Raw genomic sequence first — 72,089 nt, 5'->3', positions numbered from 1 at the left:
TCTAAATATGTATGACTTATTAGTGCAGAGAAAATAAGCTTTATTCGATCTTGTTGTGGAAGCAATAAAAGCGACAGACTGCATAATAAAGGTCCACATACAAGGGGCAATATAAAGTGACATTCTTTTGCATTAAGATTTTGTGCATCCAATCCTAAAAGCACATGACAACCTCTGCTTCCCTCTGCGAAGGGCCTATCTTTTACTTTATATTTTTACTTTATGCTTTAATCCAGGTGATCTTCACCTTTCCCTTTTTTATTTTATCCTTTGGCAAGCTCCTTGTGTTTGAGAGATCATGATATATATATATATATATATATATATATATATATATATATATATATATCCAATTGGATGTAAGTTAGCATGGGCTATTATTGTTAACATCACCTAAAGGTGAATACGTTGGGAGGCAACACCATAAGCCCCTATCTTTCTCAGTGTCCAGTTGAAACTCTATAACCACAAGTATTGCGTGAGTGTTAGCGATTGTAGAAGACTACATGATAGTTGAGTATGTGGACTTGCTGAAAACCTCTATTGTTGACTCCTTCTGATGTTATGATAAATTGCAATTGCTTCAATGACTGAGATTATAGTTTGTTAGCTCCCAATGAAATTTCTGAACCATACTTGACATTGTGAATTGATTGTTACTTGAGTATAAGAAATCATATGATAAAATCTATATATGTTGCTGTTATAAGAATGATCATGATGCCCTCATGTCCGTATTTTATTTTTATCGACACCTCTATCTCTAAACATGTGGACATATTTTTCAATTTCGGCTTCCGCTTGAGGACAAGCGAGGTCCAAGCTTGGGGGAGTTGATACGTCCATTTTGCATCATGCTTTCATATCAATAATTATTGCATTATGGGCTGTTATTACACATTATATCTCAATATTTATGGCTATTCTCTCTTATTTTACAAGGTTTACCATGAAGAGGGGGAATGCCGGCAGCTGGAATTCTGGCTGGAAAAGGAGCAAACGTTGGAAACCTATTCTACACTGCTCCAAAAATCCTGAAACTCCACGAAACCTGTTTTTGGAATTAATAAGAATTATTGAGCGGAAGAAATACATCAGGGTGCCCACACCCTGGCCAGGAGGGTGGGGGCGCGCCCACCCCTACTAGGCGCGCCCCCTGTCTCCTGGGCCCCTGGTGGCCCCCTGGTGTCCATCTTCTGCTATATGAAGGCTTTTACCCTGGAAAAAATCATGGGCAAGCTTACAGGACGAAACTCTGCCGCCACGAGGCGGAACCTTGGCGGAACCAATCTAGAGCTCCGGCAGAGCTGTTCTACCGGGGACACTTCCCTCTGGGAGGGGGCAATCATCATCATCATCATCACCAACGATCCTCTCATCGGGAGGGGGTCAATCTCCATTAACATCTTCACCAGCACCATCTCCTCTCAAAACCCTAGTTCATCTCTTGTATCCAATCTTGTATCAAAACCGCAAATTGGTACATGTGGGTTGCTAGTAGTGTTGATTACTCCTTGTAGTTGATGCTAATTGGTTTACTTGGTGGAAGATCATATATTCAGATCCTTAATACATATTATTACCCCTCTGAGTATGAACGTGAATATGCTTTGTGAGTAGTTACGTTTGTTCTTGAGGACATGGGTGAAATCTTGCTATTAGTAGTCATGTGAATTTGGTATTCGTTTGATATTTTGATGAGATGTATGTTGTCTTTTCCTCTAGTGGTGTTATGTGAACGTCAACTACATGACACTTCACCATTATTTGGGCCTAGAGGAAGGCATAGGGAAGTAACAAGTAGATGATGGGTTGCTAGAGTGACAGAAGCTTAAACCCTAGTTTATGCGTTGCTTCGCTAGGGGCTGATTTGGATCCATATGTTTAATGTTGTGGTTAGCTTTACCTTAATACTTCTTTTGTAGTTGCGGACGCTTGCAATAGGGGTTAATTATAAGTGAGATGATTGTCCAAGTAAGGGCAGTACCCAAGCACCGGTCCACCCACATATCAAATTATCAAAGTACCAAACGCGAATCATATGAGCGTGATGAAAATTAGCTTGACGATAATTCCCATGTGTCCTTGGGAGCTCCTTTCTCATTATAAAAAAATGTCCAGGCTTATCCTTTGCTACAAAAAGGATTGGGCCACCTTGCTGCACTTTATTTACTTTTATTGCTTGTTACTCATTACAATTTCTCTTATCACAAAACTATCTATTACCTACAATTTCAGTGCTTGCAGAGAGAACCTTACTGAAAACCGCTTATCATTTCCTTCTGCTCCTCGTTGGGTTCGACACTCTTACTTATCAAAAAGACTACGATAGATCCCCTACACTTGTGGGTCATCAGTGCATAGCGAGGAAGAGCACCGACGCTCAGTGCCCCGCCGCGGCCAGTGTCGCCAGGAGGAGCCCGCGCACCGTCGCGGCCTTCGAGCTCGACCGTTGATGCTCCGTTCTTGTGCCCCGCGTGCCCGGTGTTCCAGTGCCACCCCGTCCCGCGCCCACGCCGCGCTGCCCCGGTCGCGCCCACGCCGCATCGTCTCGAGCAAGAGGAGGCCACCCCGGCGGTCCCAGCCCACGCCATCCCAGCCGCGCCCGCAGGCTCGCATGCTCGCCGTGCCCAGGCCGTGGAACCGGAGGCTGTTGCGGCTCAGCACGAGTGTGACGTGGGTGGCGTCATCGTGGGCGGAGGGGAGGATGCCGGACACGGCCGCGATGGCGCCCGCGTCCATCAGCGAGGCCCGGCCCTCCGAGTAGGCGCCCCACATTGCAGATCACCACAAGAGCCAGCCTGCGGATGGGCATTGGCTCGGCCCCGCCAGAGGAGGAGGACGTGGGCACGGCGCGGGGCTCGGCCAACAACGCGTCGTGGCCGCGCGCCCCCTTGCGCGCCCCGCGCCTGAATCGCGGGAGGCAGAGGCCGTGGTCGACGAGCTCCTCCGGGAGGCAGAGGCCGTGGTCGATGTGAACGAGCTCCAGCGGTGCCACCGACGTGCATCTCCAGCCACGCGGATGCCGACCGCTCTGCCCCAGCCACGAGGATGCAAGCCGTGGGGATCGAGAGGGCAGCAGGGAGGCATGGGGGACCGGCGTAGGGTAGGTGAAAAGAGAGGAAAGAGAGGGAAAAGGTGGCTGACCGTGGGCCAGTTGCATGCAGGAAAATAGCGCCGGCCTCCCCAGCTCTCCCCCAGGGCATTGGGTTTGGACCACGAGCGCCGGCCGCAACTTTCGTTAAATCCGGCGAAAAACGAGGTCGTGGGTGCACGGCTGGGGCGATTTTTAACAACCGGCGCAAAAAAAAGTGGCTCTGGGGCGCTGTCGGGGGGGGGGGGGGGGCTGGAGATGCTCTTAGCATGGGTTCATAGGTAAAATGGTGACGTGACACATCAACTAGGGAAGAAAGAGAGGGTAACCGTAGGTTTGTGGAGATACGTCTCTTAGCGGTCTCTTCACATGACGTAATTAACGCTCTAGTATGTGTGACTTCCCATACAAGATGATCACCTAAGATGTGTGTTTTCCCCAAACCTTTTCGTGCTAGCACCCTTCTTTCCACAACTATACCACAATCTTGAGATGCACTTGCATTATTTATAAACAAACAAATTAAACGTAATATCATTTAGATACAACACTTACGAAACAAAGCGGTAGCCATATTTAGGTACATCATTTAGATACAACACTTAATAAACTGATTAAGTGCACATATTTAGGTACACCACTTAAGAAACTATGCATTGAGGTAGTTATCTCTAAGGTTGGCCATAGTGGGGGTAACATTAGCAGTATCATGCACTTGGGACTCGCAAACATGCTTATGTGGCAGACAATTAAAAGAGAGAGATGATTATAGTAACATTGATAGATACAGTAACATAATAAATATTATGCTACTATGTGTCATGCATGGCAATAAATGAGACCATCTATGATAGTAATATATAATACTATGCACTATGGATGTACTCCCTCCGGTCCTTTTTACTCTGCATATAAGAATTGTCTGAAGTCAAACATCGTAAAGTTTGACCATATTTGTATAAAAAGATATTAACATCCACGATGCTAAATTTATACAATATGAAAATTAAAGTCATGACGCATCTAGTGTTGTTGATTTCACATTCTGAATGTTGGTATGTTTTTCTATAAACTTGATCAAAGTTTATGAGATTTGACTTCAAACAAATCTTATATGCGAATTAAAAAGGATAGGAGGGAGTAGTATCATACACTAGTAACATATGCATGATACTAGTATATGATACTCGCCACTATGACCAGCCTTAAAATCTACTAGTACCAACAAGTTAAGAGTTGATGATTTGATTGTGAGTCTCTCATAATTATTAAAAGATCATATCTTGCAAACTGAGTGTAGCTCAGATTGTTACATTTCTTGTGCTGGAACCAGCTACCAAGGTCAAAATGTTGGCCATCTCTGTATACTCGAGTACTCATAGGGATAGGTGTGCATGCATGCCTTTATAGAAGTGAGTGTATGTGAGTGCATGTGCGTATTTGTGACTTTGTGAGCATTTGTGTTTGTACCGCGTTAAAAAATGACCGTGCCGCATGTATCATTGATCAATCACATCACTCAACTCAATTTGCTCGTGCAAGAAAATGAGAGAACACCAACCGTATACAATATATGTAAGCATATATGTAGGTGTCACTCTCGTGACAGACAGTCGGGTAACCAGTAGCACAAGCCATTTTTTGTTTCATCTCGATCGATCAGCTTCAGTGGAGATGGTGTGGAGATGTCAGATGTGGCTATTTTTTTAATAAATACATTTTTAATTAATTTTTAGAAATATTACGCCAATTGTTTTTTAAATAATATATAGTCCGTTATCTGTTGGCCGACTGGATCAAGTCGGCCAACAGCAGCCCGATTAATACCCTATCGGCTAACAACAGGCCGATTGGGCTCCTGTTGAGTCGAAACTAATTGGCATGAGTGAAGCCCAATTGGCCCGCTGTTAGCAGATAGGGTACTAGTCGTCTGGTTGTTAGCCGATAGGGTACTAATCGACCGTCCAGTCGGCCACCAGATGACGGACTATGTATTAGTTTAAAAAAAAATCAGCACAATAATTCTGAAAATAAATAAATAAATCGTATTATTTAATACTCTCTCCGTTCCTAGATATATGGTGTATAGTTTTTGGCGCGAAAATTAAAGAACACACATGGAGAGAAAATATCACAAGTTTTGGGCAAGATTACACCTGACTAATTGACACGAGAAAATAAAGGAGCTTGCCACAAATAAGAAAATGTAATCAAATCCCTAAAATATTTATCCAAACGAGTGGTGCAATGCAATACACCATATATTTCGAACTTTTTCTCAAAAATCTATACACCTTATATCAAGGAACGGAGGGCCAATTAATTACTGCTGTCTTTGATCCATCCATCACTGCTGCTGTCTTTGATCCATCCTAATTAATTACTCTTTCGTAAATCAAAACATGTGCAAGTTCCGTCATACCAAAATTTTATCAATAGACCCATCACGAAAATTAATTGCAATGCCTTAGTCCAACCCAACCCTATCACCGGCAACACGACTCAACCCCACAGGAAAGTGAAAGGATGCCCAAAACTACAGCAATTACGATGGACCTGGATGACTGCAACACGCCTTCGGCTCACTCCAATGCTTGTAGTCATCGCTCGGTGGTCGACGAACCTGGATGTAGTTCTTACTTCTGGTGTTCTATGTATTATCTTTTTCTTGCGGGTGTTCTATGTATTATCTTATTAGTTGATGAATAGATTGAAAGTTTTCTCGCAAAAATAAAATAAAATTGTGAGTATTGCTCACATGATACGCCTAGGTGCATACATGACGCTTAGTTTCACCTGGAAAGAAACGTCAGTGATCGATCAAAACAAACATATATAGCTAGCAAGCTAGATGGTGAGCTGAAAATGACACCCACCGTCCCTATAACGTGGCAGGGAGCTTAATTGAGGTCAATATATAGCTAGTAGTGGTGGTGGCACGTACGTCTGTATTACAAATAATAATTGCACTAGTTCCATGTTGGACCCGATCGATCAACCTCGCTCGCTCTATACCTTGACAGCAATGAGAACCCTAGGTACTAGGTACATAGCTATGGCCAACTGGAGTAGTACTATGCAATTCAACAGCTGCAGGACCGCATATGTAGTAGCCTATCAAAGCTAGCTTGTTGGTTACGATTAAATAATTTCATGTCGTGCATGCACCTCGATCCATCCGTAGGTTGCTTAATTTGTTGCTACGTTATTAGAGCATCTCCACTCGTTCGGCCTCCTAGGGGCTAGAAATAGCGCCTCCCTGGGAACGTGCCGGCTGAATGAGCTTGGGGGCAAGGCGATCTGGTTCACAACCGCCGGGCCCAGGTCGCCCCCAGGCGCCGATTTCGGGCCAGTTTTGGCGCAAATTGGCCCACTTTTCAACCCATTTTCGGCGCAAATTGGCCTACTATCGGCGCAAATTGACCAATTTTGGTCCGTCTTTGGCGTGCTTTGTCACAAATTCAACACAAAGCTATTTTTATCACATAGTTCATCATAAAAAATCAATAGATCAACAAAATAGTTCAATACAAATTATATAGTTCAACAAATAAAAACTCATATTTCAACACACATCGAGCTAGGCGTTGCCCTTGAGCCTCCATAGGTGCTCCACCATATCCTGCTGCAGTCGTTGATGCACCAGTGGGTCTCGGATCTCCTGACGCATATTGAGGAAGGCAGTCCAGGTTGTCGGTAGCTGGTGATCAACTTGGGCTAGAGGACCCTGCCTGTAATATGGTTCAGTGTCAAAAACTGGCTCTTCCTGCTCGCTCTCAATGATCTTGTTGTGCAAGATGACACAGCAAGTCATGATCTCCCACATTTGATCTTTCGACCAGGTCTGAGCAGGGTACCGGACAACAGCAAATCGAGATTGGAGCACACCAAATGCCCGTTTGACATCCTTCTTACAAGCCTCTTGAACCTTCACAAAGTGAGAGTTCTTGCCTCCTGGCACAGGGTTTGAGATAGTCTTCAAAAATGTGGACCATCTCGGATAGATGCCATCTGCTAGGTAGTATCCCTTGTTGTAGTGCCGCCCATTGACCTCGAAGTTCACCGGAGGAGCATGACCTTCAACAAGCTTGGCAAAGACAGGGGAGCACTGTAGTACGTTGATGTCATTGTGAGTTCCTGGCATACCAAAGAAGGTGTGCCAAATCCAGAGGTCGTGTGTGGCCACTGCCTCAAGTACCACTTTGCAACCGCCTTTGGCGCCTTTGTACATCCCCCGCCAAGCAAATGGAAATTTTTTCCATTTCCAATGCATGCAGTCGATACTTTCAAGCATCCCTAGAAATCCTCTTGCTGCATTCTGTGCTAGGATCCGAGCAGTGTCTTCGGCATTGGGTGATCGCAAGTATTGCGGTCTAAACACTGCCACCACAGCCCTGCAGAACTTGTAGAGACACTCAATGGTCGCAGACTCGACCATGCGCCCATAGTCGTCCAGTGAATCACCGGGAGCTCCGTATGCAAGCATCCTCATAGCTGTCGTGCACTTCTGAAGTGAGGTGAATCCAAGTGTGTCAGTGCAATCCTTCTTGCACTTGAAGTAGCCGTCGAACTCCCTGATGGAATTCATAGTCCCGAGGAAGAGGTTTTGGCTTATTCGATAACGGCGCTGAAATACTTTGTCACCGTGCAGTGGAGCGTCGGCAAAGTAGTGGGAGTAGAGCAAGCAATAGCCTTCCAATCGATGCCGGTTCTTTGCCTTCATCTGTCCTGGCGCCGAACCACCTCGCCGAGGCTTTGCATTGCTCGCGAGCAGGCTGGACAGGGCGGCGAGGACCATGAGATGCTCTTCGTCCTGGGCGTCGGCTTCGGCTTCCTCCTCCAGTAGCGTCGCGAGCGCCTCCTCGTCGTCCGAGTCCATCGCCGAGCATACAAATCGCCGAACATCTAGCGGGCGTGGTACACGTGCAGCCCCCGGTATCCCGCCCTATGTGGCCGGAGCACCGGAAAAGCTCGCCTAGGGACGGCATGGAGGATGTCACGGCGGAACCCTCTCTATTTTTTGGCGGGCGAATGGCCTATCTAGCGCGATGGGGGGTGGGCAGCGCCGGGATCGGCAAGGCGGCGGGAGAGCGCGTGCGCGCTAGGGGGCGAATCTGGACGTGCAAGATGCGTTTTTGCCGGACAGTGGTGGCCCAGACACGTTTTTTCCCTTTCGCCGGAGCCCCCAGACGCCCCCATTCTATTGGGTTCGGCTTGGGTTCACTGGTCCCAAAAACGGGCCGAGTCGATGGATTTCGGCGTCCTGCGGCCGCGATTGGGTGACTTTTTTCGGCGCCAGCGCTAAAAAAGTCGCCCTGGGGGCCCTGTTGGGGGCGCGAGTGGAGATTCTCTTACTACTCTGTGGTCAGAAGTATATACCAAGCACCACCCTGGCTGGTGAAGCCAACTAAGGTGAAGGGGTGGGCATACACAATAAGGGAACGGTAGGTGCATCTAGCAGTGTCTTATTTAAAAAATGTTACATTGGGTCCCTCCTCCTTTTGTTCCAAAGTGTGTAATGTTTGATAATGTACTAGCAAACCCCTATCGAAAACAAGTGCATTCTTTTTTATGATACACAATGAAACATGATGATACACGTTGAAACAATAAAGAAAACGAATGAAACCTGTTGAAACTAGATAAATTTTAGCAACAACAAATAAAAGTAGCATGAATCTTAAAGCAACTATGGATGATGGATCCATGCACAGTTGATAAATCACTCTTGAGATATCATCTATTACTCATGCACACAATTGATGGACATGCATAAATTATTTGCATCCTTGTACTAGCTCCTTGCATCATTCTCTCCATTAATTGGTCAATTAAGGCCCCTCCCAGTGCTTCACCTTGTACATGTGCTAAGTCTGTCATGTAGAAAAAAACCCTAATGTGACAAGTTAATTAAAAGGAGAGAGATGAGTGTGGTGACCTCAAGAAGGAACAATGAAAAATGCGTGAACCTAGGCAAAACATTAAAATAAAAAAAGCCCACCAATGCATGAAGAACTTTAGTTGCTAAATCATTAAAGAAAGAAGCTTAGCTACAACAAGCTAAGCACCTACGCATTGGGGAGTATATTCGTTAAATATTTAATGTGCTTAGCATTTCATCTAAGCACATGTGCATTAGCATCAGCGCAACTACTGTAGCACTGTTGTCTCGATCCATCATAATTAACAGATGCCTTAGTCCAACTCTCCGTACTCAATATGCGCTCCCTGCTCGTACTTGTGCAATACAATGAGTGTTGGACGAGCACCTTCTCGTGGATCATCGAGTGGACTCTATAAGGAAAAAAACACCAAAAACAATTGGTATGTTCATAGGTGGTGCTTTTATAAAAGAAAAATGATCGAACATAGCTCAGTTAGTTATGTTCTTTGTGGTGGAATTATCCTACATGGTTTCTCGATCGTCATTAGAGATGTCTTAGTCCAACAATATTGTATCGTTAACCACGTCTTCTTGGACTATATTTCTTTTAAAAAAGTTGTATATATGGACATCGTTAAACCACATGGTTTAATAAATACTAGAAAAGTTGAGCGCGCTGTTGAGTTCTCTTCAATTTTTTACCACTTCTATTCCAAAATATAAGGTGCATTTATTTTTTGAGAAGTCAAGCCTCTTTATCTTTGATGAAATTTAAAGAGAAATATATCAATATCCATAATATGAAATTGGTATCATTACATTCATCATGAAATGAAGTTTCATACTCTCTCTGATTCGTCCTACTTGTTGCTCAAACAGATCTATCTAGCACTAAAATACGTTTACATAAAACTATCTCAGTGACAACGAACATGTATTGGAGGTAGTATTTTATTTATTTAGAATTGTGGATGTTTGTAATTTTGGCTCTGAACTTGGTCAAAGTTATTTAAATTTGACTTTTCAAAAAAACATACCTTATATTTTGAAATTGAGGGAGTATTTTGTTTGGCGAGTGGGAGAGATTATGGAGTGTATTTATCATTTTATTTATGATACAATGTTTCGGTGGGCCTTTTGAGGTATGATTGTGTGTTATATACTAATTAGTCCATACTTATGTGGAGGAATTTTCTAGGTGTTGAGAGGGTGCAGGGGATTTATATGTTTTATAGGCCATTGCTCATAATTGATTTGAAAACCGGTCACCCGGTCCAAATCTTGAACCAAATCCAAATTGAATACTTCAATTGAGTGAAAAAGCTCCCAAATTAAGGAGCATAGTGAAAAAAAATTGAATGAGGGAGCTTTCTTCTGAGAAATTGTTCAGTCGGTCAAAATCGGATGATCCAATTTCGAATTGAAGACCTCAATTGATTGCGAGGCCTTAAAAATTAGGGAGCATAGTGTATTTATAGATATTGTTAAATTTGCACATTGTGTAATCTCTCACATACGTTTTAATAAGTACCTAATATGGTTAAATTTGTACATTGGTGCTAAAAATTAAAATAACTATATCTGGGGCAGTCCCTCTCATATGATTAAATTTATACTCTAGAATTTTCTACAAATATGTTTTGATAATCATATAGTACAACTACTATTTCAATAATTATTAAACCATATGTTTTAGAGATATCAACCATACATATGTATAAATTACATAATTTACACAAGTATCAAAACAAAATAAATGTTTTTGTTTCAAACAATAAATTGAATTCAGCGCAATGCATGATTTTTGCATAATATATATTACAAATATATAATAAATTAATAATAAAACTAATATTTGAATTTGTTTTGTTGTTATGTATGCCTAACAAGTGCGTTAAAAATGTATGTCAAACAAATAATGAAAAAGTATACTTCTTAACACAATAGTATAGTAAGTATGAAATTTTAGTATAAAAATTCCAAGATCCATATACCTTGGCGATTCCGGTAGGCCGATCGATCTCATGCACATCTATAGATAATAATTGCACCTCCATGTTCCACCCGGTCTCACTCTCTTCTCTCCTAATTATACTGATTGAGAACGCTAGCTTAGGTAGCTAGGGTCGGCTGGAGTAAGTACATATGTTAACACAAGCTAAGCACGCACACATTGGGGAGTATATTTGCTAAATATTTAATGTGCTTAGCATTTCATCTAAGCACCGCTGCATTAGCATCAACGTAACTACCATACCATTGTTGTCTCTGTCCATCATAATTAAGAGATGTCTTAGTCCAACTCTCCGTAGTCAATATGCGCTCCCGCTCGTACCTGTGCAACACACCGAGTGCTGGACGAGTGGCTTCTCCTAGGTCATCAAGTGGACTATATAAGAAAAAAACAATTGGTATGTTCATAGGTGGTGCGTTTGTAAAAGAAAAAAATGATCGAACATAGCTCAGTTAGTTATTTTCTTTGTGGTGGAATTATCCTACCTGGTTTCTCGATCATCATTAGAGATGTCTTAGTCCAACAATATTGTATCGTTAACCATGTCTCCTTGGACTATATTTCCTTTAATAAAGGTGTATATAGGGACATTGTTAAACAATATGGTTTAATAAATACTAGAAACATTTAGAAAACTTTGCTCCGCCGATTGTGCTGTTGAGTTCTCATAATTTTTTTACTACTTCTATTCCGAAATATAAGGTGCATTAGTTTTTTTAGACGACAAGCCCCTTTAAGTTTGACCAACTTTAAATTGAAATATATCAATATCCACAATATGAAATTTGTATCATTAGATTCATCATTGAATGAAGTTTCATACTCCCTCCGATACATACTACTAGTTGCTCAAACAGATCTATCTAGCACTAACACACATTTGGGTAAAACTATTTCAGTGACAACGAACATGTATCGGAGGTAGTATTTTATTTTTTAGAATTGTGGATGTCGATACTTTTGGCTTTGAACTTGTTCAAAGTTAAATAAATTTGACTTTTTGAAAAATATACCTTATATTTTGAAATTGAAGGAGTATTTTGTTTGGCGAGTGGGAGACCTAGATGGAGTGTGTTTATCATTTTATTTATATACAATGTTTTGGTGGGCCTTTCGAGGTGTGATTCCGTGTTATCTACTAATCAATCCATACTTATGTGGAGAAATTTTCTACATCGGTGCCTGCATGAATACTTTTGATGCTACAATATCACATGGTGATGCTTCTCTTTTTCTAGGTGACGCGAGGGTACACGGGATTTATATGTTTTATAGGCCATTGCTCATGGTTGATTTTAAAATCGGTCACCCGAGCCAAATCGTGAACCGAATCCAAATTGAATACTTCAACTGAGTGAAAATGCTCCAAAATTAAGGAGCATAGTGAAATAAAAAAATTGAATGAGGGAGCTTTTTGAGAAATTGTTGACCCGGTCAAAATCGGATGATCCAATTTCAAATTGAAGACCTCAATTGATTGCGAGACCTTAAAATTAGGTAGCATAGTGTATTTATAGATATTGTTAAAATTGCACATTGTGTAATCTCTCACATATGGTTTAATAAGTACCTATATGGTTAAATTTGTACATTGGTGCTCCAAATTAAAACGAGTATATCTGGAGCAGTCCCTCTCATATGATTAAATTTATACTCTAGAATTTTTGTACAAATATGTTTTGATAATCATATAGTACAACCACTATTTCAATATTTACTAAACCATATGTTTCAGAGATATCAACCATACATATGTATAAATTACCACTACTGCAGGATGCTGCTAAGGCGACACTACGATCAGAGACCCTTCGAAAAACTGTGTGCGATGCAATAATCGCAAATAGTGGTGTCAGAGAACCGTCTAAAATGTGCAAAATGTTTGCGCTGATGGCTGCATCGAACACGATTTAGATTTTAGTTGTGTGTGCTATGCAGGGCATACGGTTCACTTTAATTAACTGTTTGCGATGAGGAGGAATAAAATAAACGGGCAGCCAGGTGAAGACGTGTGCGATACACAGCATACGATTCACTCGGATGAACTGTTTGTGATTAGGCAACACAAAAGAAACGGTCAGCCAGATCATGGTGTGTGTGTGATATACAACATGCAGTTCACTCGGATGAACTGTTTGCGTGACAAGAGAACAGAAACGGTTCAATATAACAAGATGTGTGTGATACGTGGCAAACAAGTCTCTAGTCAGAAATGTGTGCGAAGACCGATAATAACACAGACGATTGCTTCTAATAAGATGTATGTGATATGCTCTGTCTACACAACCTGTATTGGCCATTGGGGGACGAGCGGTCATTCGGATACGCCATAAGGATGCGAAGAGGCATCCTATATCAGCAAGGACTAGTTGTTTCACCAGTAGCTTATCTAAGAGAACTCTCAAGTTAAGTGTGCTCAGGCTGGAGCAGCCATCAGATGGGTGACTGGATGGAAAGTTGTGTAGATATTGAATTAACTGATAGGATGGGTCATATTGGTAAAATGACGGAAATGACCCATTCTCGCAGCTAATTTAACCTCGAGATCCTTGTTTTTTTATTTTATTTTTAACATATGTTAAAGAAGGTCTACCACATTACTTTTTAACAATGTGTATACGTGGCATACAGTTGATCCATCCGACCTGTTTGTGATGGAATAAGCCGTTTGTGTTGTGGCCAAACGCTTGCTAGTGTACAACCATTTGCGATTGATGAATTCATCACCGACAGGTGCCCTAGTGTGGTCCCTGTTCATCTCATCATCATCTACTTCTTGTGCTAGCTCGATGTTCCTTTATATTGGAAGTTTCCATTAATTGATGGCGTTCTATGAACACGCCACCGTTTCCCGCCATTTCCTCACCTGTTTCCCACCACCCATCGATATTGCACATAAACCTAGGCGCGACGCGATGCAAGGAGGCAACAAGCGCAGCCTGTAGCACATCCACCTTTTCCAAGCATGCCAACGCACCAAAGCGCCGCCTCTGCCATCAACCTCATCGATGAGGAAAACCAGAAGGCGCCACGGCCTGTCGAGGCCGCGGCGCTCCCCGGCAACGCGATGAACAACACCGTGATGCGTGTCATCGCTAGGGTTGAGCAGACCTTTGGCGCATGGCGCTTCAGCGCCGCGGATCAAGATAGGCATGTCAGCGCCGAGAGGCTGCAGCTCGCTGCACAACATGATCGATGGCGCGCCGCAGAGCAAGCTAGGTGCGTCCGCGCCGATAGGTTGCGACTCGCCACACGACGAGAGCATTGGAGCGCCGCAGAGCGAGAGGCGCGACGCGCCACACAGTAAGAGCGGATCCATTGGCGCTTGCCTACTGTCGACAGGGCGTTGCAGCTGGGTACACGTCTCGTCAGTATCCCGTTCCTCACCAGGAGTGGGCACAGGCCCTCTGTGTTGTACTTGCACTAGAGGCCGGCCACGCCGTACTTGCACCGGATGCCCGCCGCGCTGTTCACATGGGTCGCGCCATTCGCCTTGTTCGGATCCCGCTCGATGCCAACGCGATGGTCGTTAGGTTCGACCGCCTCCTTGGCCCAGGTGTCCACCTAGGCACACTAGAGGAACATGGCCGTCGCATCCTCGAGGTGGTGATCTCCAATGAAATACCAACTTGAAGGTCGAGGTCATGCTCCAGATGTACCACGAGCGTGTCGACCGCTTGGACGAACGCCTGCACGAGTTCAGGCAGAGCCAAGAGCTACCGTAGGTAAGGATTGCTGGTCATGGTCTCATGGACGCGTTTTATTTTGTTGAGTCGTTGTGACGTGGAAAGCTATGTATTCACAGCAATCATACAATTGTTGTGTTTATTGCTCTGTTTCAATGTGTGTACTATGTTTTCTGTTCTTATATGTTCTGTTTCAATGTGTGTTTATACGTGTTCCATTCTGTATATGTGGATGATAACAAATAGATTTAAATTAGTATAAAAAACAGATAAAAAATGGAATTCATAATATATATATAATATTAATTATTCATTAGTTTATCACAGAATATATATAATATCATCACATATACGTGATGATACTTAACTACTAGGTACAATGCATAAAATTGAAAACGAACAATATTAAAACTAATAATCCCTCCCGGGGCCAGTATTCGGGCAGCCCCTAGCCAGCATCTCCCTGGTGCGCCGCGTCTTCTCAAAGCAGAGGCAGTACTCCGCCTCCTCCGCCTCGCAGCGCTTGACGTGCCGATCTGCCTCTTGCAGCCAGACGCGCACGAAGGATCTTGCCATTTTGTTGGGCGCCCACTAGAGCTCCTCGTCGGTGGCACGCTGGAGCTTATCGGCCCAGCTCCACGCAGCGATGAGGCGCTTAGCGCCTCTGGCCTTCCTCGCGAAGTACCCGTCTTCGTACACCTCCTCCGCACGATGACGCGCCCGCCCCTAAAGCTCCGCCGCCTCCTTTTTCCAAGCGGAAACAAGGGCTTCACAGGCTGCCTGGTACCTGGCATCCTCCTCCACCAGTTCTTCTTGAAAGCCACTTGCTTGGCTTTCTCAGCCGATGGCAGCGGCTTCCAAAGACAAAGATCGTACTGGCCCCAAAACTAATCCAAAGTTGGGGGTCCGGCGCAACCTTGTCCGGCGGCACGTAGATGTCCTCATTGCTGCTCGTCGAGTGAGCCTCCTCGGGGGGTGGTGACTCCTCGTCGGCGCGTGGGCAGACCGGCGGCGCCATGGCAGTGATTTGAGAGAGATAGAGAGAGAGAGGACGAGCAAGGGGAGGGTCTAGATGAGAATGCAGGCGGGATGACGTGAGGAAGGTAGTATTTATTGGCGGCCGAAATCTAGATCGACGGGAACATGGCACTCCATGCATGTACATGTGTCAATGTCGTGAGACCAATATGTTTGAAAATTTGTTCTAATTTACTGCACATTGAATTAACTCGCACACAAATATACAAATATGATTTTTCAAACCGTTATGGTTAGCCGTTGCATGTACATCTAGTTCAAATTAGAATTACGGTCATTAAATGGTTATGAAATCACTTAAATGTCTTCAAAAGGTCAAATGACACCTGGAATTTTTTAAATTTTCACATGACAGTTTGTAGCAGTGCACATTACACGTAGAAAATTTTTGAAGGCCGTAAGAGGAAGCTATCTGCCATTCGTAATCAAACATGCATTGTTCCCTTTCGGAACCACGAGCCTTCTAGTGAGTTGCTCCAGTTTGTGAGGGGTGTGTATCCAAATTTTCATCAAACAGGTCAATTTTTGTACCACATCATCTTGGTGGCATGACATTACATGAAGCAAAGTTTCATGTTTTCCTGATCATTTTTTAATATTTTGGAAATAAAATGCCATGCCACTCCATGCATGTGTCCATGCCGTAAGACCAATATGTTTGAAAATTCCTTTTAATTTACTGCACATTGAATTAACTCGCACACAAGTACACAAACATGATTTTTTTCAAACCGTTATGATTAGCCGTTGCATGTACATCTAGTTCAAATTATAATTATGGTCATTAAATGGCTAGAAAATCACTTAAATGTCTTCAAAAGGTCAAATGACCCCTGAAATTTTCCAAATTTTCACATGACAGTTAGTATCAGTGCACATTACACGTAGAAAATTTTTGAAGGCCGTAAGAGGAAGCTATCTGTCGTTCGACAGCAAACATGCATTGTTCCCTCTCGGAACCACGAGCCTTCTAGTGAGTTGCTCCGGTTTGGGAGGAGTGTATGTCCAAATTTCGTCACACAGGACAATTTTTGTACCACATCATCTTGGTGGTATGACATTACCTCAAGCAAGATTTCATGTTTTTATTTTTTGGAATTTAAATGCCATGGCACTCCGTGAGACCAATATGTTTGAAAATTCCTTTCAATTTACTGCACGTGGAATTAAATCGCACACAATTACACAAAATATGACTTTTTAAACCATTTTGGTTAGCTGCTGCATGTACATGTAGTTCAAATTTCAATTACAGACATTAAATTGCTAGAAAATCGCTTAAATGTCTTAAGGTCAAATGACCCCTGAAATTTTTCAAAAATTGACATGACAGTTGTATTAGAACTACAAATTTTCTCGTACATTTAAAACACCATCCGTTGCCACTTTACTCGAAATTCGTCTTTCACAGTTAATAAAAAATATCTACAACATCACACACAGTTGTTTTGTAGGAATCGTTTGCGATGAAAAATTCTAGGTCTATTTAAGTCTTCCTCCTTAAGCTTTGTCGGCTCGTCTGCTCTAGTGCCGGCAACCCCAAATCCACAAATCCCGATCCCCATTCCCACACCCCGTTCTTGCAAAGATGACGTCGTGGAAATGCTTCGTGAAGGCCCATACGATGGTCGCGTCCCCCCGAGCGCCACCGCCTACACCGAGAGTGCCGCCGTATCCGTGTTGAGCGTGGCCGCTTCCGCCGAGAGGGCGTTTGCGGCAGCCGACAGGGTAGCTGCAGCAGCCGAGACGGCTGCAGCTGCTGCTGCGACGGCGGATGCAAACGCTGAGAGCGCTCGAGCTGCCGTTCGTGTGCCGATGTCGCCTTGGCCCGGGTCGAGGCCATCCACGCCAAGATATTTCAGGCCACCTCAGAATCCAGCATGCAACCCACATTCTAAAAGGTGGTGGTGGCCATGGAGCACCTGCTTCCTCATGAGGTCGTTGAGCGGGAGCTGGAGATGCAGGAGGCGGCGGAGATCGAGGAGCACCAGGAGGAGGAGTTGCGTGTGGCCCAGGTCGAGGTAAAGAAGAGCCTGTCCATTGAGGAATCGGCAGTGGAGTACCAACGCGAGCTCTGGCGCAGCCACTACGTCGAGTACTACAACCTTGAGGGTGGCGCCGAGGACGAGGACGAGGACGAGGACACAATTGACTTCTGCAGGGGGGACACTACTAGAATCAGCTTCTTTGCCGTCCGCCATGGCAGACGGCAAAGGCATGGATCACGGACGGCAAACTTCTTTGCCGTCAGCTAGCAGACGGCATAAGCATCAACTATGTTCTCGCCAAGAACACTCAAGAGAGCAACCTTAAACAGAGTATCCATTTTCTGAAAAGCTTGTGCCTGTTGAGCATCAAGTTCTCCTTTAGGTCTGTCAAGAGTGGCGTCATAGAAACTCATGGTTTGAAACCATAAGACTGCTCTCATGCGCCACCTCTTATAGTGGATACCCTCAAACATAGGAGGTCTCATGGAAGCAGCAAAATACTCGGGGTAAATTGCCTATAATATGGTTTTTGGATTGTTGGAAATATGAGCAATTTACCGAATGATTTTATTAACAGAAATACTAGATAAAGCATGACTAGTATAATAGTGATAAAGCAATCCATGCGATTTTACAAAGAGAAGGTAAACAACATCTTCATATATGAACTGTAACTAAACATATCTAGAGCAGACAGTATAGCAAGTTGCATATATGAAATAGAGTCTAGCATATCTAGGGCAAATACTAGAACAAGGAACTGTAGCAGGACCTCTAATGGAAAGGGGGAAAACACGTACGGGACGACAGCAGCAGAAGCGCTGGATTTGGGGTCGGTGTCCTCGCCTGCCATGTCGTCGAGGAGGTCGTGGACGTCGGGGAAGAAGTCGTCGTCGGGGAAGTAGTCGTCGGCGACCGGATCGTCCGTGACGAAGTAGCCACTAGTCGCGTTGAGCGCTCCCCAAAAACCTTATCACCCTTCTCCTGTACAGGACTCAAAAGGTGCGGTTTCGGAGGCCTACTGTACCGAGTGCGGTGCATGCTGCAAGCCGGGATGAGGAAGACAACAGCAACTCAGAGATGGAACCGATGGCGAGAGGAAGGAGTAGTTCTGGTGCGTCTCTCTGAGAGGAGCGTCCTCCCTTTTATAGGCGCAAGAGAAGGAGGCGAGAGGCTGCGTTGGGAGCTAAAGGGAACGCGGGAGACAAAACGAACAGGCAGCAACCAAAGGGTGCATCGTTCGTATTCAATATCCACTACAACAAAAACTTTCCAGCTCCCGAGTGACCTTTCGTATACCCGTAGTGCGTGGCAAAAATTTAGACATCGTCTCGTTCCCGCAACCCGCGGCGTGGCGTGGCGAGGCGGGCGGCGGAGGAGGAGCGCGCGTGGATATCCCTCTTGTTCGCATGCTCATACAAATGGGGAAAGAACCTCCCTTATAAGGAGGTCCAACTCCCACTAAACTAGCAATGTGGGACTAAAATTTAGTTGTATCCCTTGCCTTGCACAAATGGGCTAAGTGGGCCTCTAGGATTTATTTAGGAATTTCTGAAATAGTTATTGGGCTGTCCCAAAATAGACTAAATTCCATCAATCCCCCACCAGATCCCAGAGGCACACAAAATTTGCCTTTGGTTCCAAAGCACTCTTTTATATACCGGTACTGTAGTGGAGACTGTTAAGTTGAACTTCCAGCTAGAACTCTATGCTACACTAATAGGCAACTTGAACCATGGACTCGGCCTTGAACTGCAAGTTTTTTGCGAATCTAGCTTCACATAAAGCCTTAACCGATATGTGGCTACCGTGGGTCTTCCCCGCGGGTGGAGCTTATGCGTCATACTTCGAGACCTTTCATGAGTTTACTAGAGAGAACCCTACTCTCATACATTGCGACGTTTAACAATCAGACTCATATAGGTGCGTTCTTCAAAAGATGTTCTGCAGGACGACATCTCTGCTTCAATGAGCCACTTAGAACACATTAAGATATAGATCAACCTACCATGCAGATTAGGAGAGTATTGCATCTTCATGGAGTGGTATTGTTGATAGTAAGGATACTCTCCTCTCAGTTGACCAATAGCTTGTCTTCGACATCTAATTCACGGGATCTCCGATCATAAAGAATAGGTTACCACTGTGAACAACTCATATTGTGGGTCTCATACCCATCTCCCTTGATGCTTTATCTATCACATTACGTGATAGACCATTAGTAAAAGGATCTGCCAGATTCTTAAACGTTTGGATATAATCCAATGCAATAACTTCGGAGTTTTTCATTTTTCTGACAAACTTTAACCTTCTCTGAACGTGTGTTGATGAGTTCATGTTATCCTTTGAGCTGCTCACTTTCGTGATCACAGTTTGATTGTCACAGTTCATAAGGATACCCGGTACAGGTTTCTCAACTACCGGCAAGTATTCAAGAGCCGACGAAGCCAATCTGCTTTGACCGTAGCTGTATCTAGTGCTGTGAGTTCTGCTTCCATTGTTGACCTTGTTAAGATGGTCTTCTTGCAAGAATTCCAAGAAACAGTGCCACCTCCATGAGTGAATACATATCCGCTCGTGGCCTTTATCTCATTAGCATCTGAGATCCAGTTTGAGTCACTATACCCTTCAAGCACCTTTGGGTGCCCGGTGTAGTGAATTCCATAATTCGCAATGCCTTTCAAATAACGCAAAAATGTCTCTAGAGCTTTCCAATGCACATCTCCTGGTTTTGAGACAAACCGACTCAGTTTGCTAACAGCAAAAGAGATGTTAGGTCTTGTAGCACTGGCTAAGTACATAAGGGAGCCAATAATATGAGAATACTTCAATTGATCTCTAGCAATTCGTCGATTCTTTCGAAGCAGCACGCTAGCATCATATGGTGTTGGAGAGGGCTTGCAGTCACTATAGCCAAAGCGACTCGAGATCTTTTCCACATAGTGAGATTGAAGCAATGTAATCGCACCATCATTGTCTCTCAAAAACTTAATGTTCAGAATGACATCAGCCACTCCTAGATCCATCATCTCAAAACAACGAGATAGGAAATCCTTGACCTCCTTAATAACATTCAAATTTGTTCCGAAAATCAATATGTCATCAACATACAAACAAAGGATAACTCCCTCGCCCCCACCATGGCTATAGTACACACATTTGTTAGCTTCATTTACAACAAAGCCTGGAGCTGTTAAAGTTCTTTCAAACTTCTCATGCCACTTTTTGGGTGCTTTCTTGAGTCCATACAAAGACTTCAGCAACTTGCACACTTTTCCTTCCTGACCATCTACTACAAACCCATCTGGTTGTTCCATGTAAATTTCCTCATCCAACTCTCCATTTAGGAAAGCAGTCTTAACATCCATTTGATGAACGAGAAGACCATGTGAGGCAGCTAGTGAAAGTAGAACTCGAATAGTGGTCAGTCGAGCCACAGGTGAGTAAGTATCGAAGTAGTGAAAGTAGAACTCGAATAGTGGTCAGTCGAGCCACAGGTGAGTAAGTATCGAAGAAGTCTTCACCTTCCTTTTGGGTATAACCCTTAGCCACGAGCCGAGCCTTGTACTTTTCAATAGTACCATCAGGCCTAAGCTTCTTCTTGAATACCCATTTGCATCCTATAGGTTTGCACCCATAAGGACGATCAGTTATTTCCCAAGTTTCATTCGCCAAGATGGAATCCATCTCGCTACGAACCGCTTCCTTCCAGTAGTCAGCATCTTCAGATGCATAGGCCTCTAAAATAGAACTGGGAGTATCATCTATGAGATACACAAGAAAATCATTACCAAAGGACTTTGCTGTCCTCTGTCTCTTGCTCCTAGTAGGAACTTCATTGTTCTCCTCCATAGGACTTTCAAAGTGTTCCATCGAAATGGCAGGTTTGGTAATTGTAACTGGTTCCTGATTCGATGAACTAGGCATCTCCTAATTAGATGAGGTAGCCATATCCTTCATGGGAAAGATATCTTCAAAGAAAGTCGCATCATTCGACTCCATGATCGTAACGACATGCATGTCAGGTACCTCAGATTTTTACAACCAAGAATCTATAGCCAATGCTATGAAAAGCATATCCAAGGGAAACACAATCCACAGTCTTTGGTCCAAGTTTGCGCTTCTTTGAGATTGGCACGTTGACTTTCGCCAAACAACCCCAGGTTCGTAGATAAGAGAGTTTTAACCTTTTCTTCTCCCATTCCTCGAATGGAGTTATCTCTTTGTTCTTTGTGGGAACTTAGTTTAGGACATGACATGCAGTCAATATCGCCTCCCCCCACCATGCCTTGGATAGACCCGATGTGTCTAACATGACGTTAACCAAATCAGTTAGAGTACGGTTCTTTCTTTCGGGTACCCCATTTGACTGAGGTGAATAGGGAGGCGTCCTCTCATGGATTATACCATGTTCCGCACAAAAAACATCAAATTCATAGGAAAAATACTCTCCACCACGGTCGTACCTAAGCCTCTTCATTTTACGATCAAGTTAGTTTTCCACTTCAGCTTTATAGATCTTGAAAAAAAATTAAAGCCTCATCCTTAGATTTCAGAAGATACACATGACAGTATCTAGTGGAGTCATCAATTAACGTCACGAAATATTTCTTTTCACCTTTTGTCAAAACACCATTCATTTCACATAGATCTGAATGTATGAGCTCTAGTGGTGCAAGATTTCTCGTTTCCGCAGTCATGTGAGACTTACGAGGTTGCTTAGCTTCTTGACACTTAGATCCCTTGACGGTGGTGAAACTAGGGATTAAGTTTAATTTGGCTAGTCGCGACATGAAACCAAAGTTAACATGACACAGACGTGAATGCCACACATTTGATTCACTATTGTTGCAAACATGATTAACAAATTTATTGCAAACATCTGATAAGGATAAATGAAACAGGCCTCTTGACTCATAACCTTTGCCAACAAACATTCCATACTTGGATATTACAAATTTATTGGACTCAAAGACAAACTTATAGCCATCTCTACATAACAGAGATCCGCTAACAAGATTCTTACTGACGGAGGGGACATAATGCACGTTCTTCAGCCGCACGATCTTCCCCGAAGTAAACTTCAGATCTACCGTGCCAACACCACGAACAGAAGCACTTGAACCATTGCCTAGCAGCACGGTTGAAGTCCCTGCGGTCTGATAAGACGAAAACATGGAAATATCACCGCATACATGCACATTAGCACCAGTGTCAATCAACCAATCAGGAGAATGACATACTGAAAGAATAGTGGGAAATATACCATGCCCAGCATCCTTCATGTGAGTGTCTCCAATGACAACATTAGCGGTCTTGCCGCCTTTTCCCAGGATGACGCTTTTCAAAGCGATTAGGACAACTAGGAGCCCAATGATCAGGATCTCCACTCACATGACAAGCACCTTTCTTCTTGTCAGTCTTCTTCTTGAAGTTCGTGTGTTGGACAACCTTGTTCTTCCCATCAAACTTTGCTTTACCATCAAACTTACCCTTGTTCTTGAACTTGTGGGACTGGGAGTTTTTCTTTTGTACCAGATTGGCACTATATCCTCCCTCAATACCTTGAGCACGTGTGTCCTTTACTCTTGCCTTTTCTTCCACATCAAAAGTACCAATGAGATCCGGAACAGAAAACTCATGTCTCTTATGCTTCAGTAAGGTAGCAAAGTTCCTCCACGAAGGAGAAAGCTTAGTGATGATACCCCCGGCAACAAACTTGTCCGTTAGCATGCAATTGAAGTGCTCAAGTTCTCTAGCAAATGACTGTATCTCATGAGCCTGCTCAACCACGGAGCGCTCTTCAGTCATCCTTTAATCATAGAATTGCTGCATGATGTACAGCTCAGTGCCGGCATCCGAGACCCCAAACTTGGCCTTGAGTGCGTCCCACATATCTTTTCCACTATCTATTGATGCATAAGCATCAACTATGTTCTCACCAAGAACACTCAAGAGAGCAGCCTTAAACAGAGTATCCATTTTCTGAAAAGCTTGTGCCTGTTGAGCATCAAGTTCTCCTTCAGGTCTGCCAAGAGTGGCGTCATAGCAACTCATGGTTTGAAACCATAAGACTGCTCTCACGCGCCACCTCTTATAGTGGATACCCTCAAACATAGGAGGTCTCATGGAAGCAGCAAAACCACTCGGGGTAAATTGCCTATAATAAGGTTTTTGGATTGTTGGAAATATGAGCAATTTACCGAATGATTCTATTAACAGAAATACTAGATAAAGCATGACTAGTATAATAGTGATAAAACAAGCCATGCGATTTGACAAAGAGAAGGTAAACATCATCTTCATATATGAACTGTAACTAAACATATCTAGAGCAGACAGTATAGTAAATTGCATATATGAAATAGAGTCTAGCATATCTAGGGCAAATACTAGAACAAGGAACTATAGCAGGACCTCTAATGGAAAGGGAAAAAACACGTACGGGACAGCAGCAACAGAAGCGCTGGACTTGGGGTTGCTGTCCTCGCCCGCCATGTCGTCGAGGAGGTCGTGGACGTCGGGGAAGAAGTCGTCGTCGGGGAAGTAGTCACCGGCGATCGGATCGTCCGTGATGAAGCAACCAGTAGTCGCGCTGAGCGCTCCCCAAAAACCTTATCATCCTTCTCCCGTACATGACTCAAAAGGTGCGGTTTCAGAGGCCTACTGTCCCGACGTGCGGTGCATGCCGGATGCCGGGATGAGGAAGACAACAGTAGCTCAGAGATGGAACCGATGGCGAGAGGAAGGAGTAGTTCTGGTGCATCTCTCTGAGAGGAGCGACCTCCCTTTTATAGGCGCAAGAGAAGGAGGCGAGAGGCTGCGCCGGGAGCTGAAGGGAACGCGGGAGACGAAACGAACATGCAGCAGCCGAAGGGTGCAACGTTCGTCTTCAATATCCACTACAGCAAAAACTTTCCAGCTCCCGAGTGACCTTTCGTATACCGTAGTGCGTGGCAAAAATTTAGACATCGGCTCGGCTCATTCCCGCAACCCAAGGCGAGGCGGGCGGCGGAGGAGGAGCGCGCGTGGATATCCTTCTTGTTCTCATGCTCATACAAGTGCGGAAAGAACCTCCCTTATAAGGAGGTCCAACTCCCACTAAACTAGCAATGTAGGACTAAACTTTAGTAGTATCCCTTGCCTTGCACAAATGGGCTAAATGGGCCTCTAGGGTTTATTTAGGAATTTCTAAAATAATTATTGGGCTGTTCCAAAATAAACTAAATTCCAGCAGTTACTGCTGGAATGAAAGGCCCGATAACTATATTTTCATACCACCTTCCAGCAGTTAATTAACCACCGCGTCACCACTGCCGTCTCGATTGATCCTGCTCGGGCAACACACGAGTGTTGGATGAGCGTTTTCTTCAGCATCATTGCGTGTGCATCACAAGCTGGTTTAAAAAAAGTAAAAAAATGGAACAAAGAAACGTTCGCGATCCACAAAAGCAAGCACACAGGCTGGGTGAGCTGAAAATGACATTGTCCACGGACCGTGGAAATAAATACAATCTCTATTGTTTGCAAGCAACGTGGCATTGTCCAGGGAGGCTAGAGGCCCATATATAATAGTCGATCTCATGAACGTGTGTACAAATTAATAATTGCACTCCACCACGTTCTAGCCGACCGATCTGGCTCTCTTAATTGCACTACTGAGAACGTTAGGCAGCTACTCCCTCCGTTCCAAATTACTTGTCACACTTATGAATGTATCTACATGTATTTTAGTTCTAGATACGTTCATTTCAGGGACGAGTATGCGTGCATATGCAGCAGCCTAGCTTGTTGGGGATGATCAAATGATTTCAATCTGTCCTGCATGCATGCATCTCAATCCTCCTGTGTTTGGTTAATTCCGTTCGTATGTATTCGCTCACGGTAACATCATGCATGCACTTATAGCAAATTAACTTGTGCCGAGGCCCGAGTGCCAACATCTGGTACATTGGGCCCTAACACAAAATAAGTAGGAGAACCGTCTCTCACATGTGTCGTAGTACCGACATTGTTTCATATCTGACATGTTAGAAAGACCTAGGCTGGAGACGATACCGATGGAAGATCAAGGAGGCATAAGACTCCCACAACAACTGGAGGAAAATTTGACCCAAGGGTCTGTCTGCCCAATATTCCATTCCACGAAAACTGAGCAACATTCAGGTCCAAGACAAGAAGCCCATTTAAATCTGTTTTCCTTTTGTGGAAAAGCGACCCATTTAGAGCAGGTGACGCAAACCACCACACTGACCTAACAAAAAATCCCACAAAAGGACCTAGTGCTATAGTTATTTGTTTTCGGCCATATATGGTACCTATATTTCAAGGTGAGCAGTACTAACTATTTAAACTAGAGTACGTGATATGCAATAGTTGTAGGAGAGCGCCCATATCTTCAGATACGAAGAGATCTACTCCCTTATCTTCAGATACGTCTCCCTCCCGAACCGCCCCCCGCGTGGGCGACCGGGAGGCCCCAGATCCAACCGCCGCCGAACCTCCCCCACTCCTCCTCCTCCTCCCTCGCCGCCGCCCAAGGGCGCGGCCAGGCGAAGCCTAGCCGTCGCCGGCGGCGGCGGGGACTCGGGCCCTCTCGCTCGGGTGGGGCTGGCGCGGGCCGGCGCCGACGGGCCGGAGCGTGGCGGCGGGCCAGTCGCCATGACGGGTGGTGGCGGCGCCTCGGCGACGTTGATTCCCTGCGGCAGGAGCCCTTGCGATTTGGTGCGTCGCGGCCGCCAGGGACGGCGGTGGCGTGACCGGATCGGTTCGCGGCGGCGCGGCCGGATTGATCGCTGGTCGGCCGTCGGCACGGTAGTGGGTGCGACTCGTCGGCAGCTGGGCAGATCCGCGGGATTCTACCCTTGTCTGGCCCTTGACATCGCGGGCAACTACGGGGGAAACCCTAGATCTCCTTGGGATCGAGCGATGGCGGCGCTTTTGCGTCGTAGTCCCTCTTTGGGGTATTGTTTTGGAGTTTGCTCCGGCTGAAGGACTAGCGACGTTGGCGGCACACGTCTGGTGGAGCAACTGCCGATGAAAATCGCGCCGACTACGGTCATGGCGGACGATGGCGGCGTCTTAGATGTCGTTTCCTTGTCGAGGCATCATCGTTGCAGTCTGCGTCATCAGGCTCGGGATGCTCCATGGGAAACCCTAGATCTGGGTCTTCCGGATCGGACGATGATGGCGTTTTATCGCTTTCCCTCCTGGGGGCATCATTTTGGAGTAAGTGCTGGCTGGGGGATGATGGAGCGCGGATATCGGCGGCATGGCGCTGTGGAGGCTCGGCGTCCGATGCACGGATATGGACTCACGCAGGAGGAGGTTGCTGTCTGGCGTCATGGTGACGTCGATGGCAGAGTGGCCAGACAAGGTAGAAGCCTCAATACGATATGAAGACAGACCTGTGGAAGATGGCGGCGACGACACACGAGTGCGTCCGACCGGATTGTGCCCCAGACCCGGTATGTGGCTCGGCTAGGGCTTCCGAATATGTTTCGGCTTCCGGCTTTTGATGTTAGGCTTAGGTGAGTGGTTTGGGTAGTGGCCCAGCTAGCACCCTTCACCATTTTGGATAGGAGTAGCAGCATGTGTTGCCAAGATGGTGGATTCAGGCACATTGTTGTAATACTTTGTAAGGTCCTCGAGAATAATCAATAAAGTGGCCGTATGCATCTCCCAGATGCAGAGGCCGAGGGTCATCCTCCTTTTCTAAAAAAAGAAGAGCGCCCATATACAACATCCTAGCAAGCTTACTTAGCTTGTTGATTACAATCGGTCCATGCATGCACCTTTGTTTGGTTAATTCCATTTGTATGTATTTGCTCACTGTAAAATCATGCATGCTTGTTGGTTATTGGATATTAATGTTGGCCTGGGGTTCTTCCACCCACTGCCATCTTAATGAGTTCTCTGCAAGGAGCTTTTCTAAGAATGTCATGGAACTGTTCAATCTCAGACACTTTAGCTTTTGAGTTACAGTTGAGAGGACATTAGGTGCTTTGAAGAATATATGTAAGATCTTTGATCAGAAGCCATTCCACCCTTTCCCCCACCCAAGTTAAGTTTTTTCTTCCATGTTGCATTCTTCAAATCTGGATATTAGGGTTTAGTGTTGCTAGTATGTGACGAATGAGGATGATGTGGTGGTTGATGATAGGACGAGGTAGGGGTGTGGTCTGCTTATGCCACATGCGACCACCTGTGTTTCCTTATGGTGCATTTCCTGTCTCTCCTCCTCTATTGCCCTTTCAAAGTCGATTGCTGAGAAGAGCCTAGGTGCCCTATTTTCCTCCATCTAGGCGTAGCTTTGGTCTTGTATGACTTTCATTTTTGCCAGTGTGATCACTCATGTGTGTTGATGTTGGTTGTGTGCATCCTACTCATACAGAGTCTGGGTGTGTGCCCATTAGGTCTGTATCCTGATGATGTTATATTATGAGTCAACAAAAGTCACATTTTATCAGAAAAAGTGCCCAAACCTGTTTTTCATTTTTTTTGTAGAGAATGCCCCTAGTTTTTTAACGAGAGAAAGAGAAAGCAAGAGATAAGAAATCATCTGGCTCATGGGCCATGTACACTGTTCTTTTCCTCAATCCACTCATTCGCACGCGGTCCCTATTTAGCGTGTTGGTCAATGGATAGACAACAGATGCATACCCCCTACGTCACCTCCACTCTTTTCTTGGCGGGCCCATGTTATTCTGGTTGAATTGTTTTGGGATATCCACACCTTTCGGATTTGGGAAGGGTTTAGGACATTCCTAAACCGATTCTTTTCCTCTGTGTGTTTTCCTATCGGCTTCTTCTGGTTATTTCATTTTCTGTTTTTTCTTTCCTTATTTGTCTATGTTTTTTCTTTCAGTGTTTTTATTTTTGTTTCGAGAATTGCAAATAGTTTTTGAAATTTTCATGAACTTTTTTGAAGTCATGAACAATTATTGAATTTCTGAATGTTTCACGAATTCATGACCATTTTTAGAAATCAAACATTTTAAATTTCTATCTAATTTTTGAGTTCACAAACAGTTTCAGAAATCGTGGATATTTGTTGAAATTATGAACAATTTTTTTTGAATTCGTAAAAAAATTCGAATTCATGAATATTTTGTGGAAACTTGACCATTTTTTGAATTCACGAACAGTTTCGAATTCATAATCATTTCTAAAATTTTGAATATTTTTTGAGGTCTTTTAATATTTTGACTTCATGACCACTTTTGGAAACCAAAGACATTTTTTGAAATTGTGAACACGCGAACAGTTTTTGAATTCATGATCATTTTTGGAAACCGTGGAAAAGTGTTTGGAACCACAAAGTCCTTTTTGATTCTGCGAAAATATTTTGAATTCTTGCACTTTATTTGAAATCATGATCACTTCTGAAATATCATGATCATTTTATGAATTCACAAACATTTATGTAAACCATGGGTAGTTTTGAAAATAATGATTTTTTTCTTTAGATTCATAATAATCTTTTAATTCACGATCATTTTTGTATTTGCGAACATTTTTTAAATCTGTGACAAATTTTTGTGAATTCAGAAACATTTTTTGAATTCAGGAAGATTTTTGGTTTCCACATACATTATTTTTAAATCACAAATATGTTTTGAACTCACGAACACTTGGGAGACCAATGATTTTTGTTGAAATAAAGTGCACTTTTCTAATTTGTGAATATTTTAAGACTTAATGAGTTGCTTTTTAGAATCATGCCGATTGCTTGCATTTAAGGACATATTTCGGATAAATAAACATGTATGAAAACGTGAATATTTCTCAAAATGCTTGATTAACATTTATTAAATGCAATACTACCTTTTTTGAACACCTGGCCAACACATTCATCATTCTTGAAATGATTGATTAACATTTTCGAAATACTTGTTCGAAATTGTTCCAAATGCTTGATTAACATTTTTGTATACATGATAAAAAATTCATCATTTTTAATACATGGTCAACATTTTTCTATACACATTTAAAATTATCAAAGGCTTGATTAATTTTTTTAATACTTGTTCAACAATGTTTTGAAATGTTTGATTAAGAATTTTTATATAAATGATAAAAAAAAGAGTGAATTCCATTTTTTACCTTGTAGTTGTACATTTGTGACACATATTACCCTATTTAGTGGAACTTTTATCGAAATGTCAGATTTGGAGACTTTTAACACGGTTTCACCCCAGTTTTACATTTTGTTTGTTTATGGTCGATAGGATCGGCATGTTGCGTCATTGATTCGTAAAAAAAACTGTAAGGATCGGACGGCATCATTGGCGATCTTGTCCAAGCTTCTCTTGTCTATCTGTTCCACTCCTTGTGGCCGTCCACATGTTTTTGGATACAGGGCGTCACCTCACACCTTACCTGATGGACACGCATCAAAAAACGAGAGTCCAAAGATTTTAAAAGGGGTATTCTAGACGAATTTTCACTCGAAGGGGTAATTAGTGTCACAAATGTATAAATATGGGGTAAAAAGTGGAATTCACTCTAAAAAAAACTCATCACTTGTTTAATACATTATTAACATTTTTTATACACATTTAACATTTTCAAATTGTTGATTGACATTTTGCAATTACTTGCTTAAATATTATTCAAATGCTTGATTAACATTTTTTGAATACATGATCTATTTTTTGTACATTTTTTTATACATGATAAACATTTATTTATACACATTTTACATTTTCCACATTATACACATCTGGACCTGGCGCGACACGAGGCTTCCCTCTGTCTCGTCCGTTCCGATACGCCGGGTAAGTCGCTGTCTACCGATCTCGCGCATAGCCCCTGCGTGCCATGTGCCGGCCCAGTCTGGTCTTTCCTTGAACTGGCTTTTCCTTTTATTTATTTTTTCTTCCATCTTTTTCTTTTATATTTCTTTTTTTTTCATTTTCGCTTTTTCTTTCTATTTTTCTCAAGATCGTTTTTTAATTTTTTTTCATTCATGTTTTTTCTTTCTTTTTTCTTTTTTACTTTCCTTTTTAATTTTTACAAACATATTTTTAATCATATGTGACCACCATGCTGTTATGTACTCCCTCCATTCCTAAATATAAGTCTTTTTGGAGATTCCAATATGGACTACATAAGGAGCAAAATGAGTGTAACTAAACTCTAAAATTACGTCCATATACATCCTTATTTAGTCCATATTAAAATCTATAAAAAACTTATATTTAGGAACGGAGGGAGTATCTCTATATTGCTTACTTCATACATTGCTTATCGTACAAGTAGTGTGGAGACAAAGCACAGAAAATGGTCGAAAAGATTCTGTAGCTTCTTTTGGGTGTGTGGACACCCGATCTTCATAAGAAATGCTCCTCTTGGGCTATTTTTCAGGACGTCTCCACAATATCTTTTCATTGAAAGGTGAACCTCTTTTATAAAGGACCCCATGTTACTTGAACTAAGAATCACTTTTTTTGGTTTCCTCATCTTTGAAGAAGAATATAACATCTGGGTACATTACTGAAACACATAGACAAAAAATCTTAGCTGCCATTTGCAGAGAAACCAATTTTTCTTCTTCTATTTGAGCAACTATTTCTAAAGAGCAACTATTTCAGTTTGTTATAAATGTTGTTGCTATTTCTATTTGAGCAACTATTTCTAATTCTATTTTTGCACATACACAAAATTTATAAGTCCAAGCATGTATAAATTTAGTCCATAGTATCCGCAGCTGCAGAATATTTTCTGGCAATCTATTGCGGATAGTTGCTCAAAGTTACAAGTCCAAGTATTAAATCAGGTATCTCATTGTGATCGATGATGTATGGAGTCTACCAGCGTGGGAAGCTATCCACAATAGATTGCCAGAAAATAATTACAGCTGCAGAATCATTGTGACAACCCGGATAGAGGTGGTGGCCAAGGCAGCTAGTGTCTTGGAGGATTTAGTCCATAGTATGAAGCCCCTGAAACTAGAAGACGCTAAGAAATTGTCCGTCAAAAGAGTGTTTGGCCCCACAGAGGAAAATTCTTGCCTAGATGGCCTAAAAGAACACATGGACACGATTTTGAAAAAAAAATGTGATGGGTCGAGTCCTATTTATAATTGCCTAAAAGAGGGCAATTATAATTGAATGTCTTTAGGATTGCCTAAAATGTGATGGCCCAAAAGAGGGCAATTTCGCAATCCTAAAGAAAACAAACTTACATAGATTTTATAATTGAATGGTATGGTCGAGCAATTTAGCCATATTTTTGTTTGTTAAAATTAATCTGAGATACGCAGTCGATCCATCGAGGAACAAGTAATCACGACATGATGACGATAGCTAGATTTGTTAACAACGAGGTTGGGCGAACTCACCTACTCCCCGGGGTAATGACTACGGGCACTCCTTCCCGAGATACCGCCACACCTTGTAGTCGTCACTTGGTGGTCTTTGTACTACCTGGACGTAATTTTTACTCTGGTATTATTTGTACTACCTTGACAGTTGATGAATAAATCAAAAGTTTTCTCATAGAAAAAATCATTTTTTATCTGGTCTTTGTTTCTTTTTTCAATTTTATTACTGTTTATCCTGGGAGCATTTGAGCGGGTACATAGTCTGTCAAAAGGCATCTCTGTTCAGGCTAAGTTGGTGGATGCATTATTTCTTCTCCAATAATGACGTACTACCAGTGGCGGAGCCAGGAAATATGTATTAGGGGGGCCAAGTGCTGCTAAAACAAGTTAGAGAGGGCCAAACTATAGCAAAATAGATTTTCAGCAACAAAAGATTACTAATTATGTCACTGTTCATAGCAGATTAGCAGCAAAATCCAGATGTTAGGGGGGGCCAGGGCCCCTGCTGGTCCCCCCCTGTCTCCGCCACTGCGTACTACTACTTTATCACCCTTTGAATCTCAAGATGCAAATGACCACCTCGCAAAATAGTTGGCCTGTCACTGCTCACCCTTCTTCTGGGTATGTACTAGTATTTCTTATCTCAGTAAATTTGGTATTTTTGGTCTCAGTAAATTTTGTACTATGTAGTCCACATCTTCCTCTCGATTTCCTCTGTGTCGTGCCATAGAAAATGTCGAATATACTCTCGATGGGTGCGAGAAAGCAACCCCATGACCATGTGTCAACACGTGCCAGTGGCCATGATTCACGTTCGGTTAACGTGAGCAGGCAGAGGTACATCGATCGGCTCGTTAAAGCGATGCGTTTACAAATTAGGACCTCGGTCGACGTAAGAATAACAGTTGTAGCTCGAGACAATGTAGAGGCACGCACGCAAAACAAACTCTGCACATTGAGATGCTGCCTTTGTTATGCCACACATCCTCGTGAATGCAGACATGCAATTTCTATCGTTGCCCAATAACGTTCAGTATATACTGAGACAATTTCTATCGGTCTGCAAAATGATACTCCCTTCGTTCTAAAATTCTTGTCTTAGATTTGTCTAGATACAGATGTATTTAACACTAAAATATAACTAGATACATCCGTATTTAAACAAAGAAAATAAAAATTTTGGGACGGAGGGAGTACTACGGTCTTTGTCCTCTAGTAAGCGAGAGAAACAATGGTTGTCCAGCATTTTCGATCATTAACTATGCCATGAAAGTAAACCATGTTTTTATTTTTTTTATTTTTTGAGGATTAGTAAACCATGTTGTTATCCCCGTGCATCAACCAATCTCAAGATTCAAATGTCACTGCTCATCCTTGTATGGAGTATGTACTTTTTTTATCTCAGTAAATTTGGTATTTTTGGTCTCAGTATATTTCCTCAAAAGACGATGCTGTGTTGTGCCATAGATGATAATGTCCAAACTTCTCGATCTGTGCGACAAAGCAACACCATTTACCACGTGACAACGCGTGCTAGTGGCCAGCATTCACGTTCGGTTAACGTGAGCAAAAAGAGGTCCAGGACCTCGGTGGGTGTAATAATAGTTCTTGTAGCTCGAGACAGTGTGGACGCACAAACTCTAAATGTTGTTATGCTGAGATGCTGCCTTTGTTACGCCACGCTTTCTCATGAAGGCGGACATGCAATGTCGGTCGTTGCCCAATAGAAACGCCTTTAACATTCACTATACATTGCTTCAGCTCGTCTGTCTCCAAAATAATACGTTATTTTCGACCGTTAACAATGCCATGAAAGTAAGCTGTGTTATTATCATCACGCTTCCAATATATGCTTCCTGCAAAGTGAAGCTACGACAAGTGCTTCTTAATCACATATCGACACCTCCATTCCAGAGATCACTCCAATTACATATCACCTCGACCGTCCAACTCTTTGAGTTCATGGAGCAATGTTGAGAGACGACAAAGACGAGACTGTGATGTGCCATGGAAAACGTCAACACTCAATCTCGTTCAATCTTGTACACACCAACCCTATGACCCTGTGACAGACACGTGACAACACATGCTAGTAGCCAAGATCCACGTTCGGTTAAAGTGGAGAGAGAGAGAGAGAGAGAGAGAGAGAGAGAGAGAGAGAGAGAGAGAGAGAGAGAGAGAGAGAGAGAGAGAGAGAGAGAGAGAGAGAGAGAGAGAGAGAGAGAGGTTCATCGATCGGCTCACTAAAAGCAACAAGTTTTGAAATTAGGACCTCGGTCGGTGTAAGAATAATTCTTGTAGTTGTAACTAGTACTAAGAGTAAGTTATGTTAAAGTAGATAGATGACCGTTCTGTTAAAGTAGACAGAAAAGTGATGATGCATCTTAGTATACTAGCTTAAATAAAGGGTTCACCATCACGCTCGTTTTGGGTTGTTTAAGCCGGCCATGCCGGTGACTAATCGTGTGTCTCATTTTGATCCATCTAATCACATATGCACGCCGGTATCGCGCGGTGCAGATCTGTGAGCATGAAGATGGTCAAACAATTCTAAAGCTATGGTTGCAGGCAGCTTCATTGATACTCCACTATTTTAGCACAAGTTTCTCGTGAGAGTTCCATGAAATGCAAGCTACTAGAACGAAGGCCTTCGTAGAAGTAAAATGATAACTTACAAGCGATTAACACGATTTATGATGGAGTCCCGTGGTTGCCAAAGAAATTCAAAAAAAACTGTACAAATTCAAAGAAAAAATCATTAATTTTTTTAAGCTTTTATACATAGAGCTGTACATACTTTTGATAAATTACAACTATTTACCTATTTAGCAATATACATAGTTACTTTAACATGTTATCCCATATGTGTAATTGAAATTTATACATCGCTTGAACCTCAGGAAAACGTATTTACCTTTTTCCAGAACATCAAAATATTTACTTTAACATGTGTTGAAGACTATATATAAATGAAATTTATACATCGCTTGAACCTCAGATAACGTATTTACCTATTTCCAGAACATTAAAATAATTACTTTAACATGTGTTGAAGACTATATATAGATGAAATTTATACATGGCTTGAACCTCAGATAACGTATTTACCTTTGTCCAGAACATCAAAATATTTACTTTAACATGTGTTGAAGACTATATATAAATGAAATTTATGCATGGCTTGAACCTCAGATAACGTAGCTTGCATGTTTAAGTAGGCATTGGTATTTCATGGAAAATAGACTCATAAGCGTTAATGACCATCCTCTGTTACTTACCAGGCGGCAATCCAGGTAAGGGCATCTCTAGCCGATTCCATAAATTTTAGAGAAGTAAGCGACCGAGTAAATTTTAGTGCAGTAGTTTTTCTCCTCTAAGTTTTGGTCGTTTCTAGCCAAACTCTAAACTTAGTGGAGTAAAAAAAACAGTCCTATTTATTTCATTTTCGGCCATCGAAATAAACTTCACTACTTATTTTAATTTATTTAGCGACATGTTGGTACACCAAAGTACATAATTTCTCAATTCTTTGCTAAGAGAACCGATCCAATAAAAACCACAAGAAAAAATACACAATTTATAGAAATCCAACTTCCATAATTGCTCCCACTAGTTAGATTTATACCTTGTCTATGTCTTCATTGCCTACATTGTTGGTTTTCTGAATTGGCTTCATGAACTTGCACACTTCTTTCTTCTCCGCTTCTATATAATTGGACACTGCGTCATCTCCAGTCTCTACTCTAGCAAGTAGTGCACGTCCATATATCAATTTTTTGCTATCGATAGATCGATGTACTCTTCTTCTCAATATCAAAACTTGCATCCAATCAGCGCACAATTTTGAGCAAATAAGTTACAAATTGCAACAAATCCAAAGAACAATTGTTTCGAACTTGAAGAACACCCATCTGGGATGTTTTGGCGTGCTTGAAACTCGGCGCATCACCAGCTGAGCCTGTGTATACACTTGTTGACCGGCAGCGGGGAGCCGACGAGCCGTTGGGCCAGTGCTGAGCCAGGCGGATGGCCTTCAGACGTGGTTGTGCTAGCGCTCAGTCGACGAGAGAGATCGAGTGCCGAGAGAGGGAAGACTTATCGTAATGAGGCGATGAGGTGTTGCGGGGGCAAGGGGATTCGGACCCACGCAAATCCATCCAAACGCATCGGCGCCGGCGGATGGAATTTGTCAAATGCGCCGCGGGTGGTGAGGGCCATAGATCTGCCGATTTAGGCGCCGCCATCGGCGGGAGAAGACTTACTCCTCTAACCGGTTTTAGGGGATCGGCTAGAGATGCCATCAGCTATAAAACAAACAAAAAACATCCTATTTTACTTACTTGATGGGTCCCCGTATTTTACCGCTTCCGAGATTTTACTACTGGACAACTGGTATGGTACTTTTACTTTTTTTCTATGTGAGCTAGGTACTGTTATTACTTACTAGACCTCTTGACAGTTCGCTTCCAAGGTTATAAAGGCAAGTTCAGCCGGAGTGAGAGAAGCATCGCCATTTGCGCTCTTCCACGGCAACCAACCAAGCCAACCAACCAACCAACCAAGTTGTCCACGCGCTCCGTTGAGAATGGAGAGAGCGGCAGTGTCCATCGCGGGCAAGGTCGGGCAGCTGCTAGTGGACGAGCTCCAGGACATCCGCGGTGTCGGCGCCAAGGTCGTCCACCTGCGGGACGAGCTGGCGACCATGAACGCCGCCCTCCGCATCATCTCTGAGGCGGAGCAGGACTCCGTCGACCACATTGTCCGCGAGTGGGAGAAGCAGGTGCACGACCTCGCCTGCGATGCCGAAGACTGCACCGACACCTACCTTCTCCGCCTCGTCCGCCCCACCCCAAACCCGCCAAACAACGTCACCGGCAATCAGCTCATCTTCTCCTGGACCGGATACCTGCTTGCCCGCGCCAAGCGCATTGCCAAGTATCCATATGAGAAGCTTGTGCTGCAGCGCACACTCGCTGCTGACATCAAGGACCTCCTGGCCCGTGCCACCATCGTCAGCGAACGCCGCATTCGCTACGGTATTGACCGGACAGCGCTACCGAGAGCTGCCTGCTTCGCCCCTGTCTCGGCGGCGGCTGCATCTGCGAGTGCCCTCCGTCCTACCGACGACCCTGATCAGTTTGTCGGCATCACAGATACGGCAAATGCCTTGGCCGACAAAATCAAGGCGATCAAGTCGCCGGTCAAGATCAGGGTGCCAGTCAATGATGACGATGATGATGACGCCGACGAGACCATGGCTGCGGTCCATGATCAGGATGACAAGATCAAGGCGCCGGTCCATGAGGGTCTAGAGGTGTTCTCCATTGTGGGGTTTGGAGGGCTGGGGAAAACCACCTTGGCCATGGACCTTTGTCGGCAGCTTGACGCGGACTTCCCGTTCCAGGCGTTGGTATCTGTGTCTCAAAATTTCAATGCCGCCAAAGACATGGAGAGACTGCTGGTACAAGTGCTCCAGCAGATTCTCAGGGAGAAACCAAGTGATGAGGAAACCAACCTGACGAGAGTTGAAGAGCTGTCCGAAAAGATCAGGGAACTCCTAAATCAGAAGAGGTATGCTATCGTCTGGAAATATTAATTGAACTCTGCTCAACATCATCTTTATTGTAAATATAGTAAATGCTAGTTATGAAGAGTACTGGAAGAATTCATATACGCATCTATTAAGCCTCTATCATTCATAATATATTTCTTTTAATTATTCTAAGATACTCCCTCCGTCTCATAATATAAGAATATCTTTTTTAAGCTAAAACAGTTTGAAAAATGTTCTTATATTATTGGATGGAGGGAGTGCCTCAGTACAATGGTATGTAAAAATATTATCTAGCGCTTACTTTATGAAATTACCATTTTACATAAGTTTTAAATAGCAAGCTATGCCATTTAGCGGCAACTCGGCTAGAAGTTATGAAAAGCTATGACGGAGCTATAGCAAAGTTAATCCCCATTTAGATGTTTTACTTAATGCATCAAATATAATATAACAGATATACTTAACATACACATGTTCGGGCATAAAAAACAAGGTACTGATCATGTATTCCAATTCAATGACCAAGTTTTGCATCAATGCAATTTATTTTTTAGGGGTATCAATGCAATATATATGAAACGAGAAGGAATTATAAGGTAAAATTGTGGACCACTGCAACATGATTCCGGAAAGCCCATAATTTTTTTGGCCCAACAACAACTTAACAGAGCTAAACGACTCCTAATATAGTGCTATAGTGGGTAATAGCAACCTATTAGCGTCAAAAGTGCATAACTTAGCGGGAGAGTCCCCCAAAAGCTATAGTGGTGCTATAGCGGAGTTATTTAATAGTTTGAATTTTATAAAAAAGGAGCATACACTCAAATTATATGTCATTTATACTCAAATGAAATATTGCATAAAACTCACTTTGGGCTATGTAGTAATTATAAATGAATTATATTAAAACTAATAAAGAGGTATACACTACTACATGTCGATATAGCACTCACGGATCAAAACATGTCATCACTAACACACTTTGCGGTCACCAATGTCTCTGTGTCAGTGATAACTTCGTTATCACAGACGAGCTAGCTGGCCGGTAAGTGATGACTATGCATCACAGATTGTCGGTTGGTGCGTGTTACCTTTTTTAGGGCTGAACTCATTTATGTTTGGTTACCAGACATGCAATTGAAATTAACAAAAAGTATAAACACAATACACATGCACACATCATTCATTTTGCACCAGCACTTTGTTTTTCCATAACACACAAGCATATAATTGTGTGTGTGTGTGTGTGTGTGCGTGTGGTGGTGGTGGGGGGGGGGGGGGGTCAAAGCCAACATGTACGCTTAACACACTTTATAACCAACATATGTAGCATACTTTTAAAACCTAGAAGGATAAGTCTATTGTGACATGGTCATACTATGTCTTCATCCCGACTAGTGTACCTGTCCTGTGCATTCTCATTTTGTCTCAAGTACATCTTCGTATAGGTCTTTTGTGATGTGCGCAAACTATGGACATTAGAGGAGGTGCTTAGTGGAGGAACTGAGACTTTGTCCTTTGTGCAGTGCCCCTAAATTATAATTGTTTCCAAAACAAATTCAAAGCAAGTTATAATTTACAATAATAACGTGTGAGTATGATAGAACTAAAGAAAACTAGCTTAGAATATTATTCCTTCTAGGACATATTGTCGGCGATTACATCTAGCTTACCATAATTACTTCTAAGAAGTTGATTAAAAGAATCCAGAGGGCAGCAATCCTGAAGATGAACCAATAAGTCTTGAAGGCAGACATATTACTCATGAATAGAAGATTAATCAGCTGGAGTAGCAAGTGCTTGCTCCTGAAATTTCCTCTTTTCTCTTATTTTTTTTGTGTAGCGCAACTTGAATGTAATGTCATCACCGGCCACATTGGAATTTCCACTATAAAAAACACTCTTTCTGCAGAAAGTGCCATGTGAAGCGGACCAAAATGTCACAATGGCGATGAGACACAGTACAGTGTCCCCTTCAATATCCATGTTGACAATAAGGAAAAACTTGTGTATGGTTGGACTTGCACTTTGAAATATGAATTTCAAATTCAAAAAGTACAATCACCTAAATAAAGCAAGCCTTTTGGAGAGCATCAAAGATGGTGGACCAAAACTGTGAAGTGTCAACAATATTTTCCTGTTTTTATGACATATTTTATTTAGACCTTTTTTAAAGGATGTCAAGAGCTTACAAGGCACTTGGCCACCCCGACCCAGTTCATCTCACGAGTCGCAAAAAGGCACGTCCTCTTCACAAGCTCTTGAACAAATATGACATGTTTGTCTGGACCAGGGATCGCAATAAGCCCTCGAAGATCTTAAACAACTGTTGACAACCTCACTAGTTCTGGTCGCACCCGCAGACAATGAGCCAGTTCTCATGTACATCGCTGCTGCCACCAAACACGTGGTCAACGTCGAGCGGGTTGATGAGTGAAGAATTCAGCAGATCCAGTGGCCAGTCTACTACAACATGGTTCCCATCAACGTCAAGTACATTGCCATGTCCACGTAAAAAAAATACATTGCCATGTACTCCCTTCGTTTCAAAATAGATGACCCAATTTTGTACTAAAGTTAGTACAAAGTGGATGGCGGGCTGCTTCGGCCGGTGTGGGTGGACCAAGTGGATGGCGGGCTGGACCAGGACTTGTGTTGGTGTGACTGCATAGGAAAAACAAGAATGAACCAAACCAAACGGGAACCGGTAGGCTAGGTAGCAGCGTAATGAGTTGCTCGTTAAAATTGATGAGCCAAAAAACTATGTAGCACGTTAACCTCACGAGCGCTAGTTAACATACATTAAGACATTTTGCTTCAGCTAAAAGGTGTTGCGTCCTGCAGGACAAGAGTGCACCTGTCATTTTTATGCAGGACAAGAGTGCACCTGCTATTTGTTGCCTCCTATGGGTTGTGTTAGATCGATTAGATTGAATAGATGAGTTGAGGCGTCACCAAATGCTATCAGTTAAGATAAGAATATATGTTGTGATGTACTAATGGCCTTAACGAGCTACTTGCAAGTTAGATTGTTCATTAGGCTCGTTAAGTTTAATAAGCTAAAACCAATGACTGGTCATGTTCATTAAGAATATCGAAAGCTGAAACTTGTTGATGAATTGGGCTATCAACTACTCCCTCCGTCCGAAAATACTTGTCATCAAAATGGACAAAAAGGAATGTATCTAGAACTAAAATACATCTAGATACATCCCCTTTTATTCATTTTGATGACAAGTATTTCCGGACGGAGGGAGTACTCATTAAAATTGCAAGCTGCGAACTTTTGGCTCACATTATGGCCAAAAAATATCATATACGAGCACACAAAGTAGGCACTATTTTATGGGTAGACTTGTCAGATCATTAAAAACTTGAAAGGTGTAAACGTGATAGCAGTTTGATTAAATGGAGTAAACTTGACGATTTTTTAAAATAGGGCTAAAACATATCCGCTGAAAATAAGTAAAAATGGAATTATTTCTATTGATAAATATTGTAAACTCAGGAAAAGATTATCTAAGTTCTCCATCCGTCTGAAAATAAGTGTCTCAATTTTAATACAACTTTGTACTAAAGTTAGTGGAAAGTTGAGACACTTGTTTCTGGGACGGAGGGAGTAGTTGATTTCGGTTAGTTCTATTTATCTCACCATGCACACATATGCCACCACACCAACAAATGCCACGTTATCAAAGGTCCATCTCAACATGCTTGGAAAATGATTTTTTATTATTAGTTGATCGTCACTATTGTATTTATCTCAAGATTCACACATCTCACTTGACCACACGTGACACCTCATGAAAGGTCCATCACAACATACATGGATTTTTTTCTTCATTCTATTATATTAATTATATTCATAAATGATTTTAAGATATATAATAAAAAATATGCATTTTTAGTTGTAGTTCATATATTATTAAGTCAAATATCCATGTATCATAAACAAAATTTTATTGAAATATATTGCAGCAGACTCCTGCGGTAACGCCAGGGTATCATCTAGTTCTATCTTCAGCATATGCGTACCCATGCTAGCGGTTATTACCAAATACATAGACACGGTCTTTTTTATAGTAATTTACTATATGTGATAAATCGCCAATGCAGGGGTTTTCTAATTTGTGTTGTTACATAGTATCTTTCAATTGCTTGTTGCAAAAATGTGAATTAAAAATCAGTACATGACAACCACAGTGCTATTATCTAGTATCTTTCAATTACACATAGACACTGTTACGTATTTGTTTGTTGCATACTTCGTGCATTGCTTAACGTACAAGTAGAATGGAGAGAAAGCACAAAAAGGATGAAAAATGTTTGAAAAGTTTCTGCCGCAAATTTTTGTGTTCTTTCTTTGTGGACATCCTATCTTAATAAGAAAGGTTCCTCGTACACTATTTTTAGCACGTCTCTACATTACTATTTCATTGAAAGCTAAACCTTTCTTTTATAAAATGACCCACTGTACTTAACCCGCAAAAAAAGGGCGCACACTACTTGAACTAAGAGCCACTGCTCTTGGTTTCCTCATCATTGAAGAAAAATATAACATCTGCGTGTTCTATTGCAACACATGGACAATATATGATCTTAGCTGCCATTTTACTTTTAACAAAAGGAACTAAACTCCTTAGTTTGCTGTAAATGTTGTTTGTATTTTGGTTGAACCAATAATTTACAATTCTATTTTTGCATGCGTAGAAAAAAAAATTCTAACTCCAAGCATGTATATCTCCAATTAACCAGGTGTCTCATTGTGGTCGATGATGTATGGAGCGTACCAGCCTGGGAAGCTATCCGCAACATATTGCCAAGAAAGAATTGCGGCAGCAAAATCATTGTGACAACTCGAATAAATACGGTGGCCAAGGCTGCAAGTTTCTCAGAGGACTTTGTCCATCATATGGAGCCCCTGAAAGCAAAAGCCTCTGAGAAACTGTTTGTCAAAAAAGTGTTTGGCTCCACAGAGAATGGTACATGCCCGCCTGAATTTAAAGAAACCATGGACACTATTTTGAAAAAATGTGGTGGGTTGCCATTGGCCATCATTAGCATTGCCAGCCTTCTGCCAAGCTATAGGTCAGCTGAGAGCATAGAGATGTGGCAAAGAGTTTCTAGATCAATTGGATCTCAGATGGAGATCCACCCTACCCTCCAGGCGATGAGGCAGTTGATTACACTCAGCTATGACTACCTCCCTCACCATCTTAAGGCTTGCATGATGTATCTGAGCATTTTCCCGGAGGATTATGTGGTTACCAAGGATAGGCTCCTACACAGATGGATTGCAGAAGGTTTGGTCACTGAGAAGCGGGGGTTGACTTTGTTGGAGGTTGCAGAAGAATATTTGAATGAGCTGATAAGTAGGAACATGATTCAACTAGGCAAGTGTGTGTCCACTGGAAAATCATTCTATTCTAGGGAAGTGAAGGTTGTGGGGTGCCGGGTGCATGACATGATCCTTGAGGTCATGGTGTCCAAATCCGAGGAGTCTAACTTTGTTAGCTTGGTAGGGCGGCAATACAGAGGAATGGCACATGGAAATGGCAAGGTTCGACGCCTCTCCATCCATGATAATGACAATGATGAGCAGCATGATGCAAGGCATCGCATTGAGGCGATGAAGCTACAGCATGTCCGGTCACTGACCACATTTCCGTTCCATGGCCTTGAGAAGCTACTGGATCGTCTAGGCGAGTTCAAATTGTTGAGGGTACTTGACCTGGAAGATTGCAAAGCCCTGCGAAACAAGCACATGATATATGTCTGCAGACTGTATCTTCTTAGGTTCTTGAGCTTGAGGGGAACAACAGTCTCTAAGATGCCTCACAAACTTGGTAATCTAGAGCACTTACAGACTCTTGATGTAAAAGACACATACATGAATAGGGGGCAGGGGATGCCGCGAAGTGTGACAAAGCTAAGCAAACTAGAGAGCCTAATGTCCGATGGGTGGCTTTTGCCACGAGGGCTAAGGAACATGAAGATGCTGCGCGAGGTGGATACGGGAATACTTTGTGGCCGTGACGTTTCATCGGTTGCCCGGGAGATCGGTGAGCTACCACAGTTGCAGGTGCTAAGTATGCTAATTGCTGACTCCGCCGATGGTGGGTGTTATCCTGAGCTTGCCTCCTCCTTGAGCAAGACAAGCGCTCTCCGATCGCTCAATCTGAGTTGCGGAGGTGCTGAGGGAGATGAGTGCAGTTTGGAGTTTCTCCATGACGTCTCACCGCCGCCGCCACTCCTTCATACCCTTGTTTTGTGTGGAAGCATTAGCCAACTGCCCGACTGGATGTCATCACTAGCACACCTCACAAATTTGGAAATTGGATATACAGAACTTACTGGTGACAAATTGTTTCGAGTCCTGTGTAAGTTGACCAATCTGCAGAGAATCCGACTGGTGGAAATTGAGTGCAAATACGGAAAATTGGTTGCACGCCCTAAACACGACTTCCCAGTGCTGAGGTTTCTGGAGGTGGTCGAATGTCCTATCATGCTCACATTCCAGAAAGGATCAATGAAAATGCTCGAGACACTAGTATTGGACTTTGGTGACGAGAGGCTGAGGACTGTCGGTCTTCAGAACTTGGAGAACCTTAAAGAGGTCAAGCTCAATGCTAAGAAAAGCATCCCGTCAATGAAATGTGCAGTGAAGCAACTCAAGAGACACCCCAAGTCCAATCAGATGAGAGTAATGGCCGACTAGAGCTGAGGTGCGCATCTTGGAGAACTGTTGCTCCTCCTGTATGTTTTCTATGGCCTTAATTAGTGTGCTCTTCCTTTTAACTGCACGTGTGTGTGTTTCCTAGCTAATTTCTGCTCAGGCTGGATCGAGCAGCATTTCGTTATTCTATTGATTTTCATGTGTGTGAAGTGGACTGTGCACACAAAACAGCCTATAATAAATATGAGTATTTCGCACGATTTATGTATTGCCTCTCACTGCTGACAAATCAAGTACATTAGCTAGTTTCTTCGGATATTCGGTATCATTGCAACGTTATTGCCATCCTCTGGTCCTTGGCATCTGATCGAGCAGGTACCACCATCGGGGCAGTCTGCTGCTGGGTAGGGCTTGAGAACACCGTGCCGTCCGTGACGCAGGTGATGGGCAACTCGTAAGCGCCATCCCGCAGGAGCAATCCCCGCACCTCCTCCGAGACCCCGTCTTGGAGGTCATCGCTGATATCCACGGCCGCCTCGCTTTCCTCTTCCTCCACGGCCACCACCATAAGGCGGAAAGGGAGGCGACCCTTCTTTCTCTAGTCTTGCTCGCCTCCTCGTCCTCCCCTCATGCGGTCAATCCAGTGTGTGATGATTTGCCTTTGATCGCTGTTTAGTTCACGATTGCGATACGGAATTCTTCACTAAAGTACCTATATGAACTGATGTTCTTTTTGCCCATCTGTTGCTCAGTGATACATTCTAGTTTCTCGTTAATTTATACTACTAAATGATAAACTGCACAGCTCTGTAGCATGCGCATCTGAATGCACTCCAGCAAGTTACAATTCCTTTCTACAATCTGAATGCACTCCAGCAGTTTCCCTTCTGAATTCCAGTGTTATGTACTGTCGATCATAGAGCCGCAATGTCCCTTCTAAATTCCAGTGTTATGTACTGTTGAGTCGTAGAGTCGAGATTTCCCTTCGTTCCAATGCTATGTACTGTCGAGTCGTAGAGCTGCATGGATTGGGCGATATGTACTGTTTTTTCGGTTCAAGGGGGCAATTGTTGACATTGGTCGTGCTTTTTTACCTTCAAAAGACAGATGGCACCCACCAGATCGATTAGTGCCATCTCCACATTTCTATCATTACATTGATTCATTTACCTTAACTAGCTGCATTTGGACATGCATGGGACATAGTTATCTTTCTATTTTTTTTGCGAATACAACATAGTTATCTTTCTAAAGATCTGTATTCTGAATCCCCCATCTCATTTCCTTTTTTTTGTAAATGTAAATTGATTAGGCCTGATGAGTATCAAATGCCATGAGAATTTCAAGAATTGCATGAGGAAAGTGAAGAAGACTGGGAAGGTCGGCTTTCTCCAAGAAATGCCCATATGAATTGGCTATGGCGACGATGACTCAGGGGATGGACATGGCCATCATGCCCATATGAATCTTGGAATTCTTTTGGTGTTTCTCTGACTAAATAGATACTTAGCTACCTATAAATGATTTTTGGAAAAAAATAAAGAGTAAACTATACGGCAACTGCAGTTCAAATTTGATCCGTTTCCATCTGAATCGGCGGAAATTTGTCTTTTTCACCAGAGGTGGAAAAAAACTTTTGACACCGAACCATTTGGTCAATTGTGCATTAAATATGTCCTAGTATTTTAGAAAATTGATTTGGTACAATTTTGCAACAAATATATTACAGGTCCTTCACAAAAAACTCATTTTGGGCACTCGAAAAATGGAAAATGAATTTTTCGTCCAAAGAAAATGAAAACTTCCTTAGGCAACATTGTGTGCCATTGCAAGATGCACCCTTGTGCACAATATGGGATGATTTGAACAAACTATGTCATGAATGTGGGCATAAGATTGATCATTTGACTTGAAAGCCATGCATCTTCACACTTGATAACTCGTTTCTCATAACACTTTTTAAAAATAATCGCCGTATTACAAGTTTATAATTTTTGCTAGTAACATGGCCACATATAATGACACAATGCGAAGGTTTTCCAATTTGTTTATTTTTTTTTAATTTTTTATGCCCGTTTCAAAATGCGGTCAAAACGGCGGGAATGACCGTTCCTAGCTAGTGGTCGAATCTTGGAAAGCTTTTTATGTTTCTCTAATTAAATAGATACTTATGTACCTAGAAATGATTTTTGGAAAAAATAAAGAGCAAACTATACTACAGCTGCAGTTCAAATTTGACCCGTTTCCAGCTGAATCGGCCGAAAATTGTCTTTTTCACCAGAGGTGGATAAAAACTTTTGACACCAAACCATTTGGTCAATTGTGCATTAAATATGTCCTAGTATTTTAGAAGATTGATTTGGTACAATTTTGCAACAAATATATTATAGGTCCTTCACAAAAAAATTCATTTTGGGCACTTGAAAAATGGAAAATGATTTTTTCGTCCAAAGAAAATGAAAACTTCATTAGGCAACATTGTTTGCCATTCAAAGATGCACCCTTGTGCACAATATGAGATCATTTGAACAAACTATGTCATGAATGTGGGCATAAGATTGAGCATTTGGGTTAAAAGGCATGCATCTACACACTTGATAGCTCGTTTCTGAGAACACTTTTTTAAAATAATCGCCGTATTACAAGTTTATAATTTTTGATGGTAACTTGGTCACATATAATGACGCAATGTGAAGGTTTTCCAATTTTTTGATTTTTGTTGAATTTTTTATGCCCGTTTCAAAATGCGGTCAAAACGACGGAATGACCGTTCCTAGCTAGTTGTTGAATCTTGTATTTTTTTTGTGTTTCTATGATTAATAGATACTTATGTACCTAGAAATGATTTTTGGAAAAAATAAAGAGAAAACTATAAGGCTGTTGCAGTTCAAATTTGATCCGTTTCTAGCTGAATCGGCAGAAATTTGTCTTTTTCACCAGTGGTGGATAAAAACTTTTAACACCTAAACATTTGGTCAATTGTGCATTAGATATGTCCTAGTATTTTAGAAATTTAATTTGGTTCAATTTTGCAACAAATATATTATAGGTCCTTCACAAAAAAAAAACTCATCTTGGGCACTCGAAAAATGGAAAATGAATTTTTCGTCCAAAGAAAATGAAAACTTCCTTAGGAAACATTGTGTGCCATTCCAAGATGCACCCTTGTGCACAATATGAGATGATTTGAACAAACTATGTCATGAATGTGGGCATAAGATTGATCATTCGGCTTGAAAACATTGCATCTTCACACTTGATAGCTCGTTTCTGAGAACTCTTTTTTAAAATAATTGCCGTATTACAAGTTTATAATTTTTCCTGGTAACTTGGCCACATATAATGACACAATGCGAAGGTTTTCCAATTTTTTGATTTTTTTGAATATTTTATGCCCGTTTCAAAATGCGGCCAAAATGGCGGGAATAACCGTTCCTACCTACTGGTTGAATCTTGGATTTTTTTGGTGTTTCTATGATGAAATACATACTTATGTACCTAGAAATGATTTTTGGAAAAAATAAAGAGAAAACTATAAGGCTGTTGCAGTTCAAATTTGATCCGTTTCTAGCTGAATCGGCAGAAATTTGTCTTTTTCACCAGTGGTGGATAAAAACTTTTAACACCTAAACATTTGGTCAATTGTGCATTAGATATGTCCTAGTATTTTAGAAATTTAATTTGGTTCAATTTTGCAACAAATATATTATAGGTCCTTCACAAAAAAAACTCATTTTGGGCACTCGAAAAATGGAAAATGAATTTTTCGTCCAAAGAAAATGAAAACTTCCTTAGGAAACATTGTGTGCCATTCCAAGATGCACCCTTCTACACAATATGAAATGATTTGAACAAACTATGTCATGAATGTTGGCATAAGATTGATCATTTGGCTTGAAAGCCATGCATCTTCACACTTGATAGCTCGTTTCTGAGAACACTTTTTTAAAATAATTGTCGTATTACAAGTTTATAATTTTTGTTGGTAACTTGGCCACATATAATGACACAATGCGAAGGTTTTCAATTTTTTTGATTTTTCTTGAATTTTTTATGCCCGTTTCAAAATGGGTCAAAATGGCGGATTAACCGTTCCTAGCTAGTGGTTGAATCTTGAATTTTTTTGGTGTTTATCTGATTAAATAGATACTTATGTACCTAGAAATGATTTTTGGAAAAAATAAAGAGAAAACTATAAGGCAGCTGCAGTTCAAATTTGACCCGCTTCCAACTGAATCGACGGAAATTTGTCTTTTTCACGAGAGGTGGATCAAAACTTTTTAAACCCAACCATTTGGTCAATTGTGCATTAAATATGTCCTAGTATTTTAGAAAATTGATTTGGTACAATTTTGCAACAAATATATTATAGGTCCTTCACAAAAAAAACTTATTTTGGGCACTCAAAAAATGGAAAATTGATTTTTCGTGCAAAGGAAATAAAAACTCCATTTGTCAATATTGTTTGCAAATCCAAGATGTAAACTCGTGCAAAATATGATATCATTTGAACAAATATTTGATAGGACTTTCACAAAAAAACTCATTTTGAGCACTGAAAAATGGAATGAAATTTTTTATCTTGAATCGATCATGACCAATTTATATGGTCATAAGGTCATCAAACGGTTTGCTGCGTTCTGATTGGACCATGAGCATATCACGCGGATGAAGCATCAACCACCATCGTATGCTTCCAGATCCAACGGCCCAAACCCACCCGAGCCAAAACCCTAGGTCTGTCCTCATGGACATTTTCCACCCACCCACCCACCCCCCCCGCATCCATTCTTTCTTTCTCTCCCTCCCCCCTTAGATCCTCTCCCCTCTTCCCCGATGTAGACCCCCCTCGTCCCCCTCGTCTCCGCCACCCACCCCTCTGAACCTCGCCCCACCCACCTCCGCCGCCGCCCTCACCCTCTCACCCAACCGCAACCCAACTACCCAAACCATAACTCAGATCCCCTCCTCCCTCCCCCGATCCACTCCCGCCGCCGCCTCCTTTCCCCCGATCCACTTCCTGTCGATGACTCAGATCCCCTCCTCTCTCCCTCGATCCACCCCTCCCCTCACGCCGCCGCCGTCCTCTGCACCCCCGCCTCTCTCTCACGCCCTCGTCGCCTCGCTCCCTTCACGCCCTCGCCGCCGCCACTGACGGTGCCCGACCCACCCGTCGATCTCAGATCGCATCGAGCTCCCCCTCTCCCTTCCCTCTCGCTCACACATCTAAAAGCTCCCGCGTCCCACCATCGAACTTAGGGCAGCTGAGTGGCAGGGGCGTCCCTGGCGCCGTCGATCCCGGCCATGGCCCGCCCCCACGCCCCAGCCTCGCGGAATCAAGCCCGGCTCCTCCGTTCACGACATCCTTATCCCTCGACGGCCATGGCCTCGGCCTCCCTTCCCCGACCACCAAGACACCGGCGCGGAGGCTGCTCTCCACCACCATCAGGGCCATGGCACCGGCCAGCCCCAGCAAAGGTACTGCGCAGTCGCTGTCGTGGTATTAAGACTGATAGTAGAATAGGGGGTAGGTATGGAGAGGCAAGATCCTAGCTATGGAGTAGTTGTATACGCAAGTGATTTACAAGTTCAGGCCCATCTCGGAGGAAGTAACTGCCCTACGTCTCGGAGCCCGGAGGCGGTCGACTGGATTATATGCGTATGAGTTACAGGGGTGCCAACCCTTCTGCCAGTGGAGGGGGGTGGCTTATATAGAGGACGCCAAGACCCCAACCAGCCCACGTAGCGGAGGATTTAAAGTACATTAAGGCCGGGCGTTACTGGTAACGCCTTACATAAAGTGTCATCATGACCATAAAGACTACTTAATTACAGACCGTTTGGATATAGAGTGGCTCTTGAACTCCTGGTGGTCGAGTGAGTCTTCATGGTCGAGTGTCTCCAAGTCCGTCGAGTGGAATCCCTCTAGGTCGACTGGAAGACGGTTTCTACTAAAGATGTGCTTGGGGAGGGTACCTTAGACAGGTTCATGACCCTACCCTAGGTACATGACTTCATCATTAGCCCCTGAATGGATCGAGGTTTGAGTGAGGAAGGAGTTGATAATCTTTCCGACCTGTTTTCTGGTGTTGTGAATGTGTCTTACTCTGGATCAATGACTTTTTAGTGATGGTGTCAACTTCTCTTTCAGTCGCCTTGATCCATTCTTTATATCTGTGGGGTGAACTTTATGAACTTGGAGATTTCTGAGCGACGGATCACAGGAGATCTTCCGTCTGACAAGTTGCTCTGCTGTTAGCGGATTTAGTGGGATCCGAATTTTGGGAAGCGCGCGAAGCGGAGAAGACCGCGGTACTCGGATGGGATAAGGCAGAGACGCCTCCATTTCCGTGCCGCCTTTTTCACCACGTATCGCTCGCGTGACTGTTTCGGGATTTGACAGGATTTCCCGGGCCTACCAGTCAGCCACTCGGGAGCGACTCCATATAAGGCACCGGGCGAGGGTTTTTGAATAGTGCGCCCCCATTTTCCCCTCCTCCGTCTTCAGATTCATCGGCTTCGCTCGCCGCCTGCTCCGTGCTGCTGCTCTGTGCCTGCTTCGCCGGCAACAATGGTGAAGGAGAAGACGGCGGCTTTGGAGCGGGCGAAGAAGGCGACGGCGAAGGCGAAGGGAAGAGCGACCAGTCGGGCTGGATCCTCGTCGCGGTCCCGCCTGCCGCAAGGTTGGATCCAGGGGGATTGGATCCGCTCGACCATCACCCAGAAGGATCTCGACGATCTGGCCAACGAAGGGTTGATCGAGCACGGGGCGGCTAGGCTTCCGGGGACGGAGTGGCAGTCTCAGCCTCAGGAGGGTGAGTGTGTCCTTTTAGCCACCCATGTCGATCGTGGGTTTTCTCTGCCGCTGCATCTTTTCTTTCGGGGGTTTCTGAACTTCTTCGGGGCACAACTCCACCACTTCACACCCAATGCCATTGCCTATCTCGCCGCTTTTGTGTCTTTGTGCGAAAACTTTTTGGGTTGTCGGCCGCACTAGGGCCTTTTCAAACACATATTCACCTGTCGCTCTCAGACGATGAAAAATGCTAATACGAATGACGAGAGAACCCAAGTAATCCAGATGTGTGGGGGTCTTGGGGTCCAGATGAGGAGTAAGACTGCTTTTCCAGCTACGACCCTTCCCGAGTCAGTTAGAGGGTGGCAGTCAAGTTGGTTCTACTGCCAAGACCAGTCAACGCCAGTGCAGTCGACTGGGCTCCCTCCCTTCTCCATGAGTCGAGCGAACAAACCGTCTTCTCTGAAAGTGCTTCCGGAGGAGAAGGCTCAGGTAAAAATGTTGATGGAGCGCGTAGACCAGCTCATTCGCGACGGGGTCACTGGCATGCATCTCTTGGAGGTTTTCCTTCGACGGCGCATTCAGCCACTTCAATACCGAGGTCACCCGATGTGGTTGTATTCTGGTACCGAAGACACCACTCGAGTCCACCCAGAGGAGGTCGACGACGCCACACTGGAGAGGTGGATGACTGCCATCACAGGGAACAAAGATAACCCTCGTGGGGCCAGGAGGATCCCGCCACTCGACCAGTCTTACGAAGCAGACAAGGTATGACCACTTGTCTCCGACTGTAATCATGCTTCGTCCATTCTGTTTTGCTGCAGATCAGTCAATTGACTTCTGTCTTGTTTGTTGTCTTTCAGGCTACCAGTGAGTTGTATTCGATGCCCAACGGGGCGCAAGCACAGACCGAGGAGGAGGAAGGAAGTGGAGGTGAAAGTCAAGAGGAGTGGGAATCGGATGGCGATGAGGATGATGGAGATGGTGATTCTGATGACGAAGAGGAGGAGGAAGAGGAGGAGGAAGTCGCGCCTCCCCGTTCTGAAAGAAGATCCAAGCTTGCCCATGACCCTGCAGTCGAGCGCGGCAAGGGGACCGCGCCTGTTGTGCAGTCGACCAAGCGTCCTCGGACGACCTCTCCGGCGCCGACTGAGAAAGCGCCGAAGCAATCTCGAGTGGCACCTTCAAAGCCGACGAAGGCCTTGCCGAAGATGAAGATGGTGATTCCCACTATTTCTGGGTAATGACGTAACTTGTGTCTTCTTGTTTCTTATGAATTCATTCTTGGTCGATTTGCTCACTGACCGACTGATTTCTGGAACTGCAGTGCTGCAACTTCTGAGACCTCGACCAAACCTGAAGATCAAGAGATGGAGGATGCTGTCACTTCCAACCCTGGTATGACCTTTGTAGTTTCGTTTTCAGTCGACAGGATCTTCATTTTTAACTTTGAATCTTTTCTGCAGCTCCACCTAATATCGTCATTGATCTTCCTGATGATGATGACGAGGAACCACTGAGGCAGAGGAGGAATAGGAGAGCGTCTGCTGACAAGACAGCTCGGGTCGTATCAGCACCTGAGATGTTGGTTGCGGAGGGGGACAACGTCACTCGGCCTACCGTATCCTTTGCGGTGCCGCTGACGAGTGCTCGCCCTTCATCGTCGAGTGCTGATCAACCTTCACTTTTATCTACCCACCACGTCCCAGAAGACCAAGCAAGCGCTGCCAAAGAAGCCATACGCCAGGCGGGGGTTATGATGGAGCAAGTGAAGGCGATCTGAGACGTCAGTCAAGCGGCTTATGACGCCAGTTCAGCCCTTCAGAGCAATGTTCAGGTTGGTCGATCACCGCCTGTTCTGTTAGGATATGATACCTGAAAACTTTTCTTTCTGAAAATTTTAGTATCTGTCGTACACCCACTGGGTGTGTCGGTTGAATATCTGGATCGGTGGGGGCACGCTGAGTGCACCCACTAGGTGTAGTCCCCAAGGCTGTGGTAGACTGCTGGCAGTCGACCATAGTCTTAATGCCTTGAACTTTTCATCATTGCTTGTTTTACTCGATCTGGTCGATTGGAATCATAAACCGGTGGGGGCACGCTGAGTGCACCCACTGGGTGTAGTCCCCGAGACTGTGGTCGACTGCTGGCGGTCGACTACGGTCTGAAGAACACACTTTTTTTTGGAACTGTGACTAACTGTTGGTGGTTAGCCTTTCTGCCTTTTTTGGTCGACTGATCGACACTAGCTGATAGAACCAGTGGGGGCACGCTGAGTGCACCCACTGGGTGTAGTCCCCGAGACTACAGTTGAATGTTTAGATTCGGCTGTAGTCTTAGAAATACTACGCTTTTTCTCTTAGTCACTCGAAAGTGACCTATTTTTGATGTTTGTCGATTGATCCTTCGCAGAAATCTTACGAGCTTGCAGCTCGTTATACTGAATTGGAGAACAAGCATATCCAGCTTGAACTTGATCTGAAGCTTGTCCAGGAGAACTTCATGAAGGCGAAGGAGGAGGCAAAAGGTATGTTTGGTGAGACTCTCGACGACTGCTTTTGTTCCTTGATCGCTCCCGAGCTTGATCTCACTATTATTTTGCAGACAAATTGAGGGATTCTCTGAAGAAGAAGGATCTTGAACTCGCTGAGGCGCAGAAAGCAGCTTCGGAAAATACCAAACTCGCCGAAGAAAAGTTGGCTTCCATCAGCAAACTTGAAGAGGAGAATACCAATCTGAAAGCAGCTCTCGACACGGCCAACAAGTATGCCAGTGGACTGAAGAGTGACAAGTTGGCCTTGAGTGATAAGGCTAGTGAGCTAGCTGGAAAGAAGAACGACTTAGAGATTTATCTGGGGGGGCTCGCCAAGAAGTTGTTCCTCATGCTCGAAGGTAACCCCTTAGATCCGACTGGTAACACTGACTTATTGTAGAAATGTTGGCTTATCCTTGGATCGTATCCGCAGAATTCTGCCAAAACTTTGAAGAGGAGACTAGTCGAGTGGAGACTGGCTTGGATCCCATCAACTCTCCTCTGAAGGATGAAGCCGCCATGAACGTGCTCCGACTCGAGTCTCGTGTTGCCGCTGTGGTTGACTATATTGCAAGGCTGAAGGTTGCAACGTTGTGCATCAACACGGTACTCTGGCCAAGAGAAACACTTCAGAACGACCTCGAGTCTCTGATGACTCGACTGAATGAAGTTCGAAGTCGAGTGCAAGAATGGAAGAAGTCTTCTGCCAGGTGCGGTGCCGACGTTGCTCTATCTCTGGTCTGTGTTCACTTTAAGGATGCGCGAGAGGACAAGCTGGCAGCTCTCAAGGTTGCCAATACCAAGAAGCATGACTTCCGATCCTTCATGGAGACCTTCATCGCTGCTGCCACTCGGATCGCTGATGGAATTGAACTGGACGAGTTCGTTGTGCCTTCCAGCCCTCCACAGGAGGGGTAAAAACTTCTATGCTTGATGCTTTAAATTTGCCTCGGTATGCCGAGTGATTTTTGTAACAGATAAACTTTAACAGGCTTAGCGCCTGAGCACTTCTGGTTCGTAAGACGATATCTGAACTTGGATTTGACGTTGAATATGTTTGCATCTGCCTCCGAACTAACATTGTCTTTCGCTTGGTCTATATGTTGTTGTTTGAAATGCTCTTTTGTAGGTAAGGATGAAGCACAGATTGCAATCGACTCGTACCTCGTCATACTTACGCGAGCACTGGGCTGCAGCTAAGCCCCCGAGTGGGAGGTCTGCTCTCCACTCGGTAGGATTTTCAAAAACTTAGGCGAGCACTGGGCTGCAGCTAAGCCCCCGAGTGGGAGGTCTGCTCTCCACTCGGTAGGATTTTCAAAAACTTAGGCGAGCAATGGGCTGCAGCTAAGCCCCCGAGTGGGAGGTCTGCTTTCCACTCGGTAGGATTTTCAAAAACTTAGGCGAGCACTGGGCTGCAGCTAAGCCCCCGAGTGGGAAGTCTGCTCTCCACTCGGTAGGATTTTCAAAAACTTAGGCGAGCACTGGGCTGCAGCTAAGCCCCCGAGTGGGAAGTCTGCTCTCCACTCGGTAGGATTTTCAAAAACTTAGGCGAGCACTGGGCTGCAGCTAAGCCCCCGAGTGGGAGGTCTGCTCTCCGCTCGGTAGGATTTTCAAAAACTTAGGCGAGCACTGGGCTGCAGCTAAGCCTCCGAGTGGGAGGTCTGCTCTCCACTCGGTAGGATTTTCAAAAACTTAGGCGAGCACTGGGCTGCAGCTAAGCCCCCGAGTGGGAGGTCTGCTCTCCACTTGGTAGGATTTCCGTGGCGTACCTCTGAAGAAGAAGGTAACAGTCGACCTGCACCTCGTCCTCCTTGCGGGTCACACGTTGTGTTTGTGGCGTAGCTCGAAAGGAGAGGGTAGCAGTCAACCTGCACCTCGTCCTCCTTGCGGAGTGCACGTTGTGTTTGTACATAGGCGAGTGCTATGCTGCAGCTAAGCCCCCGAGTGGGAGGCTGACTCACCACTCGGCATGATTTTGTTTGAACTTACGCGAGTACTTGGACTGCAGCTAAGCCTCCGAGTAGAAGGCTGGCTTGCCACTCGGTAGGATTTTGTTTAACTTAGGCGAGTACTTGGACTGCAGCTAAGCCTCCGAGTGGAAGGCTGGCTTACCACTCGGTAGGATTTTGTTTAACTTAGGCGAGTACTTGGACTGCAGCTAAGCCTCCGAGTGGAAGGCTGGCTTGCCACTCGGTAGGATTTTGTTTAACTTAGGCGAGTACTTGGACTGCAGCTAAGCCTCCGAGTGGAAGGCTGGCTTACAACTCGGTAGGATTTTGTTTAACTTAGGCGAGTACTTGGACTACAGCTAAGCCTCCGAGTGGAAGGCTGGCTTACCACTCGGTAGGATTTTGTTTAACTTAGGCGAAACGGATTCGCAGCTAAGCCCCCGAGTGGGAGGCTGGCTCACCACTCGGTAAGGATTTTTTTTACAGACTTAGGCGAAACGAATTCGCAGCTAAGCCACCCACTGGGGGACTGCTTTATGCGGACAAAAGTAACAACAATCACTGGGAAAACTATAAAGCTCTTGTCTTTGATAAATAAACTACAGAAGTACTTTTATTACAACTCATCCGAGTGAATACTTAAGTATAAAAGGGGCGGAGTAGCTCCGCGTTCCACGCTCGGGGCTCGTCAATCTGGTGCTCGACATTGTAAAGGCAGTATGCTCTGTTGTGGAGAACCTTGGTTACGATGAAGGGACCTTCCCAAGTAGGAGCGAGCTTGTGTGGCTTCTGCTGATCCACTCGGAGAACCAAATCTCCCTCCTGGAAAGCTCGGCTCTTCACGTTTTTGGCATGGAAGCGACGCAAGTCCTGCTGATAAATGGTCGATCGGATCAAGGCCATCTCTCTTTCTTCTTCTAGAAGGTCGACTGCGTCCTGCTGGGCTTGCTCGGCTTCAGCTTCGGTGTAGAGTTCGACTCGGGGCGCATTGTGAAGCAGGTCACTCGGCAAGACTGCTTCAGCTCCGTAAACCAGGAAGAACGGAGTTCTCCCAGTCGACCGGTTGGGTGTGGTCCTTAATCCCCAAAGTACCGACGGAAGTTCATCGACCCATGCGCCACCTGCGTGCTTGAGATCGCGCATTAATCAGGGTTTCAACCCTTTGAGAATTAAGCCATTTGCTCGTTCTGCCTGTCCATTCGACTGGGGGTGAGCGACTGAAGCGTAGTCGACTCGTGTACCCTGAGATGTGCAAAAGGCTCTGAATTCCTCAGAATCGAAGTATGACCCATTGTCTGTGATGATGCTGTGTGGAACTCCATGTCTGAATATCAACTCCCTGATGAAGCTGACGGCAGTGCCAGCATCAAGATTTTTGATGGGCTTAGCCTCGATCCATTTGGTGAACTTGTCGAATGCTTCCAGCACATGGGTGAAGCCGCTTCTGCCTGTTCTCAGAGGTCCAACCATATCCAATCCCCATACAGCGAAAGGCCAGACGAGTGGAATGGTCTTCAAGGCTGAGGCGAGCTTATGTGACATATTGGAGTAAAATTGACATCCTTCACACTTGTCGACTATCTCCTTTGCCATTTCATTCGCTCTTGGCCAGTAAAATCCCGCTCGGTATGCTTTAGCCACAATGGTCCGAGAGGACGCATGATGGCCATAGGTCCCCGAGTGGATATCGTCAAGGATTATCTGACCTTCTTCTGGCGTTATACACTTCTGCCCTACTCCAGTCGCGCTTTCTCTATACAACTGTCCCTTTATCACGGTAAAGGCCTTAGATCGGCGGACGATCTGTCGAGCCTCTTCTTCGTCCTCTGGGAGTTCTTTCTTCAAGATATACGCGATGTACGACACTGTCCAGTCGGGAGTGATGACCAATGCTTCCATGATCAGGTCGACCACCGCTGGAACTTCTACTTCAGTCAGATCTGTAGCACTTTTTGGCTGCGGAGGTTCTTCGGTAAAAGGATCTTCCTTAACTGATGGATTATGGATATGCTCCAAGAACACATCAGTGGGAATGGCTTCCCTCTTGGAACCTATCTTCGCCAAATCATCAGCCGCTTGATTCTTCAGTCGGGGTATATGATGGAGCTCTAACCCCTCAAATTTCTTTTCAAGCTTCCTTACTGCATTGCAGTATCCAGTCATGGCTGGGCTTCTAACGTCCCACTCCTTCATCACCTGATTGACCACCAAATCTGAGTCGCCATAGACCATAAGGCGACGGACGCCGAGTGAAATGGCCATGCGCAACCCATACAAAAGCGCCTCGTATTCTGCTTCATTGTTGGAGGAATCAAAATGAATCTGGAGCACATATCTGAGCTTATCTCCTCGGGGGGAAACCAATACAACCCCAGCACCGGAACCATTTAACATTTTAGAACCGTCAAAGAACATGGTCCAGTGCTCCGAGTGAACTTGAGTCGGCTGCTGTTGTTCAATCCACTCGGCGATGAAATCTGCTATTGCTTGGGACTTAATGGCTTTCTTTGCCACAAACTTGATATCAAGGGGAAGGAGTTCAATTTCCCATTTTGCCACTCGACCAGTTGCATCTCTGTTATGCAGAATCTCTGACAGTGGGGCGTCGCTGACGACTGTAGTGGAATGATCAGAGAAATAATGAGCAACCTTCTTCGTGGTCATGTAAATCCCATACACAAGCTTCTGATAATGAGGGTATCTTTGCTTCGATGGGGTCAATACTTCGGAGAGATAGTATACAGGGCGCTGAACTTTGAAGGCTTTCCCTTCTTCTTCCCGCTCGACCGTAAGCACTGTACTGACGAGTTGTCCTGTGGCTGCAATGTAAAGCAACAAAGGCTCTTTGTTGATTGGAGCAGCAAGCACCGGCTGAGTGGAGAGCAGAGCTTTTAGCTCTGCAAACGCTGCATCAGCTTCCGGAGTCCACTCGAACTTGTCAGATTTCTTCATCAGTCGGTAAAGAGGCAACGCCTTTTCACTGAGGCGAGAGAAGAATCGACTTAACGCGGCCAAGCATCCAGTAAGCTTCTGGACATCGTGCACACACAGGGCGTTTCATCCGGAGTATCGTACCAACTTTTTCTGGGTTGGCGTCGATTCCTTGTTCGGAAACGAGAAAACCGAGTAACTTTCCGCCATGAACTCCGAATGTGCACTTTGATGGATTAAGCTTGATATCGTACCTCCTGAGATTGGCAAATTTTTCAGCAAGGTCAGTCAACAGGTCGGAACCCTTCCGTGATTTGACCACAATATCATCCATGTATGCTTCCACATTCCGACTGATTTGAGTGATTAACACTTCTGAATCATCCTCATGAACGTGGCTCCGGCATTCTTGAGGCCGAATGGCATGGTGACATAGTAGAAGCACCCGAATGGAGTGATGAAAGCTGTTTTGATCTCATCGGGTCCATACAGACGGATCCGATGGTACCCGGAATAGGCGTCTAAAAAAGATAATCTCTCACATCCTGCAGTCGAGTCGACAATTTGGTCGATGCGAGGGAGAGGAAAATGATCTTTCGGGCAGGCCCGATTGATATGTTTGAAATCAATGCACATGCGAAGTGACTTGTCCTTCTTGGGGACCATGACAACATTGGCGAGCCACTCAGAGTGGTAAATCTCTCGGATAAACTCTGCTGCCAGGAGCCGAGCCACCTCCTCGCCAATGGCCTTTCTCTTCTGGATGGCGGACCGTCGAAGATGTTCCTTCACAGGTTTTATCTTTGGGTCGACTCGTAAGCGGTGCTCCGCCAGCCCCCTGGGAACACCCGGCATGTCAGCAGGCTTCCATGCGAAGATGTCCCAGTTCTCACGGAGGAACTGGATGAGCGCTTCTTCCTATTTGGAGTCAAGTGTTGTGGAGATATGAGTCGGAGCAGCATTGGGATCGGTCGGGTGGATGTGAATCGGCTTGGTCTCACCAGACGACTAAAACGCTGATTCGGTAGCAGGCTTCTTGGCTCGCAGCAAATCACTCGGATCTGCGGTTTTCTGATATTCTTGTAGCTCTACTACCGCCATCTGAGCATCGGCGATCTTTGAGCCTTTATGAAAGCACTAGTCTTCTGCCTTTTTCCGATTGCCAGTGATGGTGATCACTGTTGGGGAATGTAGTAATTTTAAAAAATTTCCTACGTACACGCAAGGATCATGGTGATGGCATAGCAACGAGAGGGGAGAGTATTGTCCACGTACCCTCGTAGACTGTAAGCGGAAGCGTTATGACAACGCGGTTGATGTAGTCGTACGTCTTCACGATCCGACCGATCCAAGTACCGAACGTACGGCACCTCCGAGTTCAGCACACGTTCAGCTCGATGACGATCCCCGGGCTCCGATCCAGCAAAGCTTCGGGGATGAGTTCCGTCAGCACGACGGCGTGGTGATGATGATGATGCTCTACCGGCGCAGGGCTTCGCCTAAAGTCCGTGACGATATGACCGAGGTGGAATATGGTGGAGGGGGGCACCGCACACGGCTAAGGAACGATCCGTAGATCAACTTGTGTGTCATGGGGTGCCCCCCAGGCCCCGTATATAAAGGAGCAAGGGGGGAGGAGGCCGGCCCTAGGAGGGGGCGCGCCAAGTGTGGAGTCCTACTAGGACTCCCTAGTCCTAGTAGGATTCCACCTCCCTTGTTGGAGTAGGAGAAGGGAAAAGAGAGGGAGAGGAATAAGGAAAAGGGGGCTGCTCCCCTTGTCCAATTCGGACCAGAGGGGGGGCGCATGCCTCCTTCCTTTTGGCCTCTCTCCTCTATTCCCGTATGGCCCAATAAGGCCCATATACTCCCCGGCGAATTCCCGTAACTCTCCGATACTCCGAAAAATACCCGAATCACTCGGAACCTTTCCGAACTCCGAATATAGTCGTCCAATATATCGATCTTTACGTCTCGACCATTTCGAGACTCCTCGTCATGTCCCGGATCTCATCCGGGACTCCGAACTCCTTCGGTACATCAAAACTCATAAACTCATAATATAACTGTCATCGAAACCTTAAGCGCGCGGACCCCTACGGGTTCGAGAACTATGTAGACATGACCTAGAACTATTCTTGGTCAATAACCAATAGCGGAACCTGGATGCTCATATTGGCTCCTACATATTCTACGAAGATCTTTATCGGTCAAACCGCATAACAACATATGTTGTTCCCTTTGTCATCGGTATGTTACTTGCCCGAGATTTGATCGTCGGCATCCAATACCTAGTTCAATCTCGTTACTAGCAAGTCTCTTTACTCGTTACGTAATGCATCATTCCATAACTAACTCATTAGCTACATTGCTTGCAAGGCTTATAGTGATGTGCATTACCGAGAGGGCCCAGAGATACCTCTCCGACAATCGGAGTGACAAAACCTAATCTCGAAATACGCCAACCCAACATGTACCTTTGGAGACACCTGTAGTACTCCTTTATAATCACCCAGTTACGTTGTGACGTTTGGTAGCACCCAAAGTGTTCCTCCGGTAAACGGGAGTTGCATAATCTCATAGTTACAGGAACATGTATAAGTCATGAAGAAAGCAATAGCAACATACTAAATGATCAAGTGCTAAGCTAACAGAGTGGGTCAAGTCAATCACATCATTCTCCTAATGATGTGATCCCGTTAATCAAATGACAACTCTTTTGTCTATGGTTAGGAAACATAACCATCTTTGATAAACGAGCTAGTCAAGTAGAGGCATTCTAGTGACACTATGTTTGTCTATGTATTCACACATGTATTATGTTTCCGGTTAATACAATTCTAGCATGAATAATAAACATTTATCATGAAATAAGGAAATAAATAATAACTTTATTATTGCCTCTAGGGCATATTTCCTTCAGTCTCCCACTTGCACTAGAGTCAATAATCTAGTTCACATCATCATGTGATTCAACACTAATATTCACATCTGTATGTGATTAACACCCATAGTTCACATCGTCATGTGACCAACACCCAAAGGGTTTACTAGAGTCAATAATCTAGTTCACATCGCTATGTGATTAACACCCAAAGAGTACTAGGGTATGATCATGTTTTGCTCGTGAGAGAAGCTTAGTCAACGGGTCTGTCACATTCAGAGCCGTATGTATTTTGCCAATATTCTATGTCTACAATGCTCTGCACGGAGCTACTCTAGCTAATTGCTCCCACTTTCAATATGTATCCAGATTGAGACTTAGAGTCATCTGGATCAGTGTAAAAAGCTTGCATCGATGTAACTCTTTACGACGGGCTCTTTTATCACCTCCATAATCGAGAAATATTTCCTTAGTCCTCACTAAGGATGTTCTTGACCAATGTCCAGTGATCTACTCCTAGATCACTATTGTACTCCCTTGCCAAATTCAGAGCAAGGTATACAATAGGTCTGGTACATAGCATATCATACTTTTATAGAACCTATGACTGAGGCATAGGGAATGACTTTCATTCTCTTTTCTATTTTCTGCCGTGGTCGGGATTTGAGTCTTACTCAATTTCACACCTTTGCAACACAGGCAAGAATTTTTCTTTGACTGTTCTATTTTGAACTACTTCAAAATCTTGACAAGGTATGTACTTATTGAAAAAACTTATCAAGCGTCTTGATCTATCTCAATAGATCTTGATGCTCAATATGTAAGTAGTTTTACTGAGGTCCTTCTTTGAAAACTCCTTTCAAATACTCCTTTATGCTTTGCAGAATAATTCTACATTATTTCCGATCAACAATATGTCATTCACATATACTTATCAGAAATGCTGTAGTGCTCCCACTCACTTTTTTGTAAATACAGGCTTCTCCAAAAGTCTGCATAAAACCATATGCTTTGATCACACTATCAAAGCATTTATTCCAACTCCGAGATGCTTGCACCAGTCCATAGATGGATCGCTGAAGCTTGCACATTTTGTTAGCTCCTTTAGGATTGACAAAACTTCTTTAAGAAAACCATTAAGGAACGCGCCGAAGAACAAGGTCGCCTTCCTCGAAACTTCTGGCATTAACTTTGCGGCTATGGTAGCGGCACAAAGCTTGCTGGTATCGAGTGGCTCGTACAGCAGCCTGAAGACGGTCTTCCTCAAGGAGCAGCGCGTCATCTTGTCGCAGCCGCTCTTGCTCGAGCTCATCATAAGCGAGCACTCGAGGCGACCCGTATACGAGTTCCATGGGGAGAACTGCTTCCGCTCCATAGACTAGAGCGAAAGGTGTCTAGCTAGTGGCTCGATTTGGCGTCGTCCTGATCGACCAAAGAACCACCGGCAGCTCCTCAATCCTGTTTCTTCCACACTTGTGCAGCCTGTCGAAAGTCCTGGTCTTGAGTCCGCGCAGCACTTCAGCATTCGCCCTCTCCGCTTGACCGTTGCTTCTCGGATGAGCAACAAAAGCGAAGCAGACCTTTGCGCCAAGATCTTGGACGTACTACATGAAGGTGCGGCTCGTAAATTGAGTGCCGTTGTCGGTGATGATCCTGTTAGGGATCCCGAAGCGACAAACAATCGACCTGAAGAACTTGACTGCTTACTGTGCTGTTACCTTCCTCACTGCCTCCACTTCCGACCACTTTGTGAACTTGTCGATTGCAACGTACAAGTACTCAAAGTCCCCGACAGCTCGGGGGAAGGGGCCGAGGATGTCGAGCCCCCAGACCGAAAATGGCCAGGATAAAGGAATTGTCTGGAGAGCTTGAGCTGGCTGATGTATCTGCTTGGAATGGAACTGGCATGCTTCACACTTGGTTACTTGTGCAGTTGCATCCTGGAGGGCTGTCGGCCAAAAGAAACCTTGCCGAAACGCTTTGCCGGCAAGTGCTCTTGCGCCAATGTGGTGACCACATATGCCTCCATGTATCTCTGCCAACAGCTTATGTCCATCTTCCCGGCAAATACACTTCAATTTCACACCGTTGAGTCTTCTTCTGTACAGTGTGCTGTCAACAAACTGGTACATACTTGACTGCCGGGCTACTCTTTCCGCTTCTTCTTGCTCTTCGGGAAGTTCTCCTGTCTGAAGGAAATGAACAATCTGCTGTGCCCATGCTGGAGCTTGTGGCTCGACAACAAGGACTAAAGGCACATCTGCTGCTGCGGGAACATCCGCTTCTATGGCAAGAACCTGCGTCTCAGCCGGAGCTTGATGTTCCCCGGCAAGCTTGCCGGAGCAAAACTTGTCGGGAGCGTTTGCTTCAACGGAACAAACCCTAGGGCTTGTCGGAGCAGACTGCTCCTCAGCACTCTTAGCGCTGATCTTGGGGACCTTCTTGGCGGCGGCTTCAGGGAGCTCGGCCGGGAAATAGTCGCCAGAAATCAACTTTCTCTTCTTGTTCTGTCCGGTTGATGGTGCTACAGTCGGTTGAGTTAGCTTGAGCACGAAGGTTCCTGGTTCCACAGGTAACTTAAGCGCAGCGCACTTCGACAGGCCATCAGCAATGTCATTCTGAGCTCTTGGAACATGTTCCATTTGCAAACCGTCAAAGTGTTCTTCTAGCTTTCTCACTTCGTCAACATAAGCTTCCATCAACGGACTCTGATAACTCTTGTTTACTTGGCGGATGACAAGCTGTGAGTCACCCCTGACAATGAGCTTCTTGATCCCAAGGTCTACCGCGATCCTGAGACCGGCAAGCAAACCTTCATACTCTGCAGTATTGTTTGTTGCTTGCTCCTTGGGAAAGTGCATCTGGACTACGTACTTGAGGTGCTCTCCGGTGGGCGCGACAAGCAGCACGCCGGCACCGGCGCCTTGCAGCGAGAAGGCACCATCGAAGTACATTATCCACTCTCTGCTCGCTTCCTTGTCGGGAATGCTCGTTTCTGGAGTTTCTTCATCTGGTGTTGGCGTCCATTCTGCTATGAATTCCGCCAAGGCTCTGCTTTGGATAGTTGAAGTGCTTTCAAACTTGAGGCCAAAGCTTGACAGTTCTAGTGCCCACTCGACAATCCAGCCTGTTGCTTCTGGATTTTGTAGAATTCTCTTCAGCGGAAAGCGAGTGACAACTGTGATCTCATGTGCCTGGAAGTAATGGCGCAGCTTTCTCGAGGCCATGAGAAGGTCGAAAAGCAAGTTCTGCACACCAGAGTACCTTGACCTAGCCCCCTGCAGGAGGGAACTGACGAAGTAAACTGGGCGCTGCACCATTCTCTTCTGCACATTCTTACACTCCTGCGCAGATCCATCTTTGTCGGGACCAGAGCTTATCGGCAAAGCCCCCTGCTTGTCGCTGGATGCACCTGCCGTGGTTGTTAGCTCGTCATCCGCCTCCCTCTCCGCTACTAACGCAGCACTAACCACTTGATTGGTTGCCGCTAAATATAGCAACAACTTCTCTTGTGGTTTAGGTGCGACAAGTATTGGAGTGGAGGACAGGTATCTCTTTAAGTCTTGCAGCGCAGCCTCCGCTTCCGGAGTCCATTTCATTGGACCTGCCTTTTTCAAGATTTTGAAAAATGGCAGGGCGCGCTCAGCAGACTTAGAGATAAACCTGCTGAGAGCAGCTACGCAACCGGCAAGTCTTCGTACATCCTTGACACGCTTTGGTGCTTCAATCTGCTCAATGGCCTTGATCTTGTCGGGATTGGCTTCGATTCCCCGCTGAGATACGAAGAACTCGAGAAGCTTGCCGGAAGGGACTCCAAACACGCACTTCTCGGGGTTAAGCTTGAGGTTGATCTTGCGCAGATTTGCAAAGGTCTCGTCCAAATCTTGGATCAGAGTTGCTTTGTCCTTGCTTTTGACCACTATGTCATCCATGTAGGCTTCCACATTTCTATGCATCTGTGGCTCAAAATCATCATGGACTGCCCTTGCAAATGTTGAACCAGCATTCTTCAAGCCAAAAGGCATCCGTATGAAACAGTACGTGCCACATGGAGTGATGAATGCGGTCTTTTCTTCATCCTCTTCTGCCATGAAGATTTGATGATATCCTGAGTATGCATCAAGAAATGAAAGCAAATCACATCCGGCCGTGGAGTCAACAATCTGGTCAATGCGCGGCAAGGGAAATGGGTCTTTGGGACAAGCTTTATTGACATCAGTAAAGTCTATACAAAGTCTCCATTTCCCATTTGCTTTGCGCACGACTACAGGATTGGCCAACCACGTAGGATGGAGCACTCCTCTAACAAGGCATGCCGCTTCCAACTTCTTGATCTCTTCTGCTATGAATTCTTGGCGCTCCACTGCTTGCTTCCTAACTTTTTGCTTGACGGGCCACGCATGAGGATTGACGGCAAGGTGGTGCTCAATTACTTTCCTGGGAACACCGGGGATGTCAGATGGTTGCCATGCAAACACGTCGACGTTCGCCCGCAGGAAAGCAACGAGCGCGCTTTCCTATTTAGGGTCAAGCGTGGCACTGATGGTGAAGGTACCACCAGTGCCGTCCTCCTTGGCGGACACCTTCTTGGTCGCTGGTGGAGCTGCCATCGTCTTCTTACACTTGCCGGTGGAGCTCGATGGTGCGTCCTCAACGGTAGCGCAGCACTCCGGAGAGGTGCGCTTGCCGGAGTGGGCATCAGAGCTCTTGCCGGACTTGGACTTCTTCTTCCCCCCGGGAGCTTCAGCGGCAAGTGACTTGCTATCTGTCGCGGCTGCTGCTTCCCGGTAGATCTTGTCGGCACAGATAAGTGCGTCCTTCTTGTCGCCAGGGACAGAGATGACACTTATCGGGCCTGGCATCTTGAGCATGTTGTAGGCGTAGTGAGAGGACGCCATGAACTTGGCGAGCGCTGGACGGCCGAGTATCCCATTGTAAGGCAATGGGAAGTCAGCGACGTCAAAAGTAACCTTCTCAGTCCTGAAGTTTAGCTCGCTGCCAAATGTTACCGGCAACGTGATCTTCCCCTTCGGCTTGCTCCTTCCCGGATTGATTCCTTGGAATGTGCCGGTCTCTTCGAGCTCGCTGTCAAGGATCTGAAGCTTCTGGAGCACTGCGGAGGAGATCAGGTTCAAGCCGGCCCCGCCGTCAACTAGCATCTTGGTGACCTTGAGGTTGCGGATAGTTGGTGAGACCAACATCGGCAAGCATCCGACCGCAGTTATGCGATCAGGGTGGTCCTCAATATCAAAGATGATAGGCGTGCTGGACCATTTTAGAGGCTTGCGTGACTCTACAGATGGTTCTGCTGCATTAACTTCCCGCATCCACTGCTTGAGTTGGCGGTGTGAAGTATGCAGAGAAGCACCACCGTCAACGCAGAGGACCTCTGTGGCTTTCTGAAACTCCTGCTCATCGGCTTCATCATCATCCATGTCTTCGTCGCTGTCGTCGTCTTCGTCTTTGTCGCGGCCACGGGGAGGTCTGTCTCCTTGTCGCTGCTTGGCCTGGCCGCGGCGTCCTCCCCGGCTGGGGCGTTTCTTGCCAGCTCCTCCAGTACCTTCCTGGGCTTTCTCCTTGTCGCGCCGCTCGTATTCAGCCCTCTGCTGTTCAACATGCTGCTCGACCTTCTTGCAGCTCTGGAGGTCATGGCCCTTGGTGCGGTGGATCTTGCAATACTGCTTGTTGGAGTTGTCCTGCTTGTCGGCGACCGCCACAGCCTGGTCGTTGGCGCCCGCGGCAACCTCCTTGCCGGAGCCACCAACTTTGGCTTTATTGGCGGCACCTCCATTGCCGGACTGCTCAACAACTAGCACATCTTTGCCCTTATTCTTTCTGTTGTTCCGCCGCCGGCCTTTCCTTGCCGGAGCAGTCTCCTCACTGTCGGATCCTGCTTCTGCATTCTCCCCTGGGAGTCTTCTCCCTTCCTCAGCACGTGCACACTTGTCGGCCAGGGCGTAGAGCTCACTGACATCTCTGATCTTGCACATTGCCATCTCCTCCCGCATCCTACGGTTTCGCACGTTCTGATGGAACGCGCTAATCACCGCAACAGGGTGGATGTCTGCGATGGTGCGCTGTACACGGCTGAACCTCTGAATATACTTGCGCAGGGACTCTCCTTCCTTCTGGGCAAGCAGGTGAAGGTCGCTCTCCTGTACATGCGGCTTGTGGCCGCCGGTAAAGGCGCCAACAAACTGATGGCACAGGTCAGCCCAAGAGGATATGGAGTTGTTCGGCAAGTGCATGAGCCAAGATCTGACATTGGGCTTGAGTACCAGCGGGAAGTAGTTGGCTAGGATCTTGTCGTCTCGCCCCCCGGCAGCTTGCACCACGATGTTGTAGATGCTGAGGAACTCTGGCGGATGCGTCTGGCCGTCGTACTTCTCCGGTACATCTGGTTTGAAGTTCTTGGTGCTAGGCCACTGGACTTGCCGCAGCTCACGGGTCAACACAGGGCAACCTACCACGTACGGCAAGTCGCCTGGTTCCTCTGGCGCATGCATATCGACAGAGGGCCCAGCGCGCTGGTCTGATTGACGTCGCGCTTCTCTTCGACGCTCGATGCGAGTTCGAGCATCTTCTTGCTGTCGTTCTTGGAGAACTTGGCGCTGATCGCGAAGCGCTCGTGGGTCTGACGATGCAGTGGAGTCGCTATCGATGTTTATCCGACGAGTCGGCGATCTTGGCCTTCGGGATGGAGAGTGCATGGTGGTTGCACCTCCACCGGTTTCGTCGCCACCAGCTTGCGCCTGGCGGTCCTGCCGCGGCAGCGAAGTACTCGGCTGCCGTGGAGTGTCTCCGTTGGCGAAGCCGATGAGACTCTGAATGGTGGCCCTCCATTCGTCAATCTTGTCCGACGTCAGAGGGTAATCCAGGAGCAGTTGAGCTCGCGCCAGAGCTTCTGCTCGAGTGGTGGGCGGCAGTGGCGAGCGGTGCGAGGAGCGGGATATGCTCGGACTTCTATCTATGTTAGAAGGAGCAGTCCCCCGTCCGGGCGACCGTGTCTCGCTTGGGCCAGCATGCTGGCGTGCATGCTGGTCTTGAGCGTGGCGCGATCCACCATCTCGGTCTGGGCCCAACGAGCGTATGGCACTGTGAACGCCATGACGCTGTCGGTCCCGCGCCTCCTGAGATGGTCGCGGTGAGTGTCTCGACGCCGAGGTCTATGCAGCCTTGTCCTTGGACCCGGCAGCACCGTGGGCTCCCTCGTCGACGTCCATTCTTCCGCCGGCGTCTACCCCACCACCCGTTTGCTCCGGGGGCGGTGGGATCAATGCGGACGGATCAGATGCCGCTGAAGTCTTCTTCTTTGGTGGCATGTCGATGAAGATGATGAAGCTGATGAAGATCTAGCCCGTGTGAACGCTGGATCAGGTTCACACAACCTCGACGCACCCCTACCTGGCGCGCCAAAGATGTCGGGGGAAATCTAACCCACTACGAACACCTATGGGACCGGAGCCCCTTTTCGGTTCGGTAGGGGGCGGAGGATGCACAAAGTGTAGATCGAAGCGAGCACACAAGCGATTTACCCAGCTTCGGAGCTCTCCGGAGAGATAACACTCCTACTACTGCTTGTCTGATTGTACTGTGTTCTTGCTAGGGAGCGATGAGAGCTACAAAACCTAGCCTGAGTGTCTCTGGTTTCGAATGAGCTGGATCAAACCCTGCCTACGTTGTGCATGGGCCTCCTTTTATATGCTCAAGGGGTCACCAACAGGTGGCAACGCATGCAAGGGTAAAAAGGGAAAATGAGTAGCGGTTGGTACAGCTACTTGTACAGTGCATCATACCTAACCCTGACGGCAGGGGACAAAGGCAATAAATGCCCGTCTAAGTCTCCCAAACAGTGCATAAAGTGGCCGTCACGGGCGCCACCGCCTGCCACGATGGCTATCTTGTCAGCGCCGCTAATCGCCGCTCTCTGCTGGCTGCACAGCCTCTTGACACGTGAGCCTGGAATGGTCCCATGGTGACACGTTGGTGGATGAGCTGGAGCGGAGATGAAGAGAGGTCGCCTGCCGCGGCAAGTGCCTTGCCGCGGCTGAATCCTCGTCGCGTCCGGAGGCTTGTCGCTCTCCGAGTCTTCCCGCCAAGCTCCTCTTGCCGGGGTCTTGTCTTCTGCGTGCCTTGAGTGGCCTTCCCGGCAAGCTCTTCTTGCCAGGGCCTTGTCTCCTTGGCTTAAAACACTTTTTTCTTGAATGGCTCCAAAGGAGCCACGGAGAATCTTGGCGATCACCTGGCAAGCCTTGCCGCGGGGTGCTACAACTGCCCGTGCACGAGTTCGGGATACTAGGGTACCCCTACTCTAGTACACCGACAATTGCGTGAGAGTTGAAAAAGCTGAAGCGCATTAAAAAGTATGAACCAATTGCTCGGCTCGTCATCGGGGTTGTGCATGATGGGAGCATTTTTGTGTGACGAAGATGAAGCATGGCCAAACTGTATGATTTTGTAGGGATAAGCTTGCTTTGGCCTTGTTGTTTTGAAAAGACATGATTGCTTTATTGGTACGCTCGAAGTATTATTGTTTTTTATGTCAAATGATAGACTATTGCTTTGAATCACTCATGTCTAAATATTCATGCCATGATTAGACATATGATCAAGATTATGCTAGGTAGCATTCCACATCAAAAATTATCTTTTTTATCATTTACCTACTCGAGGACGAGCAGGAATTAAGCTTGGGGATGCTGATACGTCTCCGTCGTATCTATAATTTTTGATTGTTCCATGCCAATATTATTCAACTTTCATATACTTTTGGCAACTTTTTATTCTATTTTTTGGGACTAACATATTGATCCAATTCCTAGTGCCAGTTCCTGTCTGTTGCACGTTTTTTGTTTCGCAGAAACCCAATATCAAACGGAGTCCAAACGGGATAAAAACGGACAGGGATTTTTTTTGGAATATTTATGATTTTTGGGAAGTAAAATCAACGCGAAACAGTGTCCGGGGTGGCCACGAGACAGGGGGCCGCGCCCCAGGGAGGCAGGCGCGCCCTGGGCTCTCGTGGGCCACCCGTAAGGCAGTTGACGCTCTTCTTTTGGCGCAAGAAAGCTAATTTTATGAGAAAGATCTGGGCAAAAGATTCATCCCAATCAGAGTTACGGATCTCTGGATATAAAGGAAACGGTTAAGGGGTAGAATCTCAAAACTCAGAAACAGAGAAATAGATCCAATCTCGGAGGGGCTCTCGCCCATCCCACGCCATGGGAGCAAAGGACTAGAGGGGAAACCCTTCTCCCATCTAGGGAGAAGGTCAAGGAAGAAGAAGAAGAAGGGGGCTCTCTCCCCCTTGCTTCCGGTGGCGTCGGAACGCCGTAGGGGGCCATCATCATCACCGCAATCTTCACCAACACCACCGTCATCTTCACCAACATCTCCATCACCTTCCCCCTTCTATATCCAGCGGTTCATTCTCCCGCAACCCTCTGCACCCTCTACTTGAACATGGTGCTTTATGCTTCATATTATTTTCCAATGATGTGTTGCCATCCTATGATGTCTGAGTAGATTTTTGTTGTCCTATTAGTGATTGATGAATTGCTATGATTGGTTTGAGTTGCATGTTTTATTATTGGTGCTGTCCTATGGTGATCTCCGTGTCGCGCAAGCGTGAGGGATTCCCGCTGTAGGGTGTTGCAATGCGTTCATGATTCGCTTATAGTGGGTTGCGTGAGTGACTGAAACACAAACCCGAGTAAGTAGATTGTTGCGTATGGGATAAAGGGTACTTGATGCTTTAATGCTATGGTTGGGTTTTACCTTAATGAATCTTTAGTAGTTGCGGATGCTTGCTAGAGTTCCAATCATAAGTGCATAGATTTCCAAGTAAGGGATGATATGTTAGCTTATGCCTCTCCCTCAAATAGAATTGCAATAGTGATTACCGGACTAGTAACATAGTCAATTGCTTAGGGGCAATTCCACAACTCCTACCACCACTTTTCCACACTCGCTAGATTTATTTTCTTGCATCTTTATCTAAGTAGCCCCTACTTTTTATTTATGCGTTCTTTACTTTCTTGCAAACCTATCCAACAACACCTACAAAGTACTTCTAGTTTCATACTTGTTCTAGGTAAAGCGAACGTCAAGCGTGCATAGAGTCGTATCAGTGGCCGATAGGACTTGAGAGAGTATTTGTTCTACCTTTAGCTCCTCGTTGGGTTCGACACTCTTACTTATCGAAAGAGGCTACAACTATCCCGTATACTTGCGGGTTATCAACATGTCAGTCTTGAATCACTGCACATCCTGGTACACCGCCGGAGGCATTCACATAGAGTCATATTTTGTTCTAAGCATTGAGTTGTAATTCTTGAGTTGTAAGTAAATAAAAGTGTGATGATCTTCATTATTAGAGCATTGTCCCATGTGAGGAAAGGATGATGGAGACTATGATTCCCCCACAAATCAGGATGAGACTCTGGGCAAAAAAAAGAGGCCATAAAAAGAGAAGGCCCAAATAAAAAAATAAAATAAAAAATGAGAGAAAAAGAGAGAAGGGGCAATGTTACTATCCGTTTTCCACACTTGTGCTTCAAAGTAGCACCTTGATCTTGATGATAGAGAGTCTCCTATTTTGTCACTTTCATATACTAGTGGGAATTTTCATTATAGAACTTGGCTTGTATATTCGAATGATGGGCTTCCTCAAAATGCCCTAGATCTTCGTGAGCAAACGAGTTGGATGCACACCCACTTAGTTTCTTTTTGAGATT

The 72,089-nt window shown here is 45.0% G+C and overlaps 1 protein-coding gene across 1 annotated transcript; it reads left to right on the top strand.

The window, feature by feature from the left end:
* The first annotated feature begins 36,615 nt into the window (after positions 1 to 36,615).
* On the top strand, positions 36,616 to 44,437 carry LOC123135264 (disease resistance protein Pik-2-like). The gene is made up of 2 exons (XM_044554321.1): positions 36,616 to 37,601; positions 42,340 to 44,437. The coding sequence occupies exons 1-2, from the start codon at positions 36,616 to 36,618 to the stop codon at positions 44,300 to 44,302; spliced, it is 2,949 nt and encodes a 982-aa protein (XP_044410256.1). The 3' UTR covers positions 44,303 to 44,437.
* Positions 44,438 to 72,089: the final 27,652 nt, after the last annotated feature.

The sequence above is a fragment of the Triticum aestivum genome, chromosome 6B (assembly GCF_018294505.1).
Source record: "Triticum aestivum cultivar Chinese Spring chromosome 6B, IWGSC CS RefSeq v2.1, whole genome shotgun sequence".
NCBI classification, from domain to species: domain Eukaryota; kingdom Viridiplantae; phylum Streptophyta; class Magnoliopsida; order Poales; family Poaceae; genus Triticum; species Triticum aestivum.
The sequence above is the reverse complement of the archived record's forward strand: the minus strand, read 5'-3'. Positions and strand labels throughout refer to the sequence as shown.

What these genes read in the sequence shown, in the direction of transcription:
- LOC123135264 (XM_044554321.1), top strand. Translation starts at nt 36,616, where the DNA reads ATGGAGAGAGCGGCAGTGTCCATCGCGGGCAAGGTCGGGCAGCTGCTA. An exon ending in GAACTCCTAAATCAGAAGAG is followed by an intron (nt 37,602 to 42,339) that starts GTATGCTATCGT and finishes CCAATTAACCAG; the next exon opens with GTGTCTCATTGTGGTCGATG.